Consider the following 72089-nt stretch of genomic DNA (forward strand, 5'->3'; position numbering starts at 1 on the left):
TGACAAATGGAATGTGATAATATCATAAAGCGTTTGTCACAACGCTACCAAGAAAAAAAATCAAGTGTTAATCAATCCAATGATCAGACTACATTCTAACATCGTATTGATGATTTTAGTAAAGTGAAAGGCTAAACGAAACTTCTGGATCAGTTACAAACACCGTAAATCAGTACGTGAAATAAATTTTATATAAAATGATAGAAATTTACTGTTTATGAGCTGAAGGAGGAGATGTATCTGTAAAATCTGATATGTTCTTCGACTTTCATGTTTTGTTCATGTTTTTTTACTATTATGTTGTATCTATTTATATACTCAAAAAAATATATATATATATAGTTTTATTAATGATTTATTAACCCTTTGAGTAACTGATATGTCAGCTCGTTCAAAGATTTCTGGAAAAAAGACCGAACCCTTGATTTGAAGATGAGTATAGTGAACAAAGAAAGTTAACCGGAAAAGAAAAGTAAAAATTTTGTATTAAATATTCAGAATTTTTCATGTACATACAATTTACAAGTAGACTATATAAACTGTTAAATTCCCTGTGATCTTGCGCTTTCCCAAGATTATATAGCGTGTTTATGTGTTCTATAACATCATGACTGAAGAGGTTCTGGTGAATTCTGTACAGCAAAACTCTACCGTCTGAGAAACAGTGCATAAAGAAGTTCATTCCATGAATCAGGGACGCCAGGCAAGCACCAGTGGCTGCAGTCTTGCCAGTGGAGAGGTGCCGGACCAGCCTTGGGTCCTAAGTAGTACAAAGAGGCATGCCCATCTTTCCTTCGAGAAGTCATGTTTGTCACGTTCAACAAATCCAACTTCTTAACTTGGGACTGATTCAACTGCTTTAGCAACACGCTGGTTGCTATTTCAAAATGTGATTCAGGTGAAGTAGGCAATGGCCCCAAGTCAGGGAGCTTTTCCAAGTGACAGCCACCACCAGAATTCCACTCACCGTTTCTGTCACGTGCAGCCAATGAAGATTTTAGTGTCCTTGGTTATCAAATTGTGAATTCAGAATTGATACGTTACATTTCTATCCAATGCTTCATCTAGGCAATCAAAGGGTTATGCTTAAAGCAAAATAAATTATGTGCCACTGGAGGAACAAAGAGATGACTATACCAGAATAAAGAAGAAAAAGGTTGTGATATACAAACAGATAGAAGATGAAGTGAACCTGAAATGCACAGGAGCAGAAGTTCGAAAGAGAACTTGGGTCTTGCTTATGTTTACTTGACTGCCTATCCAATCAAGCGATGTCTCCATGGATCTCTGAAATGCAGTTTCAGCACTCATCTCCATATTCACTTTTGCCCCTTCTTCAAAGTAACAACCCCTAACAAATAAAAAGAATCCAAAGATCAGGTATCACATGTTAATTAGCAAAGTACAATATCAACACTAGAAGCTTAAGTGCACCAAAATTACACCTTACTTTAGCCATGCAGCAATACATATTTTTGATCTTTCCCCTTATTCAGTCATCAAGCCACAAAATCTTGCAACTATCCCTATATTAATTAGACTCTGATGTCAAATTTACCATGTTATTCAATGTACTCTGTTTTGAATATGATTATGGTAAAAAGACATGAATATATGAAGTAATGCTGTAATTGTATAACAATGAATATATATCTTATTTGTTTTTAACTACATATTATAATCATTATAATTCAGTGCCTCAAACAGACTTTAAGAGTGTTCATCTATATACTTTGGCTCCTTTCCTAGTCCTAGATTTCACAGGTCATGTCTAAAGTAACAAAGAATGTGAAATCACATTTACACCGACAGAAGAATGCTCCAAATTTTTACTCTTCCTAAAATACCATCTTAAGGGCTTAATCCCGCAACAGATCAAATTGAAAACTACCCCAAACTTGAATTCCGTCTTCAATTTTCAAACTATTATTAAAGCACACAGTTTATGAGATTCACTCCTTAAAATTTTCATGTTGTTGCCACAGCAATTATCTAAATGTAAACATTTGACATAAAAAGATGCCAACTCCTAAGGGGTGAGGAAAAAGGAAAAGAAGAAAAAGAATAGGAAAAGAGATATGACTTATGAGATGTGAGATAGATTATTTATACTGTTTTATAGTCTTCTCAATATTCCACCAGTGCCCAGTGTTAAAAACAAGCATATCTGCATCTCTCCACTGACTCGAAGTCCAGTCCAATAGATCAACTTTCAATGTCGTCTTCACCTCTTTTGGAGCTCCAGCAGGCGGCCGTCCCTGAACCACTAGAAACGGAGCCCTGTAATATACAACTGTGCAGTTGTAGTCCTTGAACCTGAACACCAAAAACCCTCTGTGCTTTGTGATTGGTTCCCCATTCACCTCATGGATAGAAGACTTGTTGGAAACGGCAGATGCAAGCATGCAAAGTAGAGACTCCCACTGGTTCCTCCCCACTGAATCACCAACAAAAACTATTCTGCGATTTCGGAGCTTTTCCAGCATATTCCTTGCATCAAATCTGTTTGCAGAACAGAAGAGAATGATCAAACCAGATACCTCAACAGCATAATTCAGAATAACCATAAGGTTGATAAAAACATGTTAAATTCTCACAGCATAAAACCAAATTTCATCAACATAGAATAATGGTCAAATTAAGAATTACCAGTATATATAGACATTGACCAAGACATCCATCAGCAAAACAAAACAAGAAGAATGAGAATTACATCAGAAAGAAAGCTCAAAATAACAGCAGAAAAAATGAACCTTTTTTTATACCACCACCAACAAAACATAAATCTAAGAGAACTTAACTGGCATAAATTTACCTAAACTATAATTAAATACCAAATAGAAGTACCCAACACAAAAAAACATTACGCCTAAAACTAAACTTTTCTATTTATAATTCTTAATTCCATCCTTTCTAAGCAACAAACATAAACCAAACATAAAACAACAACTAAAGAATTTGAAAAGAAACCTGCGCAAGCTGCAATCTTTAGGCTGCCAACGCCACTTGGTGAACAAATTATCAGGTCTACCATTTTCTAAACAACGAAATCCTTCATCAATGAACAAACAATCCGTGTTTGATACAGTGGATAGTTATCATCCCAAACCCAGTTTCCATTAAACAAATCACACCCTTCATCAAGAAATCCAGGCCGTTCCTTCTCACTGGTTGCAGCTGCTGTGACTTCTGATGAAGAAAATGGGCCGATTAATCCCAGCCAGGAAGCCTCGCGAGTGACCGTCCGGTAATCCAAGTAAAAGAAACAGCCGATGAAGAGAGAAGCCACAAAGATGAAGCCAAAAATGGCACAAGAAGGCTCAAGAGGGTTGAAACGCTTAATTTTTTGAAGATATACAAGTAGGTCAGTGTGTCTCCTTTCTGTGGAGATGTGGTCTTACCCATTGCTTTGCCGTCCAAAAAGTTTTAAAAAATAAAGAACAAAATCTAAAATTTTTTAAAAGAGGAAAGGTGGGGACTCAGATACAATTAATGGCGAAAACATGATGGTTTATATTGAGAAAGTAGAAGAAGAAAACCAACAAAAATCATTGCATTTGAAGTTTGTCGGTTGGCTGAGAAAGTAGAAGAAGATAACCAACAAAAAGATTAATAAATCAGAAGACGGATTAAATTCGTGAAGTCAGAAAAAAAGATAGCAGTTGAATGAGAGGACTTAGAGAAGTGATGAAGGATAAGAAGACTAGGTACACAAATTTAATGAAAGCAAAACAATTAAGTAACTGTCTTCTTCTTCGAAGTTTCAAAAGATTGATGAATGGAAGAAGAAAGATAGAAAGAGAAAGAGAGAGTGAAGTGCAGTCAGTGAAGTGAGGTAATTAATGCAAAGTAAGAATTTGTGGATCTAATAGATGATGATGATGAAGGCGACAACAAAATTTGAGGGTGAAAAGAGGAAACGAAAATAGTTTAAAGAAGAAACCAACCGGGCCGTCACTCGTTGTGCAAAATAAGTAGGGACTGAAAGTAGAGACTAATTTTAACAGTTGAACTTGGCAACACAATCCGCCATTTGCTTCCCTGGACATGCCAAGATAAAATCTGTCATTAACAAGGCAAGATTGAATCTTTTTGGATTCTTCCAAGGGTTTAGATGGAGTTTTGCTGACAACAATATTCGAAAAGAAAAATTCCTGATGGGATTTTCCTGACATAATGTAATCTAAATTAAATAAATATAAAATATAAAACCAAGAATAATTAAAAGAAGAGAAAATCATCTTGTTTTGTTTATCATAACATTACCATATAAACAGGAAAATATATGCATTTAATAATAAAGAAAAACCTATTTATTGAATGATAAATAAAGAGCTGTAAGTCGGGCTAAAGACCTAAATGTCTATAACTAGGGATGGCAATTTGGATTCGATTTTAGGAGTCCCGACCCTCCCCGACTCTAACGGAGAGGGGATTCTCTGATAGAAACGGGGAAGTGGACGGGGACGGGGATGAAAAAAATTTTCTTAATCGGGGATGGGGATACATGTGTCCCCTCCCCGCCCCAACCCTTCCCCTCCCCGCCCCTATCCCCGTCCCTTTATATTAATATATTTATTTAAAATACTAATATATTTTTATAGTTTTAAATTATTCATGTTTTTCAAATTTATTTAGGTTTTTGTTATGCAAATTAAAAGAGTTAATATATTATATTTATGATATTTGAAATAGTAAATTAATTTTAATTTAATTTAATTTTGTTATTTGATATACTTATATTTATTTACAAGGTAAAAAGAATATATTTTTTTTGCAGATATGGAGAGGGGATTTTTTTCCGCGGGGACGGGGAGGGATTTTTCTTTGCGGAGAGGAGACGGGGAATCATTTTCATTCCCTTAACGGGGATGGGTCGGGGACGGGGATTGAGATCCCCTCCCTACCTCTCCTCGTTGTCATCCCTATCTGCAACTGCCTTGCGTAGAAGACCAATGACTATTTCCCACCCAACTTGTAATGAGAGGATGAATTTCCACTTTTACTTATTTATCAAAATCTATTGTTAATATTAACGTCAAAGTATATTTATATTATTTTGTTCTACTGAATAATACTATAAGAATGTAAAAGTTATTTTTTAAAATTTACTAGAATAAATAAATAATTTCACTGTATTTTTTTCATTCACCCTCTATATTTTGAAAATATATTATAATTTTAATAATTTACAATATGATATTCACACATTTAATTTGTTATGTTTTATTTAATTTTTTTAGGTATAACTATCATTTTTTAAAATGTTGAAGGATATATTAAAATTTTGATAATATAAAAAAATCCCAAACTTTTTTAAACATTCAAAAACCCCTTAAAAATTTTTTAACATCTCTAATATATGATTATACGTTATTGACATCTCTATTAATATTTTTATAAGTAAAAAGTTTATTATTTTGAGGGCAAAATATTATTTAACTTGAAAGTTTTTTATCTTTAAGCAATTTTATAGAAATCTTAACAAATTTTGTAAAAAGTTTTAACAAAAGAGTGAGAAATTGAATTTCTTGAATTTAAAATATAAGATTTCGCTATTTCATCAAACTTTGATGAGAATTAGGAAATAGTCATCTAGCCAGAACAGAAATGTAGATGTTACAATTTCATTGAAATAAATCCCATATTATATAGTATATAACATAATTAAATTTATTAATGCCTAATTTTGTTTTTATTTTTTAAAAAAATTAATAAGAGATTATGTATAATTAGGGATTGACTTGGTGTTCATCCTCCCATTACTATTATTTTGAAAGCTATGGCCAAAGTCTACTAACCCCGTCAATGCTCGTGTAAGGATATGTAGAGTTTTTTAACTTGTCTTTATAAACATTGGCAAACAATTTTGAGAGCTTACACCAACCGTTTAACTCAATATGATGTGACACGAAAAAAAAAAAGACGTTGGATTTAATTTCCTTTTACATAAAATTTTATGTGAATCAATTTAACACAATTTAAAACTAAATCAAATTATGTTAGAATTAATACAAAAATAGTTTGAATTAATTGAATTGATTGAAATGTTTAGAAAAATATTACTTTAATAAAATTTATTAGAGACAAATTAAAAAAATATCGAAAGACAATTGGACAAATATTAACAACAATTAAAATCCTTATATATTACGTATAATTATACCTCTATATAATTATAATTATTTTAATTATTCTTATTTTTTATTTAAAAAATCATTTTATTGTTCAGTAATGATAATGAAATTTAGTTATTAAGATTAATGAAGTATTATAAAAATCTTGTTATATAATTTTCTAGACCATTTTCAAATAAGAAAAAATATTATATTATATATTTTATTAATAATAGATTAATGTAATTTGGTGAATAAATTAAAACACTAAAAACATTTAAGAAAATAAAAGAAATAGACAATTTTATATCAAGTTATATCATATCAATCCGAATATAATTTAAATTAGATTAGCGTTAAAAATTTTAGGGAAATTAAATTAATTACCCAGTTTGCCTCTTATTAAGCAAAAATGTTCATTTTCCTATTTCTATGCAAAAATATCTATTTTTCCTATTCCTAAGCAAAAATGTCTTACATATTTTTTTAAAATATTAAAACTACTCTTCACACATCTATATAAACCCTCTCACTTTCACTCTCATTATATATATTTCTCATATCACTCAAACACTCACTTTCATTCTCATTTTTACTCAATATCAATTACTGCAAGCTCGTTCGAAAGGAAGAAGTTCGTATTTTTGAATTCAAGTCGAAAAAAGTCACTTCATAAGAAAATGGTATTTATACGAATCTTAATTTAAAACTTAATTTTATTTGTTAAATTTAGTTCGCATGTTATGTAAATGGGACATTTGGATATTTGATAATAATTTAGGGGTTAAATGAAATGTTAAAAAAATGTGGGAGCATTTTGATAATGCACAATGTATGAAAGATTTAAATAAAATGTTAAGAATGAATAGATATATTTTGATACAAGATAAATATGTGAGAGTGTTAAATAAAATATTAAATAATTATAGGAGGTTAAATAAAATATTAGAAAAATATGAGAGTATTTTAATATTAAACATTATAAGATAGTTTTAAATAATATGTTAAGAGTAGATAAATGCATTTCCATACAAGACGATATGTAAAGGTGTTAAATAAAATGTTAGATAATTATAAGGGGTTAAATGAAATGTAAAAAAAAAAAATGGAGATATTTTGATATTAAACATTGTATGACAATTTTAAATGACATGTTAGAAGTATACAGATGCATTTTCATACAAAACAATATGTGAGTGTGTTAAATAAAATATTAGATAATTATAGGGGCTTAAATAAAAAATTAGAAAAATATGGGAGATTTTTTAATATTAAACATTATATGTTATGAGTACATAGATGCATTTCTATACAAGACAATATATGAGGGTGTTAAATAAAATGTTAGATAATTATAGAAGATTAAGTGAAAAGTTAGAAAAATATTAGAAGTATTTTGATATTAAAAATGGTTTTAAATGACATGTTAGGAGAACATAAATACATTTTTATATAAGACAACATGTGAGAAATATGGGAAGTATTTTGATATTAAACATTGTAAAATGATTTTAAATTATATGTTAGGAATAGGTAGAGACATTTTGAAAAATTAGAGGTGGCATATATATCAATAAATCATTATTGTAGATTTTTTCCTTATAAATGTTTAATTTTTTCCAAAAAATTTGTCATTGTAGAATTGATAATTAAAATGACTAGTTATGTATTTGTTCGTTTCCAAGAAGAATTGATTCAACATGATAACAACACAATTAAGTATGTTGGAGGATGTAAACAATTGATTAAAATTCTCTCCAAAATAATATTTGATGGATTTATTTAACTTTTAAGTGAGCATTGCAGTCTTTATCCAATCAGAAACTACCTTCAAGTATCTATGAAATCAAGAAAAATTGAGTTCAACTGCCCGATTCAGATCCAAAATAATGAAGATGTCCAAGGTCTTATTTACATGTCTCAATACTTCAAGGAATGTATTCCTATTTTTGTTATATGTACCCTGATCGAAGGACAAGAAGAAGAAGAAGAAAAAGAAATTGAAGAAGTGAAAAAAGAACATAATTCGAAAGACTTGATTGATTTCAGTAACAATATATTGTATATTGCAAATAAATGGTCTCATGGAGAGAAATATAAAATTCTCGACTGAGGTGACTTTAAGGGAAATGAGATAACTGGTATTCCTATTGATAAGGCGGAGTCTGAGCATAGGTCACATGTTACCAAGGGTATAAATAGTATATAGCTTGAAGATCCTATTATGGGTGGACAAATTATTCAAGGCCATTTTCTGACAACGTCCCCACTGATTCTTTTAGGTGGCTTTTCGATTTTTCTCCACAACCATCAACATCATCAAGTGGTACAAGATCGATCCAAAAGGAGAATGCTATAAAGCTTGGTGATATTTTTTATAACAAACAATACTTGAAAGATGTTGTGGAGTAATTTGTCCTAGAGAAAGAATTTTAATACAACGTACATAAGTTTGACATAGGGCGATAGAAGATTAGATGTTATGATAAAAAAATATCGCTAGTATCTATCAACAACCAAAGCTAAATCTAGTGAAGTCTTCCAAACCAGTAAAATGAATCTAACTCACATATGTTCAGTTGATCAAATAATAGCATATCACCAACAAGTTGAGACCCGACCTTTAGGTCAATTAATGAGGTCAAAGTTTATGTTGATTGATCGAATTTATCAGCCTAAAGAGATAATTGTCGACATCGCCAACTAGTACAAAATTGACATTTCATATTCACAAGCTTGGTGACAAGAAATTGGGTTTAAATTCACTAAGAGGCTCACAAGAAGAATAATTTATGCTATTACCAAATTATTGCTATAATTTAAAGCATGCTAATCCAAGAACCGTGATAGTTATTGAAACGGACGATAAACATTGATTTAATTATTTTTTCATGGCATTAGAACATTTTGTTCGTGCATTTAGACAATATCTTCGACTTGTTATTTGCATTGACATTACTTTCTTTAAAATTCGATATCTCAATTATTTATTCCTTGCGGTAGGCCTCAATGGTAATAACCAGATATGCCCATTTGCTTCTGTGTCAGTAAAAAAAAAAAAATCACGACACGTGGTGTTGATTTCTGAGGAAAGTCAAGGAATGCATCAATGAAATCCTTAAGTTGATGATAATCTCAGATCGATATCATATTATATACTCTATAATGGTTGAAGTCTTTCTAGATGTCTACCATGGGTGTTGTTGTTATCACCTTCTATGTAACATGCAATCAAAGTACAAATGCGACTTAAAGATAATGCATTTAAACATGTATAAAATTTTTGTTTCGTTTAACATTTTATAAATTTTGATAATAAAGTTATCATATTATTTATACCCTCGTAGGTTACGTGTTCACATCGGAAAGCCACAAAATTATATACAGAAGCAGATTTTGAGACTATGATGAGATCTATTGATGTGATGAATCCTCAAACTGAGGCTTACCTACGTGAGGTGGGATTTCAGCGATGGAGTAGGGCATATTTTCTGGGGTATCGATATAACATAATGACAACTAATATTGCGAAGTCATTTAATGCCTTTGTTAGACATGCACGGGGTCTGCCTATCACGATGCTCACCTAGTTCATTTGAGGCACATTACAACGATAGTTTTACAAAATGAGAAACTATACAAGTACATGACCAATTATTAATCATTGTCTATTTGAACTTGTCTTTCTTCCCTTATGCTTGTTATTAACAAATGTGGTCTTGCTTTTTCCAAATTGTAGATGAATCCTGATGCTTGTTATTAACAAATGTGTTCTTGCTTTTTCCAAATTGCAGATGAATACCCCAACTATGTTATCCCATGGACGAAAGAGAAGCTCGACCGTTATGTGTTGAGGTCTACACGCTTGGAAGTTTGGCCAATTACAACTCTTTGATTTTAGGTTGTTAGTTTTGGTGGATACATAGACATTGTGAACTTCAATGAAATGCCTTGTATATGCAGAAAGTTTCATCTTTCACGTATTCCATGCAAGCATATCGTCGCTATTGCAAGACACATGAGGCTTATAAATGTTAATGTATGGGTTCATCCATTCTTCACCACCAAGTTCTATCGTGCAATGTATGCAGAACCTATCAACCCATTGAGAAACTAATCAAAATGGTTGCATGCCCTTGAAGAAAGGGTTATCCTACCTTTCATTCTTGATCTTCGTTGACCAGGTTACCTTTCCAATAGAAATCGACCTCCTTCACAAGGGGAAGTTGTTACGCCTAGGATATGTAGTCGATGTAAGCAACCTGGACATGTTCGAATTCAATGTAAAAGCCCAGCACCAGTTTCAAGCTTCATCTTACAGGGTTCATCCAAAAGAGGTATAGAATCAAGATCTTGAAATTCATGCAATTTAGTTTTATTAATGATATGATTTATGTCTTTGTTCAAATGATATGTAATCAATGTATTTTGATTAATATTTCAGTTGAGTAATTGTGTTCATATGTGATGTAATCAATTTAGTGTGAATAATTTTTTAATTTCATAGTTGTTAGAATGAGTATTATTAATGTAATTATTATAATGAATATTTTGTGGTTTGATTAATTTATGATTTACTTATATTTTACTAATGTCTAGGGAGTGGTGGTGGAGTTCCAAAGGTGATGATATGATAGTTTAGGGTGTTATAAATACTTATGTATAAAGCTTATAAAAATCAATAAATTATGTTACTGAACATGAACTATATTCAAAATATGACTTGTAGCATCATACATTAACTTATAAAATTCATGCAATTTATTGATTTAATAGTATTTCCAAACAAATAATATCATCAAGTCTATACAAATAATTAAAAGTATCTTTCCAAAATTATATCTTGATTTTTTATTTTATATAATTTATCATCAATCCGCTTGAAAATTCAAATGGAATAATGAAGTCAAAATTATTTTTTTCATGACAAAATTATTTAAAAAATTAAATTAAATTTATATCCATATATAATGATAAACAATGTATCTCATACACATAAGTATATACAATAAATATATACATAACAACTCTAAAATTGGTAAAATACATAATGATAAAAAACAAATATATATCCATGATCTATTCGATACAGCGAAAAATATAATTACAAGGCTAAACATCGATACATAGAGGTGGACAACTCTCAGGGAAAATCTACACTTTGTGACAACGCCAAACACTCTATGAAGCGTAACATAAAAATGTCGTTGTCATCAGAACTCTCGCCCTACTGGGGGACACCCTCTGCTCGACGTAATATCAGGTGATCACCTCATGGTGTACACATAGACATCATCTAGAAACTAACAATGTTGGAATGAAAATCATGTATGGTCGCATCTATCCTGCGAGACCTTTATAACTCCCAGAGTATGACACCTAAAAGTTGTATATTGTAATTAATTAATTATGAAAATTTATAACTCCAACTACCAAATGTGCACAATCAAAGTTTATAAGAATAAAAACCTATAAATATTGAGAAATTATAATGAATACACGTGTTGTATGTAAGTTAATTCAAAATAAATTATAATGGAAATACTATTATACTATACCCTATCGATCTCCCCCTATGGTTTGTAAAACAAATTAAGGGTATAATTTGTCTCAACCATCTTCATAAAGAGCTTAGAAAACTCATACTCCTCTTTCGGTATGGTAAGACAACTGTCAAATGTTATCCCAATATGCCCCACGAAGAAGTGATATCTAGTAATCGAAAGAGATGCCCGAAGCATATCCTCTCGAACAATCATAACTGCTCTGATGTCAATGTCAACCTAATCTTTGACATGGCAGTACGTTGAACACAACATATCATCTTTGCTGGGAAGTGTCATGACGCATCCGAGATTCGTAAGTCGCAATTGTAACGTTTTCTTTTTTTAAAAATCTCCTATAAAAAAATTCAAAAGTTTATAAGATTTTCATAAACAGATATATAAATAGAAATGGAAATCACAAATATAGGAAAAAAAAGACTTAAAATGTGAAAACTACATGTTAGAATACCCTAGAATGATGAAAACTGAAAAAACAAGAAAACAAAACTGAAATTTAAAATTTACATGTTGAAATACTATAGAATGACAAAAGTCGAAAAATTACACGAAATTATGAAAAGTACGAGTCAAAATATCCTAAATAATGAAAATAAAAAATGATCCTGAATTGTTAAAACTAATCATTGAAATATTATGAAATGACAAAAACTAAAAAATCGAATAGAAATTCAAAAAACACATGTCGAAATATCCAAGAATAACAACAATAAAAAACTAAAATAAAATTTGAGAACCATATGTCCAAAAACGTAGAAATGATAAATATTGAAAAAACCAAACTAAAATTCAAAATATATACATTGAAATATCCTAGAATGTTAAAAACCAAAAAATTATTTGAAAATCTGAAAAATATGAATCAAATATTTCAAAATACAACAATCAAAAAACTGAACTTAAATTTTAAAACTATATGTTGAAAAACCTAAAAATATCAAATATTGAAAAAACAAAACTGAAATTGAAATCTACATGTTGAAATACCAAAGAATGACAAAAATTGAGAAATCCATATGAATTTTAAAAAGTATATATGAAAATACACTAGAATGACAATAATAAAAAAATAGGACGAAAATTTGAGAATTATATGTTCAAAAACTTTAAAATGTCAAAAATCAGAAAACGAGACTGAAATTCGAATTCTACACGTTGAAATACCTTAGAATGTCGAAAATCCAAAAATCATTCAAAATCTGAAAAGTACCAGTCAAAATATCATAAAATGATCAAAAATAAAAAAACGAATCTAAATTTCGAAAACTAAACATTAAAATAGCTTAGAAACTAAGAAACTGAAATATCAAATTGAAATTAGCAAAATTACATAAGAAAACAGCCCTAGAAAGCGCAAAAATAATGAAACAGACATGAAATTCGAAAATGACACATTGAAGAACCCTAAATCAAAAAAAAAATGGACATGAAATTTAAAAACTAAACGTTGAATTAGCTTAATATGACAAAAACCAAAAAGTTGATCCGAAATTTAATAATTACATCATCAAACAGGCCTAAAAAAGCATAAAAAGTATAAAACGGACATTAAATTCGAAAACTACATATCAAAAAAATCCTAAAACACAAAAAACGGATGTAAAATTTGAAAACTAGATATAAAAAAACCTTAAGGTGTGAAAAATATCAATTTACCCCTATAAATTTTCTACTCTCACGGTCCAATAGTTTTCCTTGGCCCCTTAACAATTTTCTAGTCTCCTTCAGACCATATAATTTGAAAAAAGTTAATTTTTTTCCAACTTCCAGATTTGTTGTGTTTCACGAACCACCCCATAGGATAATGTAAAATTTCACACTTGCCCCCGTGGAGCTCCTCCTCCCCCTTGGGCTCTAATATTTTGAAAAAGTGAATTTTCCCCCATACCACGGGTATCATTTCCAACCTGTAGGAGATTTAATTCAACCCGGCGAATCCAAAGGTCCCCCAGGATGGATTGCCGGCCAATCTAATGTATTTTTCAATCAAAAATCGTCATTTTAGTCTCTAATTTTAACACAAATTAAATCTACATATCCTATAACATAATAACCTCAAAATTTTCAATCAAAACAATCAAGAATCAACACATTTTATGTATTTTTTAAAATCAAAATCTTAAACATTCAATACTCAAAATTTTCATCAAATCGTAATAATCGTAATAATAAATTAATTAAAACAAAGCTAAAGATGATGTATTAACTTTCTTTGTTATTTTTTGTTGTTAGAAAACACGAAAAATTGATAGAAAACGAAGCATCGTAGAATACCCATGGGAGACCTGTGAATTCCTCTAAATTTTAATAGTGCACCATAGCCGCCTACAAATCCGCCACCAAAATTTTAATATTAAAATTTTGATAGAATTTTAATTTCAATAAGATTAAAATTAAGGATTTCTAATGTAAAATTTGAACTAACACATTATGACAATATGACCATAGCCGCCTACGAATCCGCCACCAAAATTTTGAAGACGAGAAACGGTCTTGCCTCTCTGGTTCAAACCATAATTAAATGTTGTGAATTTTTGTATGACATCACCACAATTAAATGTTGTGAATTTTTGTATGACATCATAAAGTTTTTAAAAGTTTTAGTGCGAGTTTTTCAAAGTTTTCAATGTGTAAAATTAAAAGTCAAAAACCAATTATTTACCTTTGATCCGATGCTGAAAATTAAAGACACTTGTATCCGAAAATACGTAACATTCCACGGAAACACCTATCATACATGATGAAAAAACTGAGGAAAAATTTAATTCCAGTCAAAGCACTCGAAACTTAGTTCCAAATTCCAATGTCCCAACCTTCTAATCCTCAGTCCATTTGAAAAGAACATTCGTTTTCTCACTTACCAACCATTAATGTTTTTCAAATTGACCCTATAATCGGAATTAATTATTTTATTAATTTATCATTTATAATTTAATTAATTGACTAAATTTATTATTAAATTATAATAAATTTATTGAATAATATCAAATATTTAATATATGTATAAAATATAACCCTTATAAAGTTTATTTGGAGAAAATTTATACAATTATCAATAATAATAAAATATATCTATTTCTTTGAAATATAAATTTCCATTTATTAAAACGAAAAAAACCTAAGAAAATAAAATAAAAATAAAAAGTTAAAAGTTAAAATAATAAAACTTTATCAAATTTGGTTTTGTTCAGTTCATTAGTTTCTGATTGAAATGATTAGTTTAATCCGATTTTGAAAATAGTGCTAAATACATCTCTCATTCGAGATTTCTCTTTGTTTCAACACATTTTATGGTCTTTTGGATGAATGTAGTGGCTTGCAATGGTGGAGTTCTCCAAGGTGCTAATTGAACGACCGCAATTGATTTAGAGCTTAAGAAATTATGAAATATGCCTTTACAAACCTAATCAAGTCATGGTCAATGCCTACTAGTATGACTAGTCTTGATTGAAATGAGTAGTCTACATGTCATGGGATGGTTCTATATAAAGGGCTAATCCTCGACAGAACTTCTCATCCCAGCCTCTCAAATAGAAAGTGTAATTCAGACACACCAAGAGTGAGAAGAATATAGAGATATACCCAAGTTACTAATGGGCTCAACTGTGATTGCTATTCCCGATGGAGAGGCTGTTGCTCCAGTTGCCAAAGATAAGAAGAAGTTTCAAGAATCTCTTCGTCCTGTAATTTCCTTCCTTAGGGAAAAGAAAAATAAACATGATAAGGAAAAAGTCATTCATAGTATCAAAGTTGGTATTGCTCTTGTTCTGGTTTCTCTACTCTATCTCCTTGATCCTCTCTACGAGAAAGTTGGAGAGAACGCCATGTGGGCTATAATGACTGTTGTTGTCGTTTTTGAGTTCTTCGCAGGTTGGTTTATATACCTGTTCATAGTATGACATTATTATGGCTTCTAAGCTTGCACAAACTAGCTTGACATGCATGTATTCACCGATTAATTTGCTTTCTTGTGTAGAGTTACCTATTTTTTAATAAACCATGCCAGGTGCGACACTAAGCAAATGCTTAAATCGTGGATTGGGAACTATCTTAGGAGGTGGACTGGGATGTTTAGCAGCAGCTTTTGTTGATGAAGTTGGTGGAGTTGGCAACGCCGTTGTAGTTGGCACTTTTGTATTCATATTTGGTACGCTTTTAGTTCATTCTAAAAGATAAGCACAAGCAACTTAACACAGACATATTCAGCAAAAAAAAAAAAAAAACCTTAACACAGACATTCTGCTCATTCATCCACTGAAAATTCTACTTTTTTTTTTTTTTTGACAGCAAGAAAAAAATTATGTACTTTATTTTATTTATTTTTTCCCCACGAACCAAAAGCTTTTAAGTCAGTAATAATAGCATCCAACTAATCACCATCACAGACCATTTTCTCCTGGTGGTATCCATTAATTTTGGAACTTAGAGATAACATCTTTTTCTTCTTGATAAGCTTCAGACTCCATTGTCCTACTCAGTTGGCAACCTGTAGTCAATGTCTAGTGATAGAAATCATTCCAACTTTCTACTATGAGTTAATGTGCAAATCCATGCTATCAGAGTTAAAAATTAATCTAACACTAGGAACGTATACCGCTTTCAACATGGCAAGCAGGCTTCAAGAAAATTTTTACCACATAACTAAAAACATTCATCTTCTCCGGCATCCTCTTCCCTATTTTAACTATACAAGTCCCGACATGTCAAACAATCCACCCTACAAGGAACAAAGAATGTTATGTATTATTCATCCCTTTCTTTTTTGCTTTAGCCTGAGTGTGATCATTATTATCAAGCATCTAAACAAATCTGCAAATCATGAATATATCAGGTGCAGCAGCAACATACTCCCGATCGGTTCCAAGAATAAAGAAAAGATATGACTATGGAGCAATGATATTCATCCTAACCTTCAATCTGGTCGTGGTCTCCGGTATACGAGTTGATGAGGTCCTAAAATTAGCTCGTGAACGTCTTACAACAATTGGTACGGGCATTTCTGCCTGCATTTTCACAAGCTTACTCGTTTTCCCCATCTGGGCTAGTGATGAACTTCATGACTCAGTAGCATCCAAATTTGAAGACCTTGCTAGTTCTATTGAAGGTAAACTTTTTTACGCACACACCCAAAAAAAAAAAAGGAACTGAAGAATAAACATATATGTGAGAACCTAGTTTGATCTTCAATTGATGTCTAAAATATTGTTGCTTCTCAGCCAACAACAGCAGCTGGGAGAATCTTAGATGTACATACTAGAGATGAAATAAATATAAATGTTTAGATTGTACTTTATCCTAACTTATTATTGAGGTTACCATGGCTCATGTGCTTGCCTCTTTCCATAGATACGGCATAAATTATCTAATCATTTTTGTTCATAATTCTGTAAAAGAATTTTAAAATGACTTAATTAAAGGTTATTTATGTAGGATGCTTCAAGGTGTACTTCAGATTAGTTAATGAGGAGGAGAACCAACCCAGTTTTACTTTCAGCTGTTACAAATCAGTGCTCTATTCAAAGTCAAAGGAGGAGTCACTGGTGTATTATCTCTTCTCGTCAGCCATTTTATGAAAGAATGATAGGATAAAGGCCAAAGGACTATTTCCCACCCGAACTATGTCGAATTCTCAAAGTTCTCTCTGTTAACTATGAAAATACAATTTACCCACCTATGAACAGTTAAAATTAACGGTAGTAAGGATAAAATCGTTATTTTATATTTAATATTAAAAATAAACTTAAACATGATTTCATTTCTCCCCCTAAATTTAAAAAACTAACTTTTCTCTCCCTAAGCTAAGTTTGAAAATGTCACATTCCCCCCCTTAGGGTTTAGTTTCCAAACCCTTTCACTTTCTCCGACACCATCGTCAACCGTCTCTCCCTCCCGACGGTTTCTCTTCCACCGATGGTTAGTCTCAACTCCACCCTAACCCATTCGGCACTGAGAGACATCGTTTGGGAAGAGAAATCGTCTTCCTAGATGATGAAAACGAGATCGATCAATCTCATATTTGTCATCTGGGAAGACAATTGTCTTCCCAAATAAAGAAGAGACGACTCGTCGTCCTCTGGTCTTCTCAGACGACGAATACGAGATCGATCAATCTCGTCTTCGTTGTCTGAGAAGATGATTTCTCTTCCCAAATGATGTCTCTCAGTGTCAGATGAGTTGGGGTGGAGTTGAGAGGGGCTATCGGTGGAAGAGAAACCGTCGGGAGGAAGAGAAGGCCAGCGATGACACTAGAGAAAGTGAACAGGTTTTGAAAGTGAACAGGTTTTAAAACTAAACTCTAATAAAGGAAATACAATTTTTTCAAACTTAGCTTAGAAAAAAAAATATTAATTTTTAAATTTTTAAGGAGAAAAATGAAATTAAATTTTCAGAGATTAAAATTTTATTAAATTTAATTGATAATCGGTAAATAAATGATAATTTTATAATTAATAAAAAAAATTTTAAAAATTCAACATAATTTGGGTAGAAAATAGACCCTTGGCCTGGGATAAATGCCAACTCAATATCTTTTGAAAAGTCACATCCGTCATTTAAAGTGAGCTACAAGTTAAATAAACTTTTTACTGTTGCCCAGGCAAATTTTGCAAGATGGGAACCATGGCATGGGAAATTTGGGTTTTCGTACCCTTGGGGAAAATATCTTAAGATTGGAGAAAATCTTAGGGATGTCGCTGGAACAATCCTTTCATTTAAAGGATGTCTTCAATCTGCCAGACAGGTATAAAACATCAATTTGATTTGTCAGAGTATATATTATCACTTCAAATTCAATAATGAATTACTTCACTGAAACCTCTCTCACAAATTATTATCAATTCATGGATTTATCTCATTCAAACAGTGTCATCAGACCTCACAAACTCCAAGAGAACTAATCAAAGAACAGTGTGAAGATGTTGGGTCATCCCTTGCACGGACCCTAAGAGAGCTTGGAGATAGCATTAAGAAAATGAGAAGATGCCAAACAGTTACTTCAATAATGCCAGAGTTGAAATCAATGAGACAAGAGCTAAGTCTGGTCATGTCTCCTTCTATACTGGGACAACTGGAGAATGGTGATAGACTTGAAATGGCAAGTTTTTTGTTCACATTGACGGTGATGGTAGACCAGGTGGAAGAATTAACAAAGGAGGTCCAAGAACTTGGGGAACTTGCTCGTTTCCATGTTTAATTGCCAATTATTATAAGAAGATGTTTAGTTTAGATAATATTTTATTATCAAAATAAAGAAATTATTTTGAAGATAGATTAATAAAAAGATTACTAAGTATAAATGATTATTACGTTTGATAAAATTTGATAAAAATAGATAATATAAATAATTAATGTGTTTGATTAACAGTTATAAAATAATATTAGTAAATTATTTTACTTAAATACATTCGAATATAATTATTTTTAAATATTTTTATATTATTTTTTATATTAATTAAAAATAAATTTATTTTTGTTTTATAAAATTAACCAATAATAATATAATTATAATAAAATCAAGATTACTTTGACAATATTTTAATACCTAAGGTAAAGATGGTAATCAGATTACCACTTATATTACCTGTCATGTCAGCATTGGTAATAAAAGATTACTATAATATTTTATTACTAACAAATCAAACAAGATAATATAAGTAATAAAAGATAAATTACTATTAATGTGTTTGATTAACAGTAATAAAATAATATTAATAAATTATTTTACTTAAATGTCTTTAAATATAATTATTTTTAAATATTTTTTATATTATTTGTTATATTAATTAAAAATAAATTTATTTTTGTTTTATAAAATTAACAAATAATAATATAATTATAATAAAATCAAGATTACTTTGATAATATTTTAATACCTAAGGTAAACATGATAATCAGATTATTACTTATATTACCTGTCATGTCAGCATTGGTAATAGAAGATTATTATAATATTTTATTACTAACAAATCAAACAAAATAATATAAGAAATAAAAGATAGATTATCAACGTATTATTTAAAATACCCCAACCAAACGGCCCCTAAGAGGTGATGCACGATATACAAGGTATAGAATTTAGAGAAGCCTAGGTGATATGCCAATTTTTGGCTTGTTGAACATACATGTATGTTTCAAGCTGTGAAAAAGAAAAAAAAAAGTTCCTTAGAAGCAAACTAGAGAATGGAAAAAGGGTTGATCAAAAGTAAAAAGTTGAGGTCGATAACATGAAGTGATTTAACATTTGAGAATTAATGATGAATAGAATATTATAAAGCTAATAGCACTACACTGGTTGCTAATACAGTTAGTTGATATTTTGAATTCCTAATTGTTAAATGTTCAATGATCATGATCAAGCATCATACAGATAGAGAGTAAGATTAACAATCTCTTTTATTTAATTTGTTACTCATTAGATTAATATACTTTCATTGGTTTTTTTTTCCATGATATAAGAGAGAGTACACAACCCAGAGACTGGGAAGAATAATATTTGTGTAAGGACCATCTACAACAGAGGATCCGTTAAAAGACTCCCAGTCTAAAAACAGAGCAGGAAAGATTGTATAATTTTCTAGGCCAAAATGGGGAACGGGGGCTGGAGGTGGAATCGTAGTGGCCATTTTACCACGCAATTCAGGTCCGGGAATAAATGATGAAGTTGGTTGCCTGAAGGATGGTTTGATTTTCAACAAAAGGGCATTTAAGTAATGACTGTGATACAGATGATACCAAACATGGCACGATTAAAAAAGGACTAACTCTATAATAAACTTAATTACAAAACCCATATTAAATCCAGATGAGATTTGAAGAAGGGAAGAAATAAAGTATATGTTGTCCAAACAACAGAATCATGAATTATGCTACAGGGAAACAATCCGAATGGTTGGTTCCAGCATTTAACATAATTGAACTAAAATTTTATCTACTCATAAAGCATTCCCAGATGAGCTATGCAGAAAAATGATTTTTTTTATTTATATTAGGCCCAGGCAAGAACAACAGTTATGACAATGGCATCTCACCTAATTAGTTTTCCAAAAATTTAATTAACGATAAAAGTAATAGAGATAAATGAATAAAGACAAAACTCGTGCTTTATAATGGTATTGATGGATAAACCAAGGAAAAAACAAGTGCCCAAAAGTCAAAAATTCATTTCTGTTGGTTGAGAGAGAAAAGAGCAACAGAAAGAGGCACAAAAGGAGACGAAATTTCCTCAAAAATTGGCATCGATTATTGTTCTTTTGTTTATGGTATGCAAAAATGCAAAAAGTGTTCCAAATACAAAAGCGTCCTCTGCAACTCAGGGGTGTGCACAAGTGGTGATCCTTTTGCAGGAAGTCTAGCCTACATTCTTGCTGAACTAGAGACTGAAACACCAACAAGAAAAGTTTACGATTACTGCAATATCTCTCCTTATCCTAATGCTTTCGCCTATGGTCATGCTGCTTGTAACCAAAATCTCACAAGCTTGGACTGCGCTACTTGTCTTATTGCAGCTAAAACAACAATGTTTAGTGCTTTTCAAACTAGAATTATGTAACACCCCAGATTCTAACCTCACTTGAAAATGCAAAACTAATTTAATTCATGACTTTATTCTATATATAAAAAAAAATATAATTTTATAGCATAAAATATTCTTATTCTTGCCAAAAATAATCCCAAAAAAAATAATAATAATAATAATTAAACGTAATAACGTCTTATAAATAATCCACGATTACAATATTCATAAACAATAAAATCTAGACATCAAAACTCTTCAATCTCCCAACTCAGCTTGAGTTCATTTTATTCCACCCCTCCTAGCTAATCTAGAAAACTTATTCTGCAAAATAAAGGAGACGAGGAGTGAGCCGTCAACTCGGTAAATAAAAACAAACATAATACATAATTTTTAATAAATAAACGTTGTAAACTTCTTTATTTTCAAAATAATTAGTCAAAATAAATAAATAAAACCCTTGATATTCCTTAACTATAACGGAACTAAAACATTTCCACAAATTTTAAGGAAAAAAAAACAATATAAACAAGTTCATATTCATTATCCTAAGGAGAAACAAACATAAATATTTTATATCAATCATAAGGGATAATCTTAAAATAGTTCATAAACATTACTCATAAATAAATAAATAAATAAAAACATAAAATTTGTACTTAGCCTTTGTCACATAATGTCACATACATTCGTGGTGACTTGGTTCGATTCTTATTCATATTCATCATAAGTCCGCAGACTTTTCATAATTCGTATTCTTATTCATATTGGTCCGCAGACCTTTCATCGTATTCATATTCGTAATAGGTCCGCAGACCTTTCTTCGTTTTCATAATTGGTCCGCAGACCCTTCATTGTGTTCATATTCATAATTGGTCCGCAGACCTTTCATCATTCAACATATGTCCCTGAATGTTTTATGATCCGGTCATATTTATCGATCCATAAATCTTATGGACATTTGGCAAAATAATCTTACAAAACTTGTTTTTCCAAGAAATCTTTATCTCTGAAAAATAGCATAAACTTTATTCAAGGAATTCTTTCAAATATTTTTATCTTAATAATCGTATAATATAACATAAGTTTTCTTCTATAGAAAAATATCAAAACACTTTTCGAAAGTATTTTAGATAACAAGATCATATACTTCTAAAATAAAACCATAACATAATTTATCAATCATAGTAAAAGAATTTTATAACATAAACAACGATATAAACATTTTTCATATAGAACAAAAATCATTACATATTATGTAAGCTTTTACTTACCTCAACAATTTTCTAACTATGCCTTTAATCAACCAATGAGATACCAATATCTTCACGTTGTCCTAGCAATCATAATTCAAACTTAATACTATCAGATCTTAATCTTAGAAGTATCCATTAATAACCTATAAACCTTACAAATCATCACCCTAATGTTAAATCATACTAAACTCCATTAAAACCAACTGTGCATATACAAACTTATTACTGGACAGTTATGATTGCAAGATTTTTAATAAATTATTCACTCATGGTAAATTCACAAAATTCGGACAAATTAAAGTAGACATGTAGTAAAATATTGACAAAAAGTTTCAAATGAAACAAAGTTAAATTTTGTTTTCAAAACGTTCAATAAAGAGAGCACATCAACACTGTCAAAGAAACCAGATCTTTACTGGACAGCCCTTATTTCTTCATTTTTAAAAATTTCTATAGGCATTGAAACTTTATGAAATTTGGGCATGTATGAATAGACATATAATACAATTTGCAGAAAATTTTCAGATAAAATTGAGTTCAAATACTTTGTCAAAATGTTTCAAGAAATTCAGATCATCAAATTGCCAGAATGCAGATTTTTTTTTTTATTGAACAGTCATTGCTATAAGATTTTTAATAAATTCTGTAATCATCAAAAATTCACGAAAATTTGATATAATTGAAAACACATGTTATAAAATTTCCAAAAACTTTTTCGATTGCAAATAAAATAAATTTCTTCATCAAAACATTTAATAAAAATATAATAAAAAAAACTGTCCAGAATTTTAGTTTCTAATATGCACAAACACAATTATTGACCTAACTATGATGCTAACATAATTTAAATCTAAATTTAGCTAAACTAAATAAAATAAAATTGAAAGATTAAACTTACTCAAATCTCCAACCCTTTTTGTTGATCCAAATAACTTTACACCTCTCCCTTTTTCAATTGCCAAGTATAAAAATAAAAACTAATATTGTTGATTTTCTTATGAGGTCTAAACTTTTAGAGAAATAATTTTTATAGCCTATAAAAAAAATCTATTCAAAGGGATAAAGACTATTTTAATTAAAATCAATCAATATCTTCTTATTTCTCAATTAATCCAATCATATCCCTTCTTTCTATTTTAAAAAAAATCCATCAAATCCTAAAATCCTTATTTATAATCCTCCAATACATAATTTCCTTAATTTTGGCTTTGCAACCATATCTATTTAATCTTAATATCTCTTCATATCTTTTTTATCAACAAGTATACAAAAACTGTATATTACAAATTAGGGCTCGCTCAGTGCTTCATGATTGTACCATTAGGTAAGAGCAATATCCCTTCAATAATTAAAAGACCAGGCTCTGAATAGGAAGGACTTTATCTGGTAATTTTGTACTCTAATGGCAAGTGTGTGCTGTGACCTTGTCTTTTGAGTGAAATGATTTTTCTTTTATTTAATAGGATTTATATTATCCTTTCCAGGTTTTATCGATTGCAGACATTTAGAACACAATTTCCTACTGCACAGTTGTTCTTTTTGTAGATGAAGGCTTCAGTCCAGTTATTGTTAGTTCCACTATTCTGAATGATCAATGAATTCAACTACCTGTTAATTAAGCGACCTTTTAACATGCTGATTCTGAAAGGATAACACTAGCTGATGGAGCAGAATGGCAAAACAAGCTTACTAACCAAAACGTATAGACTAGACTATGGTAGCAAGAAATGCAGAAAAAGAATTCGACTTTCTATTGATTTTATTTGCTCATAAATGTATAAGCAACCCTTAATTTCTGATCAAGCAGGTATGATCTATATCTCAATTAGAAAGACCTGTGTTTTAATCCATCAACCCACTAGATACTGACTGCGGGTGGGTCAAATTAGTGTGGGTAGGTGGTTGGGAATTGGGAGCAATAAATTCATCAAGTGTTAATACCCTTTCTACATAAAGTTCAAGCAAAGCCCCAAACATTTCAGCAGACTCAGAAAAGACATTCGTCTTCTAATGCAGAAGCTCTTGTAGACAAATTTTGTTCAGCCTTGTTAACATGGATACGTTTCAGGACCAAAAGAATAGATATCTGAACATTGTCTTACCAAAATTATCAACATCAATATCATTTTAAGCTTGTAAAGATAATTCTGCTCAGAAACTTATCATGGAATCAAAATTACATAATCTTGAAAGCTCGGGTGAAATTTCCACTCAGAGCCTTGATCTTCCATGTTTCACAGCCGTAACTGACAAATGGAATGCGATAATATCAAAAAGCTTTTGTCACAATGCTACCAAGAAAAAAAATCAAGCGTTAATCAATCCAATGATCAGACTGCATTCTAACATCGTATTGATGATTTTAGTAAAGCGAAAGGCTAAACAAAACTTCTGGATCAGTTACAAACACCGTAAATCAGTACAAAAGAAAAACAATTCCAATTGATTCGTGAAATAAATTGTTATATAAAATGTTAGAAACTTACTGTTTACGAGTTGAAGGAGGAGATATATCCGTAAAATCTGATCTGTTCTTCGACTTTCACGTTTTGTCCATGTTTTTTGACTATTATGATGTATCTATTTATATACACAAAATTATGTATATATAATTTTATTAATGATTTATTAACCCTTTGAGTAAATGATATGTCAGCTCGTTTAAAGATTTCTGGAAAAGAAACTGAACCCTTGATTTGAAGATGAGTATAGTGAACAAAGAAAGTTAACTGGAAAAGAAAAGTAAAAATTTTGCATTAAATATCTAGAATTTTTCATGTACATACAATTTACAAGTAGACTATTATCAACTGTTAAATTCCCTGTGATCTTGCGCTTTCCCAAGATCATACAGCGTGTTTATGTGTTCTATAACATCATGACTGAAGAGGTTCTGTTGAATTCTGTACACCAAAACTCTGCCGTCTCAGAAACAGTGCATAAAGAAGTTCATTCCACGAATCAGGGACGCCAGGCAAGCACCAGTGGCTGCAGTCTTGCCGGTGGAGAGGTGCTGGACCAGTCTTGGGTCCTAAGTAGTACAAAGAGGCATGCCCATCTTTCCTTCGAGAAGTCATGTTTGTCACGTTCAACAAATCCAACTTCTTCACTTGGGACTGATTCAACTGCTTTAACAACACACTGGTTGCTATTTCAAAATGTGATTCAGGTGAAGTAGGCAATGGCCCCAAGTCAGGGAACTTTTCCAAGTGACAGCCGCCACCAGAATTCCACTCACCGTTTCTGTCACGTGCAGCCAATGAAGATTTAAGTGTCCTTGGTTCTCAAATTGTGAATTCAGAATTCATACGTTACATTTCTATCCAATGCTTCATCTAGGCAATCAAAGGGTTGTGCTTAAAGCAAAATAAATTATGTGCCACTGGAGGAACAAAGAGATGACTATACCAGAATAAAGAAGAAAAAGGTTTTGATATATAAACAGATAGAAGATGAGGTGAACCTGAAATGCACAGGAGCAAAAGTACGAAAGAGAACTTGGGTCTTGCTTATGTTTACTTGACCGCCTATCCAATCAAGCAATGTCTCCATGGATCTCTGAAATGCAGTTTCAACACTCATCTCCATATTCACTTTTGCCCCTTCTTCAAAGTAACAACCCCTAACAAATAATAAGAATCCAAAGATCAGGTATCACATATTAATTAGCAAAGTACAATATTGACACTAGATGCTTAAGTGCACCAAAATTACACCTTACTTTAGCCATGCAGCAATACATATTTTTGATCTTTCCCCTTAATCAGTCATCAAGCCACAAAGTCTTGCAACTATCCCTATATTAATTAGACTCTGATGTCAAATTTACCATGTTATTCAATGTACTCTGTTTCGAATATGATTACGGTAAAAAGACATGAATATATGAAGTAATGCTGTAATTGTATAACAATGAATATATATCTTATTTGTTTTTAACTACAGATTATAATCATTATAATTCAGTGCCTCAAACAGACTTTAAGAGTGTTCATCCATATACTTTGGCTCCTTTCCTAGTCCTAAATTTCACAGGTCATGTCTAAAGTAACAAAGAATGTGAAATCACATTTACACCAACAGAAGAATGCTCCAAATTTTTACTCTTCCTAAAATACCATCTTAAGGGCTTAATCCCGCAACAGATCAAATAGAAAACTACCCCAAACTTGAATTCCGTCTTCAATTTTCAAACTATTATTAAAGCACACAGTTTATGAGATTCATTCCTTAAAATTTTCATGTTGTTGCCACAGCAATTATCTAAATGTAAACATTTGACATAAAAAGATGCCAACTCTTAAGGGGTGAGGAAAAAGGAAAAGAAGAAAAAGAATAGGAAAAGAGATATGACTTATGAGATGTGAGATAGATTATTTATACTGTTTTATAGTCTTCTCAATATTCCACCAGTGCCCAGTGTTAAAAACAAGCATATCTGCATCTCTCCACCGACTCGAAGTCCAGTCCAATAGATCAACTTTCAATGTCGTCTTCACCTCTTTTGGAGCTCCAGCAGGCGGCCGTCCCTGAACCACTAGAAACGGAGCCCTGTAATATTCAACTGTGCAGTTGTAGTCCTTGAACCTGAACACCAAAAACCCTCTGTGCTTTGTGATTGGTTCCCCATTCACCTCATGGATAGAAGACTTGTTGGAAACGGCAGATGCAAGCATGCAAAGCAGAGACTCCCACTGGTTCCTCCCTACTGAATCACCAACAAAAACTATTCTGCGATTTCGGAGCTTTTCCAGCATATACCTTGCATCAAATCTGTTCGCACAACAGAAGAGAATGATCAAACCAGATACCTCAACAGCATAATTCAGAATAACCATAAGGTTGATAAAAACATATTAAATTCTCACAGCATAAAACCAAATTTCATCAACATAGAATAATGGTCAAATTAAGAATTACCAGTATATATAGACATTGACAAAGAAATCCATCAGCAAAACAAAACAAGAAGAATGAGAATTACATCAGAAAGAAAGCTCAAAATAACAGCAGAAAAAATGAACTTTTTTTTATACCACCACCAACAAAACATAAATCTAAGAGAACTTAACTCGCATAAATTTGCCTAAACCATAATTAAATACCAAATAGAAGTACACAACACAAAAAACATTACGCCTAAAGCTAAACTTTTCTATTTCTAATTCTTAATTCCATCCTTTCTAAGCAACAAACATAAACCAAACATATAACAACAACTAAAGAATTTGAAAAGAAACCTGGGCAAGCTGCAATCTTTAGGCTGCCAACGCCACTTGGTGAAGAAATTATCAGGTCTACCATTTTCTAAACAACGAAATCCTTCATCGATGAACAAACAATCCGTGCTTTGATACAGTGGATAGTTATCATCCCAAACCCAGTTTCCATTAAACAAATCACACCCTTCACCACCTTCATCAAGAAATCCAGGCCGTTCCTTCTCACTGGTTGCAGCTGCTGTTACTTCTGATGAAGAAAATGGGCGGATTAATCCCAGCCAGGAAGCCTCGCGAGTGACCGTCCGGTAATCCAAGTAAAAGAAACAGCCAATGAAGAGAGAAGCCACAAAGATGAAGCCCAGAATGGCAAAAGATGGCTCCAGAGGGTTGAAACGCTTGAATTTTTTGAAGATACACAAGTGGGCCATTGTGTCTCCTTTCTGTGGAGATGTGGTCTTACTCATTGCTTTGCCCTCCAAAAAATTTTAAAAAATAAAGAACAAAATCTAAAATTTTTTAAAAGAGTAAAGGTGGGGACTCAGATACAATTAATGGCGAAACATGATGGTTTATATTGAGAAATCCAAAATCATTGCATTTGAGGTTTGTTAGTTGGCTGAGAAAGCAGAAGAAGATAACCAGAAAGATTAATAAATTAATAAATCCGGAAACGGATTAAATTCGTCAAGTCAGAAAAAAAGATAGCAGTTGAATGAGAGGACCTAGAGAAGTGATAAAGGATAAGAAGAAGACTGAGTACACAAATTTAATGAAAGCAAAACAATGAAGTAACTGTCTTCTTCTTCGAAGTTTCAAAAGATTGATGAATGGAAGAAGAAAGATAGAAAGAGAAAGAGAGAGTGAAGTGCAGTCAGTGAAGTGAAGTAATTAATGTAAAGCAAGAATTTGTGGATCTACTAGCTAATGATGATGATGAAGAAAACTAAATTTGAAGGTGAAAAGAGAGGCATTTAGAATCTAAAAAGAAAAGAAAATAGTTTAAAGAAGAAACCAACTGGGTCGCCACTCGTCGTGCAAAATAAGTACGGACTGAAAGTAGAGACTAATTTTAACAGTTCAACTTGGCAACACCATCCGCCACTTGCTTCCTTGGTCATGCCAAGATAAAATCTATCATTAACAAAGCAAGACTGAATCTTTTTGGATTCTTCCAAGGGTTTAGATGGAATTTTGCTGACAACAAGACGAAAAAGGAAAAATTCCTGATGGGAGTTTAATAAATATAAAATATAAAACCAAGAATAATTAAAAGAATAGAAAATTATCTCGTTTTGTTTATCATAACATTACCATGTAAACAGGAAAATAAATGTATTTATTAATAAAGAAAAATCTATTGAATGATAAATAAAGAGCTGTAAATTGGGTTAAAGACTTAAATGTGTGCAAATATCCTGAGAAGAAAACCCAATGACTAATCAAAATGATATATTCTTATTTTTTTAAGTTGGAAAAATTCAGTTTTCCACCTATTTATCAAACTAAACTGTTAGTATTATCGGTTAAAATATATTTATGTCATTTTATTGGATTAAATAATATTACAAAAGCGCAAAAATTATTTTTTAAAACTTATTAGAACAAACCAATATTTTCATTATTATTTATTCACCCTCGTATATTTTTAAATATATTATAATCTCAATAAATTGTAATATGATATTTACACCTTTAATTTATTTTTTTCAGTTTTTTGAAAATATAACTGTTTTTTTTAAAACTATTTAAAGATGAATTAAAATTTTGATAATATAAAAAAATACTAATTTTTTTAAAATTAAAAAACCCCTTAATAAATTATTAGCACCTTTAATATTTTTTAAAATTATAGATTATTTTATTTCAAATATAATATTAAACGTTATTGGCATCTTTATTAATATTTTTAACTATTAAAAATTTTATTATATTAACAGAAAAATGTTATTTAATTTGAAATTTTTTTTAACAATTTTATAAAAATCTCAACATATTTAACAAAAGAGAGAGAAATTGAATTTAAAAGATGAGAATTCGCTATATCATCAACCTCTGGGGGGGAATCGGGAAATAGTCATCTGGCCATAATATGTAGTATATAACATAATTAAATTTATTAATGCCTAATTTTGTTTTTACGCGTAATTAGGGATTGACTTGGTATGCATCCTCTCATTACCATAGAATTTTGATGGATTACAACTGACTGGCCAGCCGGCCATTGAAATTGATTGAGGAAGAAGACGTGTGTTGTTTTCCGTTTACTATTATTTTGAAAGCTATGGCCAAAGTCTAAATAACTCCATCAATACTCGTGTAAGGATTTCAAGAATTTTTTAACTTGTCTCTATAAGCATTGATAAACAAAATTTGGGTTAAAGTTGAATTCCTTTTATACAAAATTTTATGCGGATCAATCTAACATAATCTAAAACTAAATTAGGTTTATTCAGATTGATACAAAAATAATTTGAATTAATTAAATTGATTCGAATATTTTTTTAAAAAAATTACATTAATAGACTTTATTAAAAATAAATTAAAGAAATATTAAAACAAGATTGGACAAATATTAATAATAATTAAAATTCTTATATATTGTATATAATTATATCTTTATATAGTTATAATTATTTTAATTATTCTTAATTTTTATTTAAAAAAATCATTTTACCGTTCAGTAATAATAATGAAATTTAGTTATCAAAATTAATGACGTGTGTTAAAAATTTTGGTATATAATTTTTTAAAACTTTTTTAAATAAGAAAAAATATTATATTATGTATTTTATTAATAATGTATTAAAATAATTTGGTGAATAAATTAAAACGTTATAAAAACACTTAAAAAAATAGAAATAATAAATAATTTTATATTAATTCAAATTATGTTAGATTAATTTGAATATAGTTTAAACAAATTATGACGTAGAAGTCGAGCTAACGCAACATGACCGCACCAAACCAAAATTTCGAAGACAAGAAATAGTCTTTCCTGTCTAGCTCAAACCACAATTAAATGTTGCCAATTTTTGTATGACATCACAAAGTTTTTAAAGCAAAAACATAAATCAAATGTAAGTGATGGCTTTGTGGACTTGGTCTTTCAATCTGTGAAGACAACAATTCTTAGAAGGGTTTAGTGGGAGTTTTTCAAAGTTTTCACTGTGTAAAATTAAAAGTCAAAAACCAATTATTTACCTTTGATCCGATGTTCAAAATTTAAAGACATTTGTATCCGAAAATACGTAACATTCCACGTAAACACTTATCTTACATGAAGAAAAAACTTAGGAAAAAATTTAGTTTCAGCCAAAGCACTCGAGACTTGGCTCCAAATTCCAATGTCCCCTTTGAAAACCATATTCATTTTCTCACTTGCCAACCACCAATGTTTTTAAAATTGGGTTGATGAGGAAATTGATTATCTGATTAATTTATAATTTGATTAATTTAAATCATTAATTTAATTTATTATTAAATTATAATAAATTTATTAAATAATATTAAATATTTAACCTATGTTTTAAACATAAATCTTACAAAATTCATTAAAAAATAAATTTATACAATTATTATTAATAATAAAATATATTATTTTCTTTGAAATATGAATTTCAACCACAAAATAGAATAAAAATTAAGAATTAAGAATTAGAATAATAAGACTTTATCAAACCCAGTTTTATTCATACCACCAATTTTGATTAGGTTTGACCAAGTCTGATACCAAATCAATTTTTAGTAACAATTGAACCGGATTATGAGCCAATTTCCGGATAAAATGCCCAGTCCGGTCCAGTTTTGCAAATGGTGCCAAACTCGGTCGAGATTCCTCTTTCTTCTGGTCGGATTGTAGCTTTCTTTGTTTCAACACATTTTACAATTTGTGTGAGGTTCATTGCATTCACAAAATATCATCTTTTGATGTAATAATTACACAGCAGAGCTCACTGTTAACTTTTCGGGAAAATTTTGGAAACTTTTATTAGTTGAAGCGAAATTGAATCGAGCCTTTTAGAACGTTTTCAACTCTGTGTTGGAAATTTAATAGAGCACATTGCTTTACAAAATGTAGTAGCAGAGAGAGATGAATGCAGCAATGCCAGTCAAGATACAAAGTCTGTCTAACCTGCTTTCATTCCGCATCTTCTCCTCTTTCAGCTCATTTTGCACTTTTGAGTATAAATGACATGATTCAACAACCTCGCTGTAGTTTTTGCTGCGACGGCAGCTTAGGGCTTCCTTGAGAATGAGCAAACTGTTTCTTCCATTAACATGAGAACCTTCCATGTCTTCCAACTGCATGCTCAGCTCTGTTAACTTAAGGGTTGTTTCAACACCCTCTTCCTCGGTATGGATGACTCTAAACTTCATAATCAGGATGCATTCCACAACTTGACATGGAAGAATTTCTTTAGCCGGTAGAATGGATCCAAAGCGTATCACGAAATCCTTGTCTGTTGGCCAATGCCTTTGCCCACCAAGAGGGCTCCAGCTAGCAAGATTAGCAGCTTGCTTTATCTTTTTGTTAACAACAATCCAACTAAGCTGGAGTCCATCACGGAGCTCTTTCCATAGCTTCCCATCTTTCCTTTCTTTTTCCATTGAGGAAACAGGAGGAAGACCATCAGAAACCGAAAGAGTAACTTCACCATCAGAGGTGAGAAGATCAATCCGGAATGGGCAGTTGTAGAACCAACCGTTGAATCCATCAGCATTAGGAATGCCCCACAAGACTTTTGAACATACTAGTTTATCTTTATATCTGATATCTACGATAGAAACAAAATCGGACGGTGAAATATTTTCAGATTCATCCATATCACCATAGTATTCCGCTTCAGTCCACTCTTCCAGGTACTCAAGATATCTATTCCAATGGTACTCTGTAACCTCCTTGTTAACAATAAAGGGAAAACAATCGGCATAGAACTTTCTGAACCCACCAATGGAAGATATTAAACTTTTGACATCCTCCCTGTTGGTCGAAGGCCACATAGAAGAACATACATTTTCCCATAATCTCTCCTCTTTTGAGATGGAACAGAAGGCAGCACATGTACATGCCGCAGTGGCCAAAGTTGGGCCATCAAGGCGCCTCAGTATGTCATAAAAGAGATCGCTGCTCAATGACGCCATACTCTCAACTGGTGCAACAGACCTAGCCATCTTGACCTCTGATGAACAGAGAAACAAATAAATATGAACAATATGTTATTAACACATACACATACCGATAAAAACTCATCACAAGCTCTCCCAATAATCACAGAATTTATTTATAAAGATAATGAAAAAAAAATACGATCACACATCTTCTGACAATAAATTCAGCAAAAAAAAACAAGAACATGTTATTTTAATGTTATTATTGGAAGTCTTCATTAACCCTTCCTAAATTATACAAAGCCCTGCAACTGTTTCATCTTAGCAAGTGAGAGATGACATAAAAAAGATAGGAGACCCCATCGTACGCACTGATTTCAAGGATATGCTTCTTAACTACCTAACATACCACACCATTTCAGACCCCACCTCCCCACAAGGCATGCAACTTCATTTAAATGCAATGGCCATTATACAATTGTAATAGCTCAATAGAGCAAATTGAAGCTGAATCCTTTCAGATAAATGACTGAAACATACCACAAAGAGCTCACCCAAACTCTTTCACATTGTTGCAACAAAGGGTAATGAATCAACAGTTTCTTAACATAGTTCGATACCAACGGATGATGATTTGTAGATTTTAAACCATCGACAGCACCAGACGAAGTAGCAAGTGAGTATAGACATGGTTTAACACAACAAAAATGGTTTCGGCCATTGTTGGAGCAATATTATAAGAAGAAGAATTCTTCTACTCACCCAACATGAATCTTTGAAAAATATAAGTGAAAAAAGAACCTTAGCTGGTCAAATTTCAAGTGGTTCAAACAAAATTAAGACAAATTAATTCACAGAAAGCCTATAACAAGGACACAGACATAAAGTTTGATCACAGAAAAAGGTTCCAATTCAAGTACAATGTCGGCAAAGGCAAGACCTGCCAGCTGTTTCAAAGACTAAAAACCTACAACAATGGCGAAATTTTAAATTCCAATGAAAAAAACAACACAAAATTCACATAACAAAATCTCTACCACCACAGATCAATTAACAAAACAAAAACAAATCATCCCAATTCAGAAATCAACAAAAAAACTCACACAAATTCCAAAACATCAAACAACAATCAAAACCAAACCAAATCCATCACCACATCAGCTAAAGAAAACGATAAACCCAAGTAAACTGACCTCATAAATGAACAAAAGAAGAAAACCCAGATGGATAAAATGACGAAACCGGAACGCTCAGACAAGAATCTGAAGGAATTTGAGGTTTCGTGGGTGGTTTTTGATAAGCTTAATTTAAAGTAATTGAGGTGTTGTGTCATGCCCTCACACCTTAGAAACTGTTAATAATATTTTTGATCGGGTGATTGTTGTCCGATCATTTTCTAGCAGACGGGATCGCATTGTCACAGGATACTTATTGAAATAGAGTGGACCCTTTTTCATTAATTTTATAAAGTGATGAACAGATAGGTTCAAGCCATTGTTCATCATCTAATAACCATCTTATTATATTATGATGTTGACAAAATTTAGAGGATTAAAGAAAGAACGAGGAAACTCTTAAACCCAAAAAACACTAAACATGTGTTAACCATTTATTTATTGGTGGATTCCATTTCCGTCGAAGTCTTTAATGTTGATTTTTTTTTTAAATTGTAAATTGACAAATTATGGTTTTGGCCATCACAATCCTATTCCACATTTTGGTTTATAAACTCTATGGGATGAGTTCATAAATTTTACGATCATGTAATGATTCAGTATTCTGGTTTTGTCATAAATAGATTAATTTATATATGTATAATTTTTATGCAAAAATTTTGTATACAAATAATACCAAATGATAACATATCGATATTTTTATATAAAAATTATACACATAATTTTATTATATATACATACATTACTCTCGAAGCCTTAAGGGGTAAGAATATAATTACATCTTCTGCAAATTTAGTTGGGCCAATTATAGTTCAAATCCATTAATTTTAATGTGCATGTGGAGGCGATCCGAAAGAAATAGGTTGCAATAAATATGAATATGGCTGTGCCTTGTTTCACTTTTTATAGTAACAAGATTAGACAGCTGCAATGCTATTTATCATAAATGAAATTCCTAATCACAAAGGATGTCAAGTTTGGAATTAATATAAGTACTTATATAGCTTATCCGGTGGGTTAATGAACTCTTATAATTGTTATTGTTAATCAATAATTAAGTTGGTCAGCAATAGCTTTCTCATATGAAATGATATGGCTTTGTTTTGGTTAACTTGAAGTAAACAAGAACAGAAAGCTCTACTTGACCTAACAACAATGAAGGTGTATTTTTTAAATATTGGATGGTAAATTGGTAACAAATTTTTATTACCGTATTTAGCTGGAGTTTGGTGGGTAATTGGTCCACCGAGCAATGTCATGGTGGTAGCCTGGTGGTTGCTGAGCGAAAACGACACTAAATGAAAATTCATGCCTTTGTAGTTGAGATTAATTTCTCTATTTCTTACTACCTATTCAATTCAATTTCTACTGATGTTTAATTTTATGTTTTCAGCTCAAGTTCATCAAGAAGTCGGAATTTCCTTCATTTTCTTTTGATTTCTGTTTTCTTAATAAGAATATTAAGCGTGATTCCTGATTGAAATCGGTTCGTTTGAGCTATGGCGAGGCTAGGGATAAAATTGAACTGAAGCTAATAATCATAACAGTAGAAATTCAACTTACAGACTTAACAACACTAGTGAAAGCAAAACCCTAGAAATATAATATTACTCAAATATGACCTTACGCATCAGAAAGTTTCTTCTCATCGGCAGATTCGGCATCGGAGGAGGAAGAGGAAGACTTCTTGTCGTCTTGAACGACGTCGTCGTCCGGATCACGAGCAGGATCGGACTTGTCCATGGCGGCTCGAGCCTTGTCGAGAAACGGCTTAAAAGCTATCTCAATCGCTAGCCACCCGAGCGCAAGGGCCCCAAACACCGTCAATGCTCTCTTCATATTTCTCCGCACACTAATTTTAACTTCAGTGAAATAAAATTTCTATAGAATTAAAGGAATTGAAATTGAATGGCCGAAAATGCGTAGACCTCCCCGTTCGAAATTTGAAATTTTATACGGGCTCAGCTTTCTTTGGGCCAGGACTATTTTTCACTTGTCCATAATTCAAAAAACCAAAGTCCCAGCTTTATATTTTCTTTTTCTCTTTATTTTTTTTATTTTTCATTTTCTCCTTTTTATTTTTTATTTTTTAAAAAAGTCCGGATGCATGGTTATTTTTTAAAAATATTAAGATTTTTAATAAAAATTTTAATAAAACTTTAGAAATTTAAAAAATTTTGAAAGTATCTTTAAACTTTTATTATACTTTTAGATAATTTTAAAAATAATAATTATAGACGGATAAAAATACAATATTTAATAGTGATTAAATTTTGAATAATTGTAAAAATCTAATGATACATTTTTAATAGATGAAAATATATTAATAATTTAACATTTATATAAATGTTAATTATAATTTTATAAAATTTCAATAAAATGATAAGATAGTTATTTTTAAGAAAATCAAACATATTCACTAATAGAAGTAGAATTTGATTCAAAATAAGTTTGTTCAAATTTTAAATAAGTTTAATTTGAATAAGTTCAAAATGAGTCTTTCGTATGCAAATCCAAACCCAATCTTGAGTTGAAATAAATTGAAAAAACTGAACATAAATCCAAACTCGAATAGGAGTTGTGCCACAGCTCACTTGTTTGTAAGTTTTTTTGAAAAAACGACGTGGTGGCTTTGCTTTCATTAGGAAATAAGAGCAAAGGGAAAAAATAAACCATGCTCTTTCCTTCCCAGCTTTAATGCGTTAGAGACTCCAGTTCTTCCTCCTGCCGCGCCCCGCCTCCTCCAGTTCTTTCCCTTTCAATTCAACCACGACATTTTATTCTTGCTTAGTTTGAACTTTGAATGTTGTGACTAGGGCTTAGTTTGATTTTATTTTCTCGCATGCTATACATTTTTCATTTTTGGGTTTGTTATAAATTCTACATAGGTGAATTACATTGGATAGTATAAGAGATGGCTCATGTTGTGGGCACGAAAATTTCAATTTACTGTTAATAATTATTTAATTTTATATATTTGATTTAGTTTGTTCTTTATCTTGATGCTCTGGGCATTCTGGATCAGCAGATTTCTATTGCATATTGGTATATTTACACCTGTTTGCTTGAATGAATAGATTCCTATACAAACTGGAGCATTTTGCAAGCCGAACATAAACTCCGAAGTGGTGAAGGAAACCAAACAACACGAATGAGCTATCCTCTAGGCTAGGCTAACCCAAGCCAAAATCAAACTTCACCTTGCTAGGATTTTATTTAATTCAAATCCAACCCTAAACAGAAATGAATAATTGATGAAAATTTAATTTTTTTAAATTTAAAATATAAAAATTTCTCACTTCATCCGTCCTTGGGTGAAAATACTCATTTGGTCTTACACTTCTAAGCTAGTCCAAAGACATTCCTAAAATCTTTTTCATTGTCACTTTATCTTTATTCTGAATTTTTAAACAATGCTAGTAGCAAAATTATAAGCATTGATATAATTTCAATAATTTTGCCTGTTGCAGTTGTAATAAACAAAAATGGATATTCAGTAAATGCTAAATGTCATGCAATTGATAAAATGCTAGGTTGTTGCTGGTCCTTTCATATCTATTTTTGTAGGGTTACAAGGAACTGGAATCAAAACACTGCAGTAAAATTCAGAATCCACAATCAAATTTCCCTGGAGTAACAAGTAAAATAGAAAATTAGATAGCAAAACAACTCCTTTTTCATGTCTCTGAGCTCACCAACACACTCTCCTACAACTTAGATGTTTACATAAACCAGGTGCTGCAAAAAATTGGAATAGGAGCAACATATTTAACGGCCACCACGACCACGTCCGCGACCACGTCCACGGCCCCGACCTCGTCCCCCAACAGGCCTCCCTGAATTTTTTATGAGGATTATCATGATTAATATCCTTACTATTCATGAAACCAAAACTTAAACTAGATACAAGTTACTAACATAAAATACAATTTAATAAAGATAAATGCCCATACCAGCAGTTGGCTTCTTGGGCTTGACCCTAGGTGTCTCTTCAACCAGCAATGTTTCAAGATTCAAACTGTCAGGAAGAATATAATAACGGATATTGTTGCCCCTCACACTAAGGTGATCCAAAGTTACTGGATTCTTCCCCTTAAGTGTAAGTTTCACTGTTTTCAAATGTGTGTTCATACTGATATCCACACCTATGATAAACCAGCAAATTAAACTGTCAAAAGTTTGTGAAGGATACATAATAATTCAACAAGGAATAATATACCATTCAATAAATCACCCTAAAATCTAAGCCATGGTAAATATTGACACAGCCTGCCTTGAACAAACACAAAGAACATTTAAATAATAATACTGAAATAAATATAAATTATTTCCAAAAATCCAAACTCTGATGACAAGTAAAAGCAAAGTCCCTGTTACCACACAATAGCACTCTGACACCAAAGCGACAAGCAGACAAGCCCCACCCTCAAGAAGAAAGAAAAATGACACATTAACCAAAAAGGTTAGGGCATGATTGTCAATGGATTTATGGATGAGGTTGGGGAAACAATAGCAAAGTGTAAGAATGTCTGTATCCGTTCCTATAAAGTTGAGAGTATCCATGAGTATGCAATGGTACTTGTGATGTGAGAGAGAGAATGTGTTAGGACTAATGTATACATATCACGCAGGAAGAAACACACTAGAGAGAGGAAACCAAAAGGTGACAGCAGATGGGGACAGGTGTCACCCCAGCAGACTCCAAGGCCTTCAGAACCAACAAAGCACAGCAGGCCACAGACAGCAGCTGCAGAAACGGTTAAAGGAATGGTCACAGATGACAGCTACGGAAACGGTTAAAGGAATATAAAAAAGAATGAGCGTGAGGGAGAGGGGGGAGAAGAAAAATATGAGAAGAGTGGAGGAGAATTAAGGAGGGAGCAGACCTTTTGAAGGCTCTGCAGGCTATTTACTTATTGTTAAGTTTATTTTATGTAATTTGGTTTTTCCAGAGTAGTATTAAGGAATCATTTCTGTAATCAGAAGACATTGCTTATCAGACCTCGTTCATCACTCCCTGAAAGGTTGCTGGTGCGTTCGAAAGACCGAAAGGCATCACGAGAAATTCGTAATGTCCATCATGCGTCCAAAAAGCTGTCTTCTCTATATCTTCTTCTCTGATTCGGATTTGGTGGTAGCCAAATTTCAGATCCAGCTTACTGAAAATTGTTGCACCAGCCAATTCGTCGAACAATTCATCAATGGCGGAAATCGGAAATTTGTCTGGGATAGTAACCTTGTTGAGAGCGCGGTAGTCGACACAAAATCTCCAACCTCCATCCTTTTTCTTCACTAATAGCACGGGACTAGAGAACGGGCTTACGCTTGGTCTAATTACTCCTGCTGCCAGCATCTCCTGAACAATTCTCTCTATCTCATTTTTCTGGAAATGTGGGTATCTGTATGGGCGTATGTTTGGGGGTGGGGCATTTGGCAAAAGTCTAATAGCATGATCTTGGGTTCTTCCTGGAGGCAGGTTAGTGGGTTCACAGAAGAGATGTTGGTACTCCTCTAACAGAATGAAAAGGAGAGGAGCCAGAACTTTTACAAATGCTAACTGTGCACAAATTTTTCTACAGGACAGAGAAAATCAGAAAACAGGCTGTCCCAATAATACAGCATCTACAGAGTGACACTCAACAAACAAAAACACAATAACCTCAGGATTGGAACGTTTACACTTAAAAAGGTCATTATAACTTTAAACCCTAATTCAGCAGATTAAAAAACAATTAACCATTCATGACTCAAATGAGGGTCAATTTTACAATGAATTTCTTCCAGAAGTGAATGAATCTAGAGTTGCACAATCATTCAACCTATACACAAAGGGCAATGACTATAAACACTTAAGACAATGTGCAATGGTGTAACACCCCGAATTGCCTATAACCAGTCCTAACCTTAAATAAATGAAACAAAAATCTTTAATTCTTTCCACAAGAATGGAAAGGCTAAACAACTTTCATTCTAATCACACAATGCCAGATTTATCGAAAAAGATGTACACCTCTACTCTAAAAACCTTAAAATGTGGATAACGATGCCCTAAGATGTGAAAGCCAATCCTAATTAATATAGCAAATTTCAAGAACATAAATAGGGAGAAAAAGAAATGAGTATCCTCTAACACTTAGAAAGATTAAGGATCCTAGTATCAGTTAGTGCTTTCTGATATTAATGACCAATTTCATGCTTCGTAACTGCACAGGAAGTACTTTCATCTCCAATAATCAGTTAATGTAGAAAAGACTCCGAATGCTATTTGAGGAAAAGTCAAACTCAAGCTCTGTCTTGTCAAAATCATATTTTGGATTCAATAAAATGCTATGCTGCCTGACACCAGTTCCATAGATGTGAGTAATGCTTATATAATAACAACTAGTAAGACATGAATCCAATGATGAATAATTGACCATCCATGTGCATTCATAATAACAGTGTAAAGAAAAATACAGTAAAGGGGCATCTGTCTCATACCAAATCAAAACATAAAAATTGGCAAATTCAAAATAAGAAAAAAAGAAAACTAAGAAATAGGACTTACTCCAGTTCAATTTTGAGTGATGTATGAATTAGTGAGTGTCAGAACTTTGATGAAACAATCATAGCCCAACTAATATACAGAAAAATAACTTTTAAGCAAAACTATCCACTAAAATCCTAAAAAAGAATGATTACATGGTATCACTAACTCAATTGTCCATAATTTTCTGTCTCCCAACAAAGAAATTATTTACTTACCACTATTGAAACACATCAATTATTTATTGTAGCTTCATGGCAGGATTCAAAGCTCAGAACCCATGCCACTCTCAAACATAAAACATTAGAACTTATCTATTGTCACAAACATACAAGGCAAAACAAATAAAAATTATGCTAAAACAAACTACGCAAAAATTTACTCCAGTCAAGTGTTCACTACCCTTTTGTTCTCCACAGTTTTCTTTTGCAAAAATAGTAGTTCTAATACCCCTAAAAATATAAGCTCAACTAGAAATTTCAAGGGGAAAAAAATTAGGAACGTCTATAGTAGTTCTAATACCCCAAAAAATTACGAACGTCTATAAAAACCCTAGGGTTTAACAAAACCCTAGATATTAAAAACTTCAAAAACAAAATGAAGCAAAAAGTGAGAGAAAGCAAGGAACCTGTGATGGTTCCGTGAACAATGGTTCCGTTCTTAAGCTCGATCGAAACGGTTTCATTGTTAAGCTTCATCAAAAACCTGTGGAGTTTACCATAAAAATTGAAAAAAAATCAAGATTAAGAAACTAAAAATCAATATAAAGCAGCACAAGGAAGAAACTAAGTTCTTGTAAACGACCTGACCAGCTTCATTGTGGCTAAGTACGACGTAAGCTAGGGCTTAGAAGCTAAAGCGAAGACTACTACTCTAAGAAGCGGGAACCGCTGCTCCGTGATCTGATCTAGGGCCCGAGTGTGCATAATGACCGGTTAAAGGTTTTTGAGTTTACTGAAACGGCGACGTACCAGGATAGAGTTTTTATTTGGGTACCCTATAGTTTAGCATAAAATCGAAACGGCCCTGAAAATTTTGATTAATTATATTTTGTCATGATTTAATAAGATTTATTGATTTCTGCAATTTAGTGTACTACTTGATTTTTAGTGAAAAAGGCCAAACATATACTGTACCAATTTTAAGTGATAATATTACTGATAATTAATTAAAGGCCAACCGACTATTTCCCACCTAAAGTATCATCTAATCTCAAGTTTCCACCTCTTAATTTTGAAAATCTCATTTACCCATACATAGGCAGGTAAAATTAACGGAACTTTAATCCCTTAAAATTTTATCTCTTTTTTCCCCCTAAACCCTAAAAACTAACTATTTTTCCTATATGTCAAGTTTTAAAAAAATAATATTTTCCCCGTAGGGTTTGGTTTTCAAACTCTAATGTCATTATCGATAGCCTCACCCTCTCGAAGTTTCCTCTCCCTTCGGTGATCTTTCTCCACTTAACTAGACGCTTGATCGACATCGAGTAAAACTTGATAGACAAAGACGAAGATCTTGTCTTCGTCTGGGAAGACAATAATCTTTCTAGAAGAAGACGTTTGAAAAGACGAAGAGCTTCATCTCCAGAGCTTCATCTTCGAAGCTTCATTCGACGCTAATCAGGGGTCTAGCTAAGTAAAGAGAGATTGTCGGAGGGAAAAAAAACTTCAGGAGGGATAGGTTGTTGGCAATGATGTTGGAGTTTGAAAACTAAACCCTAAGAGGGGAAATGTCATTTTTTAAAACTTAACCTAAAGGTTAAACTTTTAGTTTTTAAGATTTTGAAAAAAAAAATATTAAATTTTAATTTATTTTTAATATTACAGATGAAATAATAATTTTACTTTTGAAACTAATAAAATTAACCTTCATGAGTGGGTGTTTGAGATTTTCATAGTTATAAAGTAAAAACTTGAGATTAGAGAATACTTTCAGTGGGGATAAACCCTTTAGCCTTAATTAAGTGAGTCAAATTAAGGGTTTATAGGATCACAACCAAGAAAATGAGATTTATAGAATTTGCCTCAAGGCAAAAAAAAAAAGGTTTGATCACTGTTGACTTCTTTCACAATATGCCGATCAACCAACTCCGATAATTTTTGGCCAAAATTTTCATTCAGCTTCTGGAAATTTTGCTTTAAAATGAGGTTTTTCAAATAACGATTTTCAATGAATAGGGTTGTTTTGATATGATTTTGAAGATGTAATCCACCAAATATATATTAAGTTATTAAGTCTCTCATCGAATGTGTAATAAACCTTAAGTCTATATTGATATTGTTTATTCAAATTATAATATTTTAAATGTATTAGACTTATATTAATTAGTCAGTTTAAGTCAATCTATAGAATGTCATTAAGTTATTCAATTACTTAGTTTTAGTAAACCAACATTATAATTAATATCGTCTTACATTAGAAAAATTTAAAACTAATAATTATTGGGTCGAAGGTCTGAACAAGTTATTTTATGAGTAAGTGTTGTTATAAAAGTTTGAAGGAATTTGGTTTTCTAAAAGTTTCACAAAGAACAATATTATGCTTACTCATTTTGAATATATAAATGGATACACATTTATATGTGTCGATATATGATTTAGTATTATTTTATATTTAATTCAAAATCATCCAATCACATAAATAACATACATTAAATATATATCAATTTGTTTACTCAAAATAGATATACATAATTTTCTTATGAGATGAGCAATCCTTTTGTTTTCGTATGCCCTGTATTCGAGTTGTAGCATCTTTCTATCCAACTAAAATTCAAGCACAAGAGGTTTCTTCAGATTCAGTCCAACATAAATACAAGCGAAATTATCCCAAATAACAAGTTTCCTTGTGTTATCGATCAAATGACTTTGCCTAATCCACTACCGAGTTTCCAAAGAAAGTTTTTGTTATAATATCCTAGAACATATCAGATTGTTGATATGATGAAATTGATTTTCTTTCTCCGTGTGCTTCCAAAATGACCATAATTTTAACAATAAAACTATATATATATATTTTTGATACATAATTTATATACACAGATGAGATATTATTATATGATTGGATGTTTATTTATCATATGATGACACATATTTTAAAATCATCTAATTACATGATGACATATCACTGTGTACATAAATTATGTATAAAAAATAAGTATACATAACATTGTTCCAATTTTAATAGGTGATTTATTATGGATGTATAAAAATAATAATAATAATCTTTTTTTATAATAATTTATTCATTAGATTCGCCATGGCAACTCTAATAAATTCAATATTCTACACTTATATCGTCATAACTTATTTTATCTGCAAAGTGTAGGAGACATTTTACAAAACCGGTCACTGTATTATCCATAAAACTTAATTTAGTGAATTATATATTTATCTAAACTTTATTAAATTAAAACGATGTTATTGTTTATCATGTTCAGAAAATTTTCTAAGTAGTGACTGGAATTGAATTGTATTTTTATGGTGGTGGATCAAGGCTAGTTTTCCTTTGGTTCTTTATCATTTTCAGAATGTAAAATTATTTGTTTATTAATCTTAAACTCAACTCTATCAAAGATATATATATATATATATATATATATATATATATTATGATGTGTGTTGATGTGATACCCTTAGGCGAATTTCATATCGACAAAGTACGGGAGATGCTAGGTCTGTGTGTGCTCTGTCTATGTATCCCACATTGGTTAGTGGTGGGAGAATTTGATTGGTTAAATAGCTTGTGAGCTCCTTAACTATTAAGACGCGTTTTGAGTTGCAAAGCCCATTAGCAAACCCATGATGGACTGTGTGTCCAAAGTGGACAATATCTTGACAGTGGGCCGGGTTATTGGACCAGGGATATTACAAATGGTATCAGAACAGCTCCACGTGTCCTCTTGAACGATGGTGGGACAAACCTCAGCGAGGACTCTGAGTCCCGTAAGGGGGGGTGTATGTGATACCCTTAGACGAATCCCACATCAACAAAGCACGGGAGATGTTGGGTCTGTGTGTGCTCTGTCTATGTATCTCACATTGGTTAGTGGTGGAAGAATTTGATTGGTTAAATAGTCTGTGAGCTCCTTAACTATTAAGACGCGTTTTGAGTTGTAAAGCCTATTAGTAAACCCATAATAGATTGTGTGTCTAAAGTGGACAATATCTTGACAATAGACCGAGTTATTGGACCAGGGATGTTACTGTTAATTAATTCAAAAATTGAGAAATCAATAGGAGTGATTCGTGAAGCACAGGAACTCCGTTAATGTTCTCTACAAGCCTTTCTCATTCATTGTACATATATAATAAATGATTAGCCACTCCGTTAAAACAGTTAATTTTCAATATATACTTCTAAGCTGTCGTCTCCATTGAAGACACTTCCATGTTTCGCTTTCATCATGTTCCCCGTTAAGTTTTCTTTTCCCACTTCCTAGATAAAAAGAAGGCCAAAGGGTTAGTGAAATGACACCGAAAGTTTGTGTGAAATGATAAATTTCCATACTTTAATTTTAAAAAGTTTAAATACTTCCTTATTTGTTAAAATTTATTATTAGAATTAAGAATAAAAATATTATTTTACAAATATATTTTTAAAAAATTAAAAATTTATCATATTTCTCTTCCTTAGTTTAAAAATTAACAATTTACCTCTAATCTAAGGTTTGAAGAGTGACCAAATCCCCTTAGAGTTTTTTTTTCCCTTCTTCGGTGACTATCTTTGATGACCGACCTTCTCAAACTCCTCTTCTCTAGCCAAAACATGTCGATTTTTGGTCAAAATCGTCGAATGAAGATGAAGACAATTGGTTGTCGTTTTCTAACAATGATCTACATCGAAGAAGACAAATCATTTTCGTCTCCCTGAAGAGACAAAGATAACACAATTTTGATCAAAGATCAACATGCTTTGATTGGAGAACAGGAATCTAGGAAGACTGGCCATTGGAGCTGATCACTAGAGAAGAGAAAAGAAAACTCTATGAGGGATTCAATCACTTTTCAAACCTTGGGTTGAACGTAAATAATTAATTTTTAAACTTAGAGAGAAAATGTGATAAATTTTTAGTTTTTTAAAATATTTTTGTTAAATAACATATTTGCCTCTAACTCTAATAATAAATTTTAACAAATGAGTGAATATTTGAGTTGTTTCAAAATTTATGGGTGAAAATTTGTCTGTCACAATCCCTTTGGTGTGAAATAGTCCTTTGGCCTAAAACAAAAAACTAAAATGTTTCAAATTTCACTTCAGCTAATTAATCAGCAACAAATTGTTGCATGCACCAATTTAAAAAGAATATTCTTTTTAAACAAAGGTTTGGTTAATTTTAATGTGGAATAAACAATTGTAAAATATTGCTTCATTTTACTATGTAAAATTTTCATATGTTGACATGAAAGAACGAATAATTTACATATATGAACAAAATATATTGATGAAGGGTAATTCGACAAATCCCAATAAAATTAAATTTGATTATTTATTCTTAATTACTCGGTAATTATTGCATCTCATGAAAAACAATTCATGTAAAGCAAGAAACTGTATTACAAATAATTATATTAAATCAAACCCCGTTGAATATTAATTACAGTCCATTATTCAAAGTCTTATAATTATATTATAATCCTGAAGATGAGGGCCATTAAATCAGGCAATTGAAGTGGTGTTGAAGTTGGCACATGAAGTTTGCCTGCCGTTGAGCAAAGAGCTGAACCCCAGCTGTGATGTTGTCAAATCAAACTGAACAAGAATGTTCTCCAATTGAAGCCCTCCAATCACAATGGAAGTTCTGGGATTGTTTCCGCCATTAACGAATCCAAGACAATACACGTCCTGATTTACCACCACCATAGAATTCGCTCCGTAGATGCTCCACGTCACGTCCCCCACCAGAACCAGATTAATGGTCGGCACGCTTGCTCCCAGGCGGGTGCCCAGAATGTTGCTTGAATCGAAGCACACATCAAATGGCGCCACGGACGCCGCCCTGGTGATGTTTCTGGCGGCGGACGCGTTGATGAAAGCCTCAGTCACGGCCTTGTATATTGAGTCTTCCAACACGGTGTAGGGATTCACCGTGCTGATTTTTGTTCCGCCGACGCCTTGGCTGTCCATGTAAAGTAATGTTGAGTTCAAGGGGACCACATTGTCGTCAACGTTGATCGATGTCACGCCGATGAAATATTCAGCGGAGGGCTCGCCTTGGGTGAAGGCGGAGGCTGTGCTGACGGGGTTGATGAAGAGCGGAGTGAAGCTGAGGAGCTGAGAAGCATCAACATTGGGGAAGAAAACGTAAGGACTTTCTCCAAAGAAGACGACGCCTTTTGAAGACGAAAGACAGATTGCGAATTTTCTCTGGAAACTGAAAGTTGAAGAGAATTGCGAAGGAAATGCGATTCTTGTCCATCCGAGACCGGCCATGCCGACAGCTCCGCCCGCGAGACCCTCCAGAAGAGAAGTTGGCGCGCAGGAAAAAACAAAGTTCGGCGCCGAAACATTCCTTCCAGGATTGAATCCGTTTGTTGATTGAACCACCACAACATCTTGAGCAACTTCACCAGACGTGGCTGTGCGGGTCACAGTGTTGTCAGGAAAGACGCTGCAGGTGTTGTTGTTGCATCCCGGCCGAGGGGCGGAGAAGCAGTCGCCGCAGCCGTTGGCTCTAGCCCGCGAGCATTGGGCTGAGCCGCACCTGGCGGGACGGTAAGTTGACGAAACGTAGTTTTGGTCACAGTCTACCCACAAGAATTGGCCACCAAGATCTAGGACGAGGTTGATGGGTACAAGCGGGGTTCTTTGGCTGATGGTGGTGACATATTGACGTGTGGAAGCGTCTTTGGAGACTGGAAGGAGGAGAGCTTTGGGGCGGAAAGATTGCTGAGAAGATGAAGGAGAAAAGGAGAAGAGAATGAGAGATGAAAAGAGAAGGAAGTGAAGAGAGGATGAACATGAAGATGCCATTGTAGATTTGCGTGGAGAGACAATGAGGAGACATTTAATTTATAGTTGAAATGGGGTTGCGAGCCAATGGATTAATTCAATCACGGCAACTCAGCTCAATCCAAAAGAGTCTTAATTCCATAATCTGACTTAGGAACCTTGTATATTATATTAAATTAAATTAAGACATTGATTGAATGAATGTGCAATCTTAAATCCATGTGTTAATAGGGTTGATTGAAAGCAACCAAGGATAACGTTACATTGTAGTTTGGAAGCCTAAACCAAGGGTAAATATGAATCAAGCTAAATTCTAATATTCTTTAACTCAAATTTAGTTCAAATGATAAATAATTTGGCTCGAGTTTATTTAAATTTGTTAAATCAAAATTAAAAATAATTTCAATTTGATTCGAAAGAAAATAATTTGATTCAGAATTGATACGAATATGTAGTTTAAATTTATAGTTTGAATTTAAAATTTATTAATGATATGAGATCGTTTAATAATTATTCAATATAATTCAAATCGAATCATAAGTCAAGGTCAAAGCGAATCAAATTATCTACCTAATTCACAAACTAAATGGTGTTAAACTCTTTTTAGTTTGAATTCGATTTGATTTTAAAATAAATGAATCTTTTATTTCAAAGTTTATTCAAATTGGAACTGAAATAAACGAAACCGATTTTCAAACCCAAACCAGCTCAATTCCGTCCCAGCATTAAGCAGAACCACGGAATTCATCAGCAGCTGGAAACATTTTAAGTCGAATTTCTAGATTACCAATCTGTCAATTGGCCGAAACTATTGAATGTCTTTAAAAAGTCAGCTATAAGTAACTACTACTAATAAAAAATTGGAATAAAAAAGCTTAATTTAATGACGACTTTCATTTTCTTTTATTTCGTTTGCTCGATCCAATACGGTGTGCAACATTTGGCATTCTAATTTCCTTGAAATTTTTTTTCCAGGTTTTAATTAAAGCAATATAAATAAATTAACTACACACAGTATATACGAATTTATTCAATAAAATTGTTATATTTTTATACAAAATTAATTAAAATTATCTAATTTTGTTTAGACTAAACAATATTAGTTCATACTTTATAGATTACATAAATACAACTAAGATCACAATGTAATTCCTATTTTACTCATATCTCTAATCATAAGAATCTTAATCTCTCAAATACTTTTTTATTCAAAATTTCATCTAAAATTAAGTTAAAATGAAAAATAAATTAATAAAAAATGTGGTTATTAGTTAATAGAAATTACTTATTAAATTATATAGAAGTATTATTTTTATAATTTTGTATATAAATAATAATATTTTATCATATAATTCGATAATTTTAAATTAGAAATAAAATAACATTCAATAAAATTCTTATCACATAGTGATATATAATTATTTATGTGTATAATTTTGTTATTAATTATATTATGGTATAATATGTGTAGAAACGGTTTATTTTACCAAAAAATAATACATTTTTCAAGTATATCAAAGGGTCTTTCTAATAAAAATTTACTGTTAATAATGAAAAATTGATTTTTAAATAAGATGATGATGAAAAATAGTCTCATTTTAAAAATCACTATATTATTTATGAAAATTGGGTATTCTTTAAAAAAGGAAATAATCACTATTTACATTTAAAAATCAAATAAATTGATTAATATTAATTTTGTTACTTATTTTAAAGATGAAATGGATTGAGAAATTGAAGAAATATCACAAATTTGAGAGTTGAAAATTTTCGATAAAATATATTTTTTTATTGCATACATATAATTTATAGAATATTGACTAATATTGCTTAGTCTTAATAAAATTGAGTTATTTTAATTAATTCTCATATTTTTATTATTATTACTTTTTAATATAGTTTTTAAATTTTTACTCACAACTTTTTAAAATTTAACCAAAAAATGAACTTTTTTAACTTCTAGTATTTTAAAAAAATTAACAACAATGTGGGATTATATAATTGCAAGGCTTTTAAGCATTTGATAATTTATGTGTTTACATATAAAATATAATATTGTTCTTCTACAAAAATATCTATGAGAGTTTAACCACGCTATTTTTTTCATAGTTCAAATAAAAAAAAAAAATTTAGAGAAATGTTTTAATGGGCCAAGTTTTTGTAGTATGTTAAATAATGATTGGGTTCACCTTTAACGCTTACGCCCAAATAAACCATAACAACACCAAATCAACGACACATGTAACACCCCTCCCTAGAAGTATTACCTATCGAAGGAGAAATGTTACGAATTAATATCCGAAACGTCTATTTTTTTCTTTTAAAATACTTTAATATGAACGTATCACTAAAAGTGTTTAAAAATTATTTTAAGAAAACTGAAAATCTGAAAGCAAACAAAAGATGTATATACTCATATGAAAACTCATCTGAAAGCATCTGAATACGTTGAGTAATCATATACAACTGTACTATCATCTCAAAAGGTCAAAAATCGATAAGAACATGTCACTGTATGCATGTAATATAAACTAGAGATAACTTGCTTCAGTTGGATCTACCTACGCTGACCTGACCCTGCCTCGCAGCTACCTCGATCACCTATACCTACAATTAGGAAAGAAAAGGAAGTGAGAGATAAGAACACTCAGTAAGGGGAAAGAACTAAGTAAACTATCTCCTTTCTTGTTCTAACTCACTCTCGGGACTCAACCTCACTCATAACTCCCATAAGAACTCGAGGGGATAATCTAGTTCATGCTTTACTATTTGGGTCATACTTTGTCCCATCTGGTGTCTATTTGATACTTTCTGGAAGCTGACTATAGAGATTTGACACTTTTCTAAGTTCGAGCTCTCTTCTTTTCTCTCACTACACCATTTCTAAATCTGAATTGAGCTTTACTGCCAGCATGCTCTACTACGAGCAGACCCTATTGTAGGTCTATGTCCTACTACGGACGTGACCTACTACGAATGTGTCATACTGCAGGCGGTGTAGTGTAAAGTGCCCCCTCATAGTTCATAGCATGCATGCGGGTCTTATATCTTACTAATTTTACTTTCATCTAAATCTATTCATAACTCACCAGACCATACTCTTGGGACAACCCCTAAATCTTGAGCCCCAAATTCATTTTCTTGTTTTTCTTTCTTTTCTTCTTCTTTTATTTTTCTCTCCTTTCTTTCCTTTCCTTTCCTTTATTTTCTTTCTTTTCCTTTCTAAAACTGTGAAATACTGTTCATAACCATGTTCATTTGACAGGGCAGCCTTCTTTTTCATATAATTTCATAGTCCAAACGGTTTCTAACTCATACAAGCTATATATCGTTGAAGAGAGGATTCAAAGAGCTTTCCAACAAGCTATAATATCACTTATAATTCATTCAATAAGGTAGTCAAAACGTGAGATGAAATCAGTGCAAAAACTGCCTCCTCTGTTTATTTGGTAAATCAGTCTTTGTGCTTCATACAATATTTAACAGTCTAAATGATCTCCAATTCATACAAGCTATATATATCATTGAAAAAAGGATTCAAAGAGATTTCCAACAAGATATAATAACACTCACAAATCATTAGATAAAACAGTCAGAACGTGAGATAAAGTTAGTGGCAAAAGCTCTCCCATGTTTATTTGGTAAAACAGTCTTTTTGTTTCATACAATATTTAACAGTCCACATGATATCTAATTCATACAAGCTATATATAATTGGAAATAGAATTCAAAGAGCTTTTCAACAAACTATAATAGCACTCATGATTCATCAAATAAGACAGCCAAAACATAGGACGAAATCAATGGCAAAACTATAAATATTATGTAACTTTCTGCCATCAACAAAATCACACACATAGACACCCCAAATGACAAAACAACATTTCTCAACTTCAAAATTATCATTTATAACATAGATCCAAGGAAGCAAAAGCCTAAAACATGCAAGATATCAAGGATGATATCTCTTACCTTATTTCAAGCCAATTTTTTGTAAGTTGACTTCTTTTTCCTTGTCTTGCTTCCTTTATCACCAAAATCACTTTAAATCAACACCAAAACATACTAACATATTCATATAACATGCATTCAATATATATAAACATGGGAAGAGGGAAAAAGAAAGAGATCTTTTGGTTACCAAGCTCCAAAAGTGTTTTTTCTTCTTTTCTTTCCTTACTCTTCATTCAAACTCTTCAAATCATCCACTTTCCTTTTAAAACATGAAGAAAACAAGCATGAAGGGGCTGGCTACTGGAGTTTTACGGGAGAAAATGATAGAAAACACTTGAAGCTTCCTTTTATTGTTTTGTGTTTTTTGTCTTTTGTCTTTTTCATTTACATCTTTATCTATTTCTTTTTATTTATTTTTCTTTTTCTTTTTCTTTTTGTCTTTATATATATATATATATATATATATATATATATATATATATATATATATATATATATATATATATATATAAACACACATATATATGTAAAACAAATATATATACTTAAAATAAGAAATATCTCAAAACAGGATCAAAAGACATAATTACCCTTGGAACATACTTAAGGGTATTACAACATAAACCATTTAATTGATTTTTTGGAGACAAATTTGATTGGGTAGAATATCAAGAACAAATTATATATCTATAAAGCAATATTAAGTGAATGTATTTTTTATATATAATTTATATATTAGATCCGATCCATTCATGATAGATTAACTCGATCTATTAGAGATACAAATACAATATTAACCTATAATATGTGATAATTTTAATTTTACCCTTGACAGTTATTAAAGATAACTGTCACTCTCCCTCTTTATTTAAATTAGCGTAACTTTCATTGGGTGATAGAACTCTTACGCTAAAACAAAGAAACACAGTACTCTTTCTCTTCTATTGTCTGTCTCTGGAAGAATTTTTACAGAAAACTTGGAAGCAAATTCAGTAAAATGTGTTGTGGATATTCCCAAAAGTGCTTCAAATCACCAATCATCATCAATTGTCAGATTTAGTAAACCAGATATGTTTTTCTTGTGATCATGGATTGGTATTATTTTTGCTTACATAGATGATGTGTATTATATGATTAAATATTATTTTATCTTTAATTTAAAATTATCTAATTATCTAATTATATATTATCTATGTATTTATATTATATATAAAAAATATATACACAATTTTATTAATATCAATAATATCAGTGTGGTAGAATATAATCTATACTGCCAGCTAATCAATTTATCTCATCTAAGAAAAGTTGTTCTCTCTTATTAATAGTTATTAAATACTACATAATATTTCATGCATTGACTTGTGGCAGTAATTTTAGATACATTTAACCTAAACTCTTTCCACCCCTAATGTATAAATACACTTTTTTCACTCAAATTTGATATTTAAAATAAAACAGTAATTTTATCATCTAAAAATTTCAAATAAACAAATAAATAAATAAACAAAAAGAATAAACCTTTGCAAATTTTACCTAAACGTTTAAACATGACAGGTTGACCTTTTTATATATTTGGAAATCTGCAATACCATTTTTGCAATTGTTTTCAACTTTAGTCACCACGAACTCACTATCATCTCAAACTCCGTCACTATATATCTTTAATTTTGTCTAACCTCTTTACGCCACTCAACATGTTTTTAAGGCATCAATTCAAAGATTATTTTATAACAACATAGTATTTTAAATAATGATTGGGTTCAACTTGTAATACTCTGGACCCAATAACGATAACAACATGAATTCAACAATCAAAAGTAGAAACCATCAAATTTTTCATTTGGCCAAAGGACTATTTCCCACCCAAGGTATGTTTTATTGTCAAGTTCCCTCCATTTAACTATGAAAATACCAAATACCCACCCATGAGCAGTTAAATTTAACGGAACCCTAACGCCTTAAACTTTTATCTCTTTTTCCCCCCCTAACCCCTAAAAACTAACCATTTCCCCCTAGGCCAAGTTTTGAAAATAACATTCCCCCCCCTAGGGTTTAGTTTTCAATCCCCGATGCCAAATTCGGAGCCATCGCCGACGACGAAGCCTTCCCGACGGACCACCATGCTCCGACGACCTCTCTTCTCTCCTCTGGAATGCCGATCGGCCCAGATCTGGCGAAGACGACAACCTGAAATTTCAGGTAGACGTTCGACGTTGGGAAGACGAAGACGACGACGTTCGACGGCCCAGATGTGGGAAGACGTTCGACGTTCGTCTTCGCAGACGAAGACGACGAAGCTCTTCAAATTTCAGGTAGTCGTCTTCGCCAGATCTGGGCCGATCGGTGTTCCAGAGGAGAGAAGAAAGGCCGTCGGAGCATGGTGGTGCGTCGGGAAGGCTTCGTCGTCAGCGATGGCTCCGAATTTGGTGTCGGGGATTGAAAACTAAACCCCAGGGGGGGGGGGGGAATGCTATTTTTCAAAACTTGGCCTAGGGGGAAATGGTTAGTTTTTGGGGGTCAGGGGGGGAAACGGGGATTAAATTTTAATTTATTGTTAATATTACAGATAAAATGATAATTTTACCCTTGAATCCGTTTTTTTTAACAGCCCATGGGTAGATATTTGGTATTTCCATAGTTAAAGGGGGGAATCTTGAGAATACAGCATACCTTGGGTGGGAAATAGTCCTTTGGCCTTTTCATTTTTTCAAACACAAGTTTGATACTATTTCCCATCCAAGTTTTAGTTGAAATTTAAAATCACACCTTTGATAGTTGAAAAATCTAAATTCTTACACATGACCCAACTTTTGTTAATTTTTTTGGGTTAAAAATAAAGATAAAATGGTTATTTTATTATTTATATTAAAAAGATATAAAATTTGTTCTTTTCCCCCCTAAGTTTTAGAAACTAATAATTTCACCTTGTCTACAGTTTTCAAACTTGTAAAAGTAATATTTTCACCTTCAAATCTAAGGTTTTCATATTTTTTAAACTACAGTCACCTCCTGAACTTTCAAAAATAGCAATTTCACTCTCACTCTTCAACTTCAACTTTCGACATCCTTTCTAGTGTCCTTTCCAACCTCTTCCTTCTCTTGAGCCGACGGTTGGTGGTGCGATGAAGAGAGCTTCATCTCTTCGTTATAGCGTGCGATGAAGAGATTTCCATCTCTTCATCACACCATCTACCGTTGGCTCAGAAAAAGGAGGAGGTTGGAGAGGACATCAGAAGGGATGCTAGAAACTGGTTTCACTGTGATGAGCAGTTTTAGGTTTTTACCAAGGAGAAGAATTCCATAAACCAACCTGATGACCAGAATGTTTAAAGTCAAAGGGTGGTTCCAATTGATGAGAAATTCATATAAACATGTACTACACAAGTTATCAAACATCATGAAGAAATAGAGCTTTGAATTCAATTGAATCTCCCATCTTATTCCGGATAATGATTTCCATTTATTGAATTTGATACACGCCATTACAGAAATTTCTCAACAATCTAAACCAACAGAGAGCCCTCCATCACAGTAACAGCTTTCCCTCGCAGCAGAACTCTCTGACTCTTCCCGTCTACATGTATGTTCAAGACTCCACCTCTAGGTGATGCCTGCAGGGTAACGAAAACAGTACAAATCAGCATACAACATTTATTTATGCCAACAACGGAGATATGATTGTTGATAACTAAGTGAGGGAGAGATCATACTGCATATGCCACAAAGTCATTCTTCCCCAGCTTTCCACTCCAATAAGGTGCCAAGGCACAATGTGCACTTCCACAAACAGGGTCCTAACACAAACAAGAAATTACACATAAAAAAGTTTATTTCAATCTTTAGAGACTAGAGGGTTGATCTAAGATGATTGTTTCTTCTTAGTTACCAGATTTCCAGTTCTGGGAGAGCTCATGCGAACAAAACTAGTACTTGGATTCAAATTAGAATGGATTAGCCTATGTGTGACCGTGTGAAACATTCTTTTGCATTGGTGAAGTTTGAGAATGTATTCATTCTTATAAGTGGCATAAAGATCTAGATTCAGACTTCACAAAAACCACATTAGGAAGATGAAGAAAACTATGCCCACATACAAATTATACAAACTTCTCTTTACAAAATGAGATGATAGTTTATGATTGTGTGATATAATTATTTATTTTTTCTTTTACTTCAAAATTATTTAATCATATGATATCATTGCTTAGAAAATTAGTTAGAAGTTGTACGTATATGGCAATTGAAGACCTACCACATAAAATTATTCATGTAAATAGTCACCTCACACAAAACACCAACAATAGATATTACCTCATTGATGCCAAATTTTGGGCAGAAGAATCTGCTATAAAAATCAAATCCAGAATCTGATGGCGCTTGCCCTGAAACAATTATTCCTCTTCCAGGACACTTCTGTATGTCATCAAACTGAGGCTGTAATTCCACTACAGATTTTGCTGATGGAAGAACCACCTAATAAATTTTCATATATTACCAAGATATGATGAAGAATGTATAAAAAAAATCAAAGAGTGAAGGATCAAGAAGGATTACAAAGACGTCTTCTGAGGTAGTTGTTATCTTCATATCAATAATTGTAGAAACATTCAAGGCCTTATAAATTGAATCAACCTCAGTGGAGTTGAAGTCAGCAGTTGGAACAGTAGGAAAATTCAACTCAATAAAATAGCACTCTAGTGCTTCACCATTCTGTGAATTAGAGACACCGGTTGCCTTCAAATCCGGAACCTTTTTGGCAGTGAGAATTCCAGAAAGGGTTTCAAATTCAATCACGTTAGATTTCACCAAACCTCTCAAAAAGAGAGTGTGGGCAGCTGCCAAAGTTGCATGACCACAAAGTTTGACCTAAAAAATGAAAACGGTCGAATTAATTGTGATAAAAATTACAGCCAAAAATAATTTTGAAGAAAGAAAAAGACCTCGGCGACCGGAGTGAACCATCTGAGTCGAAATCTGGGAGGAGAGTGATCAGAGTCGGACTCGGCTTGAGTGAGGCGAGTCAAGTAACAGGTTTCAGAGATATTGAACTCGAGAGCTACAGATTGTAACCAGTCGTCGCTTCGTTCTTCGTCCAAGAAACAAACCGCAGCTGGGTTGCCCTTGAAAGGTGAATCCGTGAACGCATCCACCTGCAGAAACATTCAACCACAACAGAAAGAAGGAAAATCAATGTAAAAAGTTAGTGCTTTTGTGTTAGTGACGAGATATAGGAAAAGAGAGATCGATTACCACTGAGTATTGAACGAATTTCTTGGCCATAATGGAGTTGGCTTTAGAGAGAGATAAGCGACCCAGTAAACAGTAGTGAGGTCTGAATTGAACTGAGGAGCTGCCGCCAGGCTTTTGAAAGTCTAATTTTTTTAATTATATTTTTCAATGTTATTATAAATAATTTATATAATCCTTTTATAAATAAAAATTGATTCGAATCAAATTGAGTTTAAAATTAGGTCAGGATAAACTCATAAACTTAAAAAAGTCGGGCTTACCTAAAACTAGTTGAAAATTAATTAAGCTTGATTGAACTGCTCATTACAATAGTCTAATAATAAATTATTAATTGTAATGGAATCTAGCTCAAGCCTGGACAAGTATTATTGTACAAAGCATGAATTATTAATTAATTAATAATAAAGTTTAGCTTTTGCAAGAGCCCTTAATAAAGCTAATGCTACTTTGTCTATTTTAATCTTCATTTTCCACAACATTGCATTTGTTAATAAAAAATACAAAATAAATCAAGTAGGCTCCTCATATCTTATGTCCATTTTGTATAATGGCCGACAGACTGAAACCAACGCTGTTATGCACGTGATGGTCTATATTATTTAATTAATTAATAATTTATAAATTTAGTAAATAATATATATATATATATATATATATATATATATATATATATATAATAATTTAGTACATATTATGTTTTTTATGTATTTTTAAAATAGAAAGTTATTGAGAGAAAGGCCATCTCTCTTGTCAATAAAGATCTGTTCGACACACAAACCTGTTACTACCATTAAAAAAACTTATCAACAATTAATTAAATGCAAGCACTCCTCAATGTGCATGGATCCATTCAATTTTGCTTAATTATTATTATTTTATTGTATTTGTTAATAAAAAAAAAGTTAAAAAGGTTGACAGAATAAAAGAATTGACGTTGACGTTAACCCTTTTTATTATATTATAATTATAATTATAATATAATATAATATATATTATATTATTAAGGGTTGGCGTGTTCGCCTGTTTAATATATTATGAGTTGGTGTAATACCAACCCTTGGCATCACGCCAACCCTTTGCCTGATTTTTAATATATCGACGTTAACCCTCAAAAATTAAAAAAGGGTTGGCGTGGTTTTTATTTTATTTTTAATTAAATGCTAATCTTATTTTGAAATCTGAAATCTACAGAATAAAGTTTTATAGGTCTGTCAACTAGTTTTTTTTTCCAGTTTTTTTTTTGTCGATCTTTCTAACTTTTTTTTTCAATTTTTTTTCAGTAAAGAATTCTTAATCTGAAATCTATTTCTTTTTTTAGTTTTTTCCTTTTTTCTTTTGTTTTTAAAACACTTATTCTATTTTCTATATGATTCTTTTATCACTTGAAAGATGAGGAAAAAATTACAGAGAAAAAGAGAGAATCTGCATAAATATAGAAGGAGGGGTATTTTGGAAAAGTAGATTACTGTTGTGGTATATTTATTTAAGCTTTAGAATGAGTGATATTTATGTATATACGGATTACAATGAGAGTAAAAATTTCAATTACACTTAATAATATATGGAGGCCATGACATGCATAGAGCAAGCAAAAATTTGGATTTTATTTCAGTCTGTCTGTCGGCTCGGCCATCATACAAAATGGACATGGAGATGTGTTTTTGAATATTTTATTAACAAATACAATAAAATAATAATAATTAAGCAAATTTGAATGGATCCATGCGCATTGAGGAGTGCTTGCTTGCTTGCATTTAATTAATTGTTGATAAGTTTTTTTAAAATGAGTGATATTTATGTATATATGAATTACAATGAAGATAAAAATTCCAATTTTCCTATTGTTAATGCCGATCGGATGAATGCCAAAGGCTTTAATTAATTTGATAATATCATTTAACGTAATTCGATTGATATATTATTACGTGGTTATATATTATATTTAATTATTTAAATAAATAATTAAATACTTAGCTCAGATAAATAAGGGAAATTTTAAAAAATGGCCAAAATGTTTTCCCATTAAGCAAAAATACCTAAAATCACTATTTCCAAGCCCAAATACCCAAAATCACTGTTCTAAAAAAAAAACGCCAATGACTTTTTTTAATACCAAAATTACCCTTCCCCACTTACTATGGGGGTTTAATGTAATTTTAGATAAATATGAGGGGTTTTTGGATATTTTACATTATAAAGGCATTTTGATATTTATTTATTTATTTCAAACTTTTTTCTAAAATGTCAAAATTACCCTTCCCTTCATTTATATAACTCTCTTCTTTCACTATGGAGGTTAAAATAATTTTAGATAAATATGGGGGGTTTTTGGATATTTTACATTATAAAGGCATTTTCATATTTATTTATTTATTTCAAACTTTTTCTAAAATATCAAAATTACCCTTCCCCTCATCTATATAAACCCTCCTCACTCATTTTATTTACACACACTTCTCATATCACTCAAACACTCACTCTCACTTTCATTTTTTTTTCAACATCAATTAGTAGGGATTCGTTCGGACGAAAGAAGTTCGTATTTTTAAATTCGATTCGAAAAAATACTATTCATCAAAAAAAGGTATTTATGTCAATCTTAGCCTAAAACTTAATTTTATTTGTTAAGTCTAGTTTTTTTGTCATAATATGGGGGTTAAATCAATCTTTGACAAGTATGAGGGGTTAAATGTGATTTAGGATAAATACGGGGGGTTTTTGGATATTTTACATTGTTATGGGGGTTTTAGATATTTTACAATATATACAGGATTTATATAACATGTTAAAAATAGATAGGTATTGATTTGATACAAGACAACATACAAGGGTGTTAAATAAAGAAAGAGATAATTGAGGGGTCAAATGAAATGTTATTAAAATTAGGGCACATTTTCATACTAAACATTGTAGGCGCATTATAATTGAAATTATAGGTTTTTTCGAGTTTCACCGCTTTAGGATATATCAATGCACATTTTCCAGATTTATGAAGAATTTTTCGATTGTTGCCATACTAGGGTATTTCAACTTTTAGATTCCGAATTTCAGTTTTGTTATTTCGAATTTCATCGCTTTAGGATATATCGATTCGTATTTTTCAGATTTCTGAAGAATTTTTTGATTGTTGTCATTCTATGGTATTTCAACTTTTAGGATTCAAATTTCAATTCTGTTTTTTTGAATTTCATCGTTTTAGGATATATCCACTAGTTTTTTTCAGATTTCTGAAGAAATTTTTTATTATTGACATTTTAAAGTATTTCAAAGTATAGAATTTGAATATCTATTTCAAAGTATAGATATTATAAAAACGTTTTAAATGGAATGTTACAAACAGATAGATGCATTTTGATATAAAATAACATACGAAAGTGTTATATAAATTGTTAAATAATTATAGGGGGATAAATAAAATATTAGAAAAATATGAGGAGTTTTTTTTAATTATTAATAATTGTACGAATGATTTACATAGTTATTATTGATTTTTTTATTATAAATGAATAATTATCTTCAAAAATTTGTCATTGCAGGATTGATAATTAAAATGGATGGTTATGCATCGGTTCGTTACCAGGGAGACTAGATTCAAGGTCGCAACAACACAATGAAATATGTTGGAGGAGCCAAACAATTGATTAAAATCCCTTATGGAACAACATTCGAGGGATTTATTGAGCTTTTGACAGAGTCTTGCAGTATTGATCCAATGAAAAACTACATTCAAGTGTTAGTTATTAATAAATATATCTAGCTTTTTATCAAATTATATAGTATAGACAACTCACATCGTCGGTCAACCACTCGCGTAACTCTACAACAAGCCTCCAGAAGTTGTCCTTCGACTTCGACTTGATGAAGTAGTCATCATGTGAGTTGGAAGCCACAGCGTTGGTGTACCACATGAGGAAAGATTCCTCACGCTCAGAGGCAGAGGATGGAATGGTCGTAGGTTGTCGTTTCGCCCTCCCTTTGAGTGGATTCGTATACGGGGTGCAAACCAGCGGACCCTTCCGGACGATCCGGCCACGTGCTGTACGAATCATCTGCATGATCCCAAAAAAATAATTAATTCATCATTCATCCTACGTAACAATTAGCATTAATAGATTTATCTTACCTTCTCCACGTATGCGGAAGGAGGTTTAATTGGAGAATCTTGAATCACGGTCAAGTCCACCACGCGTGCTCCTTCGGCGGACTAGAAAATAGAAATTTTGAACATCTCAATGACCAATAGATACAACTATTTATATACTAAGTATGATTGATATACCTCAATAGGGATGACCTCAAAATCGTTCTCCTGGAAGTCCTCCTCCTGTGAACCAATATCCACAATTTTTTTGGTCGAGCTCGGGATATCAGCAAGTAACCATAATCGCTCGTCCTGAAAAACAGTCAAAACATCATTAAATAAATAATATAATTGAAAAGACAGATCAATCAATGACAATTTAAAAATAAAGTTAACCTGAACTTTCGGGGAAGGTGTTCGGGGATAACCCTCGATCGATGCAACAGAAGGACTAACTGGTGCGTCCTCCGGGCCACTACCCTAAGATATTAGTAATAATAACTTAATTAGTGACATTTCATATATAACAATACTATAATATAATAATGATATTTAACAATAAATATAAATTTGAAATATCAAGCGGACCTCGTGTGGGTGACGGGATGGTATTGTGGTATCAACGGGGGATGTCGGTGGGATATCCTCATCTCTCTCCTGTGCGAATGTAATAATAGTTGTCAGAATAATAATACTGTAGACATTTTATTTATGTAATAAATTAAAAGTGGTTTTACAACCTGAGCGACGGAGGCTGGATATGTACGCATGACGATGTCCTTCAAACGAGTCATACGATCCTCTAATCGAGTCATCTGGGAAGAGACATCGTCACGTAATCGGGTCATCTGGGAAGAGATATCGTAACGAAAACTCGATATCTCACGTAAAATCGTAGCACCCCAATGCGCTAATGTAGCATCTAATGTAGAAAAACTGGGTGATACGAATGGGGGACACTGCTCGGTGGCATGATCGGTAGAATCGTCCTCCAGTCCAGGATGGTCCTCCACTCTAGGGTGGTCCTCCACTGCAGGATGGTCTGTCCATGGGCTCTGAACAACAGGGGAACATATCGGCTGATCCATAACAGAATTTTGAATAGGCTCCTCATGTGTCTCAGAAGTCTCGACGGGTACATCTGAAGGGCCTGAGGATGGAGAAGCCCGTCTCTAGTAGCAATCAGAACCGAAGAAGATGAGGAAGAATCAGCATCAGGTAAACCGGTGTACTCACGAATCTCAGCGTACCACTGTAAACCCTCATCTATCGATGATGGCTCAAGAGGGAATGTGACATCCTCCTAATGATGAAGATATATAAGTCAAAATAATTGTAACATATAATGAATTAATCGACTTATTAATTAACTAGTACATACCGGATCACCAGTGAAAATACGCCCTATATGAGTCCAACTAGGGACGTCTCGCGTACGCCACCTCAACATCCGGGGGGACGAATAGAGATCGACAAGGTCAATCCAATCGTGTAACGTCTCTAGAGTCTCGTATATCCAAAACTGTAATATAATCATTTACGATGTAAATAAATCAATTTATATTTTTATCAATTAATATATATAAATGATAATATAAAACTTACCTGAAATGCGAATGGAAATTCGTAAAGGTCGTATTTACGGATTTCTGACATCCATCCAGAACAGATTCTCTCACTCACCTGTAACATAGAATCGTATGTCATTTGCCACACAACAACGATCAACTAACTGGAAGTAATCTGTGGACACCTTCTTTTGTCGATCATTCCCCAACAAAACAATGTGAAGAATATACAACAAGACCATCTTGACAGCGTCAATATCGTCATCCCCCCATGGCCTCGACAAGAAAATACGCTCTAAGTCGTGATACTGCACCGTCGAAAACCTCGAAAGTAAGTATCTCTGATCCTATGTCAGGAAGAGTGAGACATATATGAAGAGACATCAGTCCGTCGACTAAACGATAGACCTGTCACTAGTGCAAACTCGAACTGACTAAATCTCACATCAACCCCACTAACCCTGAACCAAAACTCGTCTCTGACAGAGGGTCGATGTAGCTGTCAGAGTAGAAACGCATGAACCAACATCCCGGAGAATTTGGTTTTGGATAAACGAAGGAGATACCCGAAACATGTTCTCCCAAATAGTCGTAGCTGATCTGGGGTCAATGTAGCAGTAATCCGAGATAATGCAGCACGCTGTGCACGACATATCGCCTCTGCCCGGAAGTGTCTCGTCTCGTCAGGGATTCGCAGCTCGCTGTCAACCCGTCTTCTTTTGCGAGAAATATCCTGAGTCAATGTAAAAAATTCATTAGACATGAGTAAAAACAAATATGTAAACAAATGTATACGTGGAAAAAACATAAAAAGATGAAAAATATCAAATAATCAAAAAGGAAATGACGAAACTTAAAAAACAAGATTTAACTGCCTGATAACGGAATTAAAATTTGAATTCTAAAAGTTGAAAAACCCTAGAATGAGAACAATCGAAAAATCCTTCGAAAATCTGAAAAATACGAGTTGATATATCTAAAAACGGTGAAATCCGAAAAAACGTAACTGAAATTCGAATTCTAAAAGTTGAAAAATCCTAGAATGACAACAATCAAAAAATCCTTCGAAAATCTGGGAAATACGAGTCTATATCTCGTAAAACGGTTAAATTGGAAAAAATGAAACTGAAATTCGAATTCTAAAAGTTGAAAAACCCTAGAATGACAACAATCGAAAAATCATTCAGAAATCTAAGAAATACAAGTCCATATCTCGTAAAACGATTAAATTCGAAAAAATAGAACTGAAATTCGAATTCTAAAAGTTGAAATACCCTAGAATGACAACAATCGAAAAATCCTTCTAAAATCTGAAAAATACGAGTCGATATATCGTAAAACAGTGAAATTCAAAAAGACGGAACTGAAATTCGAATTCTAAAAGTTGAAAAAGCCTAGAATGGCAACAATCGAAAAATTCTTCAGAAATCTGAAAAATACGAGTCGATATCTCGTAAAATGGTGAAATCTGAAAAAACGAAACTGAAATTCAAATTCTAAAAGTTGAAAAACCCTAGAATGGCAACAAACAGAAAATCCTTCAGAAATCTGAAAAATACGAGTTGATATCTTGTAAAACGGTGAAATTCGAAAAAACTGAACTAAAATTCGAATTCTAAAAGTTGAAAAACCCTAGAATGGCAAAAATCGAAAAATTCTTCAGAAATCTGAAAAATACGAGTCGATATCTCGTAAAACGGTGAAATTCAAAAAAACGAAACTGAAATCCGAATTCTAAAAGTTGAAAAACCCTAAAATGGCAACAATCGAAAAATCCTTCGAAAATCTGAAAAATACGAGTCGATATCTCGTAAAACGGTGAAATCCAAAAAAAGGGAACTGAAATTCAAATTCTAAAAGTTGAAAAACCCTAGAATGGCAATAAACGAAAAATCCTTCAGAAATCTGAAAAATACGAGTCGATATCTCGTAAAACGGTGAAATCCACTAAAACGGAACTGAAATTCGAATTCTAAAAGTTGAAAAACTCTAGAATAACAACAAACGAAAAATCCTTCAGAAATCTGAAAAATACGAAACGATATCTCGTAAAACGGTAAAATCCTAAAAAACGGAACTGAAATTCGAATTCTAAAAGTTGAAATACGCTAGAATAGCAACAATCGAAAAATCCTTCGGAAATCTGAAAAATACGAGTCGATATCTCGTAAAACGGTGAAATTCGAAAAAACGGAACTGAAATTCAAATTCTAAAAGTTGAAAAACCATAGAATAGAAAAAACGGATATAAAATTTGAAAACTACCCTATCAGAAACCCTAGATAAGAAAACTCTCATTTACCCCCCTCATGAAAATTCCTATTCTAAAAAGGTCCACTGTTATATGAAAAATTTTCGAAAAACCCGCTCTGTTCTAAGGAATCTCCCTGGCTTCCCAATATTTTAAAAAAGCTAAGTAACACCCCCAAAATTTGCTGAACGTGAGTGAACGCACTTGACGTGGGAAACACTGTTCCCACGTCGGATTGTCGATCACTTCGGCAGCCATTTTCGACCGAAATTTGGTTGTTTTGGCCTCCGATTTCTACATAAATCAAATCTACACGTTATATAACATAAAACCCCTCAATCAATTCAACCAAAACAACCAAGAATCAAAACATTTTAAGCATTGTTCAAGATCGAAACCCTAAAATTCAAACCACAAAATCTCAATCAAATCTCAATAATATGCGCAATAATTTGATTCAAATAAGATTATGGGAGATATACTAACCTTCTTTGCTATTTGCGGATGCCGAAAAACAAGAAAATCGTCGGAATCTGGTCGAACGTGGGATGAACGTGGTGGCTGTGTTTAACGTGAGTTTTGGCTGTGTTTAACGTGAGAAATAAGAAAATATTGGCTGTGTTTATATATAGGGGCTGTTTCGTAATTTCGCCAAAATCACGTTTATGTGACAAATTTCAAAAAAACCCGGCGTGGGCTAAGGACTTTCCCACGACACCCCAATACTTTAAAAAAGCTAATTTACCCCCCCCCCCCCCCAAATCTGCTGAACGTGGGATGAAGTGCTTGACGTGGGAAACACTGTTCCCACGTCGGACTGCCGATTACTTCGGCAGCCATTTTCGGCCAAAATTTTGTTGTTTCGGCCGCCGATTTTCGTATAAATCAAATCTACACATTGTATAACATAAAACCCCTCAATCAATTCAACCAAAACAACCAAAAATCAAAACATTTTAAGCATTGTTCAAATCGAAACCCTAAAATTTCAAACCGTAAATTCTCAATCAAATCTCAATAATATGAGCAATAACTTGATTCAAACAAGATTACGGGAGATATACTAATCTTATTTGTCATTTCCGGTTGTCGGAAACCAAGAAAATCGGTGGAAATCTGGATGAACGTGGGAGAGTTGAAAATTTTGAATTTTCTTTGAATTTAAACAATAACATTAACGTGGGAAGTAACGAAATTTGCTGAGTTTATATATGGGGGCAGTTTCGTCATTTCACAAAATATGGGCATTTTTGCTTAAACCTTAATATTTTGGACAATTTCGCTTAGACCCCCTTAATTTTGACTAATCTTTATAATTTCCCGATAAATAATTATATTTTTTAAGTTGCCGGAGATAGTGTTTAGACTTGAGCACGTGTCATGTGAAAAAGAAGCATCGAAGTGGGATTAAAATTTTCTGTTATTTTTTTAACATTCTTTTTTATTGAATAATATTTGAGTGTGTAATGTACAAACTCTTCTATTCTAACTATGCAAAATAATTTGACAGTGTTGTTGTTGTTGATTCTCTCCATCCCTCTCCTCTCTGCCTTCACTTGAGCCTCTCCCAGATCACTTTATTTTTCACTCCTTTCCCACTTCCTGACTCCTCTCTAAAGAAAATAAAAAAATTCCCCTTCTTTTCCCTTATTTCAGACAAAAGAAAAAAATCTGGTTCTTTTTTTAAACCAAAAAAAAAAATCTGTTTCAATATTTCTTATTTGTCGTTAAAAAAAATTGTTAATTTCGGCAATTGTTTTGTGATTATCTCTGTTTGAATTATTTCCAATTGCTTTACTTCTCTTCTGTTTTTCAAACTTAAAAGGAGTTTTTAAAAAGTGGTTGATGTTGCTGGGAATGTTGGGGGTGCGGTGAGTCCTGTCCTTCAAGTTGCCGAGTGGTTGGCAGCTCCGATTTGGCGTCAGTTTAAGTACTTGCTCAACTACAAGACCGACTTTGTCAATCTCCAAGATAAAGTTGATAAGCTGAAGAATACAAGAGACCAAGTTCAACATAAGGTCACTGCAGCTGAAAGAAATGTGGAACAGATCAAACAGAATGTTAAGAACTGGCAGGAGGTTGTGGAGAAGACGATTACTAAAGCAGAGCAGTTGATTCAACAGAATGCAAACAACCCTCGATGTTTCAAGGGATTGTGTCCCAACTTTATCATTTACTACAAAGTAAGAAAGCATTCAAATTAAAACGGGATGATATTGATCCACTCCTCCAGCAAGAAAGGGAATTGGGTCCAGTTTCCAATCCTAGTAATCCACCGGAGATCTGGCTTAGAACTAGTGAAGATTACTTGACTTTTGAATCAAGAAACTCCACTATGAAGAATGTATGGGATGCTTTAAATGATGAGAATGTCTTCATGATTGGTTTTTATGGGATGGGTGGTCTTGGGAATACCACCCTCGTGCAAGAACTTTCAAAAGCCTTGTTCTCTTATGCGGCTATAAATATTGATTTTTGTGACTCTGATTTTTTTATCATTATGTATATTGATTTGTTTAAATGGTTGAAATAAATAACATTTGCCCAAATAGTGCAGAGAACTGAAAGGGAAGTGAACAAGACCCTTTATTATAATATAATTTGAGGCTGCTGAGGGGATATGTAAGTATCAATATTCCACTAGTTTCTGCTTGTTATATTTGTATTAAACTTCTTTAAGATCTTATAATTTTTTGCTTTCATGTAAGGATATATAACTTTTCTTCTTTTTGTTTTAACGAAAAATGATTTTTTTTTTTATGCATAGCAGTTTTGGTGGAAATTTTTCTGGGCTACTGTATTTCATGTGTTCTGCTTGGAATTTTCTTCTACTTGGCTCAGCTCCTGTTTTCTCCCCAAGTTAGCTTTTTGTTTTGTTTCTCTCTTAGATTGATGTATTTCTAGTCTGCTGAGTTGCTGAGTTACTGGCCTGCCAATTTGGAAACCTGGTGCACCATCAACTTACCCTATTACAGCTCCTCCAGCAGCGTTTTTATGCATTGTAGTCTGCCTGGAATTTTTGCCTAGAGAACTTACCTGGTTTTCTGCAGCAAAGTTTTTTTCTCAAGTCTGGAACTGCCTTGCTAGGTTTCCTGCTACAAAAATTCTGCCACAGAATTTGCAAATTGTTGTGGGTAAGCCATTCCAGGAGTAAAATTCAGCATGCTGTAGAGATTTGGGTGTCACTGTTCCTCGACTGCTCCTGCTCAATTCCAAATGCCCAGGATTGGCCTACTGCTCTTTACACAGCCTGCAAACTCCAAAGTTACAGGTCAAAGAAGCGATATAGAAGAGAAACCAAAAAATTTACACAGGTTCTTATTTTGTCATAAGGTCTTAACATGCCTTATTGGGCATCTTGCAACATACATTACTGTGCTAGTCTGTCTTCTTGGATATATTTTGTTGTTGATATTTTTGTGCTTTTTCTGTTGGCTTTTGGACCTACTACTCCAACAAGTTGAGTTATATTTAGTTTTTGATTTTGCTATCATATTCTTTTAACAGAATGAACTTAGATCGTTCCTTAGTCTCTTTGTAAACTCAATTGTTTTTTGTTAATATATTTTCGCTTATCGAGAAAAAAAATAAAGTGTGATATTCATCCAAGGCTGCATATACCAAATCTCAAGTATGGATAAAAATCCATATACATATTCATGACTGTGGATGACAAGAATGTGAATCAACATAAAATGGTTGCACTATTTCCTTGATATTAGATATTTAGAAATAAAATTTACAAAAAAAAAAAAAATTTGTTACAGTTAAAAGATATAGTATAGGCAATATAGTATGGCAAAAATTAATTATTTCTTGTCATCAAAATTTACCAGCTTCACTTTCTTTTGGCAAAATTACCTACAATATAAACAACACAATATTACCACCAAAATTTGTGTTATCTCTTTTATAAATTTATGATCATTATAACCATACAGGAAAATAAAAAAATATTAATAAAATATGTATCAAATTTTCATTTATTCCTTTTTTGACATAATTAATCTCCAAAAAAATAATTATAACCTTTTAAAAAAATATAAAAAACTAACTATAATCAAGTTTATAATATTAATAGAACTAATAAATTAGACTTAACATAAATGTGATATCCTCACATGCAATCAAAGGTCCTCAAGAGGAGATGAGATTTGTCTTTTGTCTTCTTGTGTTGTGTAGGCATGGTAGGTTGGGAACCATGACAGGGCTTTGGGTAGCTATGAGTGATGGCAATCTTAAGAGCGAGTATGCGTGGTCATTGGGTTCGTGATGCAATAACTGTAGTTGAGAGTGCTCCAACCACGAGGCGTGCACAATGTTATTATGATAGCGTATTGAAGAGGGGACTAGGCCAACCTTGCACAAACTGGTTGGGAGCTGAAGTCGCTCCCTTAATGAGTCCAACGCAGGACGAAATCAGTGATCCTAAGTCATAATGTGGGCGCATGCAAGGCTGATCCTCGAGACGGCCCATCGAGGATGCCGCACAAGCTAATCGAGAAAATTCGGCCTGCGACACTTGGTATCAGAGCAGGACCATCACCAATGCTGCTGTAGTAAAAAGAGAGACCCTCCAAGCAAATTGTAGGCGGCGATAAATTGACCGTTCTGCACAGGGCATGTGAAAAGCTTGATGTTAAATAGCAAATGCCAAAAATACATCATTCCATAACGAGGGGGTTCACCAGGTAGAGGACGGGGGTCTTCCGGGGTGTCATGAGGAGATTGACATGACAGGATATGTCGCGCTTGACAGGTGGCCGGGCATCCCTTTAGCCAATATGGGGGACACTTATCGTATGGTCATTTGATGCGGCTGGTGAAAGACTGGGGGTATTTTGCGAGTTGAGTGGAGCACGAAGGCATGCTCCATTTTGAGTGGGGGAGTATGTCACTGGCTCAGGTTGGGAGCCGTGACAGGGCTTTGGGCAGCTACGAGTGATTGCGATCTTAAGAGTAAGTATGCGTGGTCATTGGGTTCGTGATGCAATAACTGTAGTTGTAAGTGCTCTAGCCACGGGGCGTGCACAATGTTGTTGTGATAGTGCATTAAAAAGGGGACTAGACCAACCCTACACAAACTGGTCGGGAGCTAGAGCCGCTCCCCTGATGAGTCCAAGGTAGGACGAAACCAGTGATCCTAAACTATAATGTGGGCCTGGAGATGGCCCATCGAGAATGCCACATAGGCTAGTTGAGAAAATTCGGCCTGTGACATTTGTCCTTGGGCTGTCCTCCCCGATGGGTAGGATGAGCATAGGTTTTTCTTGTGTCATTTTTTTGGAGGTTCAATGTCTTGTTTTTGGTTAATTTATACATTTTCTTACCCAAAAAAAAAAAAAAAAACTCATCTACTTCAGTATTTTTAATGGTGACTGTTGTGAAAACTTCTCGTTTTTAGAACTCGTTGAGAACATGAAGTCCCAGATGCTGACTTAAGACTTATTTGATCATATGCCTTACTTGTAAATTACGGCTTTGGTATAATAATTTTAATGCGGACATTTAAGATTAGAAATGGAAGTTGACTTTCGAAGGAGAGGGACTAAACAGAACAAGAGTTATCCTCCAAGGTACTTTCCATTTTTTTCAGAAGAAAAGGGAGATCTACTCAAATCAAGATGATGGAAGAGATCCGACTAAATAGAAAGGAAGAACAAAAGGCATGAATTCCACTTTCAGTAGAAAGAGACATGAGATCAAAATAGTCCAGTTTATGAAACTTCTTATCTAGATGAGATCAAGAAAATTCAAAGTAGAAAAAGTCCTAACTTCGAATGAGCTAGTTTGCCATGGCATTACTGGTTTCAGTGTGATGAGCAGTTTTAAGTCTTTACCAAGGAGAAGAATTCCATAAACCAACTTGATGACCAGAATGTTTAAAGGGTGGTTCCAATTGATGAGAAATTCATATAAACAATGACTTCACAAGTTATCAAACAAGATGAAGAAATAGAGCTTTGAATTCAATTGAATCTGCCATCTTATTCCAGATAATGATTTCCATTTATTGAATTTGATACACGCTATTACAGAAATTTCTCAACAATCTAAACTAACAGAGAGCCCTCCATCACAGTAACAGCTTTCCCTCGTAGCAGAACTCTCTGACTCTTCTCGTCTACATGTATGTTCAAGACTCCACCTCTAGGTGATGCCTGCAGAGTAACGAAAACAGTACAAATCAGCATACAACATTTATTTATGCCAACAACGGAGATATGATTGTTGATAATTAAGAGAGGGAGAGATCATACTGCATATGCCACAAAGTCATTCTTCCCCAGCTTTCCACTCCAATAAGGTGCCAAGGCACAATGTGCACTTCCACAAACAGGGTCCTAACACAAACAAGAAATTACACATAAGAAAGTTTATTTCAATCTTTAGAGACTAGAGGGTTGATCTAAGATGATTGTTTCTTCTTAGTTACCAGATTTCCAGTTCTGGGAGAGCTCATGCGAACAAAACTAGTACTTGGATTCAAATTAGAATGGATTAGCCTATGTGTGACCGTGTGAAACATGCTTTTGCATTGGTGAAGTTTGAGAATGTATTCATTCTTATAAGTGGCATAAAGATCTCGATTCAGACTTCACAAAAACCACACTAGGAAGATGAATAAAACTATGCCCACATATAAATTATACAAATTTATCTTTACAAAATGAGATGATAGGTTATGATTGTATGATATAATTATTTAATCATATGATATCATTGCTTAGAAAATTAGTTAGAAGTTGGATGTATATGGCAATTGAAGACATACCACAAAAAATTATTCATGTAAATAGTCACCTCACACAAAACACCAACAATAGATATTACCTCATTGACGCCAAATTTTGGGCAGAAGAATCTGCTATAAAAATCAAATCCAGAATCTGATGGCGCTTGCCCTGAAACAATTATTCCTCTTCCAGGACACTTCTGTACGTCATCAAACTGAGGCTGTAATTCCACTACAGATTTTGCTGATGGAAGAACCACCTAATAAATTTTTATATATTACCAAGATACGATGAAGAATGTAGAAAAAAAATCAAAGAGTGAAGGATCAAGAAGGATTACAAAGATGTCTTCTGAGGTAGTTGTTATTTTCATATCAATAATTGTACAAACATTCAAGGCCTTATAAATTGAATCAACCTCAGTAGAGTTGAAGTCAGCAGTTGGAACAGTAGGAAAATTCAACTCAATAAAATAGCACTCTAGTGCTTCACCATTCTGTGAATTACAGACACTGGTTGCCTTCAAATCCGGAACCTTTTTGGCAGTGAGAATTCCAGAAAGGGTTTCAAATTCAATCACGTTAGATTTCACCAAACCTCTCGAAAAGAGAGTGTGGGCAGCTGCCAAAGTTGCATGTCCACAAAGTTTGACCTAAAAAATGAAAATGGTCGAATTAATTAGGATTAAAATGACAGTAAAAATTAATTTTGAAGAAAGAAAACAGACCTCGGCGACGGGAGTGAACCATCTGAGTCGAAATCTGGGAGGTGAGTGATCAGAGTCGGACTCGGAGTGAGTGAGGCAAGTCAAG

General features: G+C 32.5%; 7 protein-coding genes, 2 long non-coding RNA genes and 1 pseudogene across 10 annotated transcripts in view; 2 read left to right on the forward strand and 8 right to left on the reverse strand.

Moving 5' to 3' along the window:
* Positions 1-455: 455 nt before the first annotated feature.
* LOC123211079 lies at positions 456-4033 on the reverse strand (annotated as a pseudogene).
* Positions 4034-15273: 11240 nt separating this feature from the next.
* LOC123211081 (aluminum-activated malate transporter 13-like) lies at positions 15274-18872 on the forward strand. The gene is made up of 6 exons (XM_044629607.1): positions 15274-15550; positions 15687-15827; positions 16512-16784; positions 17111-17220; positions 18276-18419; positions 18552-18872. The coding sequence occupies exons 1-6, from the start codon at positions 15274-15276 to the stop codon at positions 18870-18872; spliced, it is 1266 nt and encodes a 421-aa protein (XP_044485542.1).
* A 2478-nt stretch (positions 18873-21350) lies between these two features.
* Positions 21351-23699, reverse strand: LOC123212120. The gene is made up of 2 exons (XR_006501499.1): positions 23346-23699; positions 21351-21515 (listed from the first exon to the last, which is right to left on the reverse strand). It is a non-coding gene; the product is annotated as an uncharacterized LOC123212120 (long non-coding RNA).
* A 1478-nt stretch (positions 23700-25177) lies between these two features.
* LOC123212119 (protein trichome birefringence-like 11) lies at positions 25178-28762 on the reverse strand. The gene is made up of 4 exons (XM_044631173.1): positions 27688-28762; positions 26831-27220; positions 25911-26069; positions 25178-25690 (listed from the first exon to the last, which is right to left on the reverse strand). The coding sequence occupies exons 1-4, from the start codon at positions 28131-28133 to the stop codon at positions 25324-25326; spliced, it is 1362 nt and encodes a 453-aa protein (XP_044487108.1). The 5' UTR covers positions 28134-28762; the 3' UTR covers positions 25178-25323.
* A 2857-nt stretch (positions 28763-31619) lies between these two features.
* On the reverse strand, positions 31620-34273 carry LOC123210578 (F-box protein At2g27310-like). The gene is made up of 2 exons (XM_044629022.1): positions 33972-34273; positions 31620-32849 (listed from the first exon to the last, which is right to left on the reverse strand). The coding sequence occupies exon 2, from the start codon at positions 32839-32841 to the stop codon at positions 31735-31737; it is 1107 nt and encodes a 368-aa protein (XP_044484957.1). The 5' UTR covers positions 32842-32849; positions 33972-34273; the 3' UTR covers positions 31620-31734.
* Positions 34274-37471: 3198 nt separating this feature from the next.
* Positions 37472-41425, reverse strand: LOC123210118 (small nuclear ribonucleoprotein SmD1b). 2 transcript variants are annotated; one of them, XM_044628329.1, is made up of 4 exons: positions 41284-41425; positions 41108-41184; positions 37907-38098; positions 37472-37789 (listed from the first exon to the last, which is right to left on the reverse strand). In XM_044628329.1, the coding sequence occupies exons 1-4, from the start codon at positions 41295-41297 to the stop codon at positions 37722-37724; spliced, it is 351 nt and encodes a 116-aa protein (XP_044484264.1). In that variant the 5' UTR covers positions 41298-41425; the 3' UTR covers positions 37472-37721. The 2 variants fall into 2 exon arrangements, with proteins under 2 accessions (XP_044484264.1, XP_044484265.1); XM_044628330.1 differs by having other exon boundaries at positions 41289-41398.
* Positions 41426-45991: 4566 nt separating this feature from the next.
* On the reverse strand, positions 45992-47454 carry LOC123212393 (probable aspartic proteinase GIP2). The gene has a single exon (XM_044631510.1). The coding sequence runs from the start codon at positions 47452-47454 to the stop codon at positions 46141-46143; it is 1314 nt and encodes a 437-aa protein (XP_044487445.1). The 3' UTR covers positions 45992-46140.
* A 7354-nt stretch (positions 47455-54808) lies between these two features.
* LOC123209921 (uncharacterized isomerase BH0283-like) lies at positions 54809-56789 on the reverse strand. Its single transcript, XM_044628017.1, has 6 exons — positions 56641-56789; positions 56331-56540; positions 55945-56256; positions 55702-55863; positions 55101-55184; positions 54809-55001 (listed from the first exon to the last, which is right to left on the reverse strand). The coding sequence occupies exons 1-6, from the start codon at positions 56668-56670 to the stop codon at positions 54894-54896; spliced, it is 906 nt and encodes a 301-aa protein (XP_044483952.1). The 5' UTR covers positions 56671-56789; the 3' UTR covers positions 54809-54893.
* Positions 56790-66039: 9250 nt separating this feature from the next.
* On the forward strand, positions 66040-68030 carry LOC123209927. Its single transcript, XR_006501176.1, has 2 exons — positions 66040-67162; positions 67429-68030. It is a non-coding gene; the product is annotated as an uncharacterized LOC123209927 (long non-coding RNA).
* Positions 68031-70502: 2472 nt separating this feature from the next.
* LOC123209922 (uncharacterized isomerase BH0283-like) overlaps positions 70503-72089 on the reverse strand; it is a 1966-nt gene continuing 379 nt past the window's right edge. Inside the window, exons 2-6 of the mRNA XM_044628018.1 lie at positions 72005-72089; positions 71618-71929; positions 71375-71536; positions 70801-70884; positions 70503-70701 (exon numbers count right to left, since the gene is read on the reverse strand). The exon at positions 72005-72089 is cut by the window's right edge and continues 125 nt beyond it. Of these exons, the coding sequence (XP_044483953.1) occupies positions 70594-70701; positions 70801-70884; positions 71375-71536; positions 71618-71929; positions 72005-72089 (751 nt within the window). The 3' untranslated portion in view covers positions 70503-70593. The remainder of the gene's footprint in view (positions 70702-70800; positions 70885-71374; positions 71537-71617; positions 71930-72004) is intronic.

The sequence above is a fragment of the Mangifera indica genome, chromosome 3 (genome assembly GCF_011075055.1).
Source record: "Mangifera indica cultivar Alphonso chromosome 3, CATAS_Mindica_2.1, whole genome shotgun sequence".
In the NCBI taxonomy this organism is placed as follows: domain Eukaryota; kingdom Viridiplantae; phylum Streptophyta; class Magnoliopsida; order Sapindales; family Anacardiaceae; genus Mangifera; species Mangifera indica.

Coding starts and splice junctions, on each gene's coding strand:
- LOC123211081 (XM_044629607.1), top strand. CDS start 15,274: ATGGGCTCAACTGTGATTGCTATTCCCGATGGAGAGGCTGTTGCTCCA. Junction 15,551..15,686: donor CGTTTTTGAGTTCTTCGCAG/GTTGGTTTATAT, acceptor AAACCATGCCAG/GTGCGACACTAAGCAAATGC. Junction 16,785..17,110: donor CCTTGCTAGTTCTATTGAAG/GTAAACTTTTTT, acceptor TTATTTATGTAG/GATGCTTCAAGGTGTACTTC.
- LOC123212119 (XM_044631173.1), bottom strand. CDS start 28,133: ATGAGTAAGACCACATCTCCACAGAAAGGAGACACAATGGCCCACTTG. Junction 27,221..27,687: donor AAAGATTGCAGCTTGCCCAG/GTTTCTTTTCAA, acceptor TTGTGCGAACAG/ATTTGATGCAAGGTATATGC. Junction 26,070..26,830: donor ATTGAGAAGACTATAAAACA/GTATAAATAATC, acceptor ATTATTTGTTAG/GGGTTGTTACTTTGAAGAAG.
- LOC123210578 (XM_044629022.1), bottom strand. CDS start 32,841: ATGGCTAGGTCTGTTGCACCAGTTGAGAGTATGGCGTCATTGAGCAGC.
- LOC123210118 (XM_044628329.1), bottom strand. Junction 38,099..41,107: donor TGTTCACGGAACCATCACAG/GTTCCTTGCTTT, acceptor GGTTTATCATAG/GTGTGGATATCAGTATGAAC. Junction 37,790..37,906: donor GCCCAAGAAGCCAACTGCTG/GTATGGGCATTT, acceptor TAAAAAATTCAG/GGAGGCCTGTTGGGGGACGA.
- LOC123212393 (XM_044631510.1), bottom strand. CDS start 47,454: ATGGCATCTTCATGTTCATCCTCTCTTCACTTCCTTCTCTTTTCATCT.
- LOC123209921 (XM_044628017.1), bottom strand. CDS start 56,670: ATGGCCAAGAAATTCGTTCAATACTCAGTG. Junction 55,864..55,944: donor CTACCTCAGAAGACGTCTTT/GTAATCCTTCTT, acceptor AAAATTTATTAG/GTGGTTCTTCCATCAGCAAA. Junction 55,002..55,100: donor ATGACTTTGTGGCATATGCA/GTATGATCTCTC, acceptor GTTACCCTGCAG/GCATCACCTAGAGGTGGAGT.